At 31.6% G+C, this 72,089-nt stretch overlaps 6 protein-coding genes across 11 annotated transcripts; 3 read left to right on the top strand and 3 right to left on the bottom strand.

Annotated features, from left to right (window-relative positions):
• Nucleotides 1–11,999: 11,999 nt before the first annotated feature.
• LOC103489321 (MACPF domain-containing protein NSL1) lies at nt 12,000–17,029 on the top strand. The gene is made up of 7 exons (XM_051079867.1): nt 12,000–13,155; nt 13,284–13,522; nt 14,291–14,489; nt 15,136–15,219; nt 15,328–15,511; nt 15,769–15,935; nt 16,112–17,029. Exons 1-7 carry the CDS (start codon nt 12,886–12,888, stop codon nt 16,799–16,801), a joined length of 1,833 nt encoding a protein of 610 aa, XP_050935824.1. The 5' UTR covers nt 12,000–12,885; the 3' UTR covers nt 16,802–17,029.
• Nucleotides 17,022–20,084, bottom strand: LOC103503257 (uncharacterized). 6 transcript variants are annotated; one of them, XM_051079869.1, is made up of 9 exons: nt 19,727–20,084; nt 19,460–19,587; nt 19,196–19,243; nt 18,934–19,047; nt 18,399–18,467; nt 18,258–18,314; nt 17,898–18,053; nt 17,460–17,540; nt 17,022–17,336 (listed from the first exon to the last, which is right to left on the bottom strand). In XM_051079869.1, exons 1-9 carry the CDS (start codon nt 19,878–19,880, stop codon nt 17,268–17,270), a joined length of 876 nt encoding a protein of 291 aa, XP_050935826.1. In that variant the 5' UTR covers nt 19,881–20,084; the 3' UTR covers nt 17,022–17,267. The 6 variants fall into 6 exon arrangements, with proteins under 6 accessions (XP_050935826.1, XP_050935827.1, XP_050935828.1 ...); XM_051079870.1 differs by having other exon boundaries at nt 17,898–18,020; nt 19,727–20,057; XM_051079871.1 differs by having other exon boundaries at nt 17,898–18,017; nt 19,727–20,056.
• A 418-nt stretch (nt 20,085–20,502) lies between these two features.
• LOC103486600 (uncharacterized) lies at nt 20,503–31,868 on the bottom strand. Its single transcript, XM_008444614.3, has 22 exons — nt 31,136–31,868; nt 30,013–30,127; nt 28,797–28,897; nt 28,254–28,345; nt 27,855–27,990; nt 27,691–27,759; nt 27,423–27,524; nt 27,102–27,200; nt 26,753–26,863; nt 25,573–25,779; nt 25,240–25,347; nt 25,003–25,098; nt 24,865–24,921; nt 23,464–23,610; nt 23,316–23,375; nt 23,021–23,125; nt 22,675–22,836; nt 22,483–22,556; nt 21,991–22,114; nt 21,412–21,503; nt 21,182–21,302; nt 20,503–21,074 (listed from the first exon to the last, which is right to left on the bottom strand). The coding sequence occupies exons 1-22, from the start codon at nt 31,799–31,801 to the stop codon at nt 20,922–20,924; spliced, it is 2,997 nt and encodes a 998-aa protein (XP_008442836.2). The 5' UTR covers nt 31,802–31,868; the 3' UTR covers nt 20,503–20,921.
• Nucleotides 31,869–32,513: 645 nt separating this feature from the next.
• Nucleotides 32,514–40,435, top strand: LOC103486611 (pentatricopeptide repeat-containing protein At5g46100). The gene is made up of 4 exons (XM_008444623.3): nt 32,514–32,995; nt 33,110–33,181; nt 33,260–33,330; nt 38,894–40,435. The coding sequence occupies exon 4, from the start codon at nt 38,942–38,944 to the stop codon at nt 40,358–40,360; it is 1,419 nt and encodes a 472-aa protein (XP_008442845.2). The 5' UTR covers nt 32,514–32,995; nt 33,110–33,181; nt 33,260–33,330; nt 38,894–38,941; the 3' UTR covers nt 40,361–40,435.
• An 18,326-nt stretch (nt 40,436–58,761) lies between these two features.
• Nucleotides 58,762–62,338, top strand: LOC103486635 (receptor-like protein kinase HSL1). The gene is made up of 2 exons (XM_008444648.3): nt 58,762–61,621; nt 61,735–62,338. Exons 1-2 carry the CDS (start codon nt 59,011–59,013, stop codon nt 62,124–62,126), a joined length of 3,003 nt encoding a protein of 1,000 aa, XP_008442870.1. The 5' UTR covers nt 58,762–59,010; the 3' UTR covers nt 62,127–62,338.
• A 1,975-nt stretch (nt 62,339–64,313) lies between these two features.
• LOC127144270 (serine/threonine-protein phosphatase 7 long form homolog) lies at nt 64,314–66,112 on the bottom strand. Its single transcript, XM_051079995.1, has 4 exons — nt 65,785–66,112; nt 65,611–65,698; nt 65,129–65,521; nt 64,314–65,048 (listed from the first exon to the last, which is right to left on the bottom strand). The coding sequence occupies exons 1-4, from the start codon at nt 66,063–66,065 to the stop codon at nt 64,407–64,409; spliced, it is 1,404 nt and encodes a 467-aa protein (XP_050935952.1). The 5' UTR covers nt 66,066–66,112; the 3' UTR covers nt 64,314–64,406.
• Between the last annotated feature and the right edge of the window lie 5,977 nt (nt 66,113–72,089).

The following is a 72,089-nucleotide window of genomic DNA, read 5'->3' as shown; positions in this document are numbered from 1 at the left end:
TATAAGTAATCAAACAAAATAAAGAAGCATGTGCAAAGATAGGCAAAAACATTTATAAGCTTTATGCTATACTTTTAAATTTCAAAAAAGAAGCAAATTTAAGAGTGAATAATCATTTAATAGTCCTTTGATAAACTTATGATAGTCTAATATATTTAATTACTTGTTATATTTACAATATAAAAAAAAGTGTTATGAATTACTTTCTTCTAAATTCTTTTGTCATCTGATACAATTTTCTTAAAATAAATGCACACTCAACACATAATTTGTAATTTTGTAAAAACATAATTTGTACTCTTGTAAAAACATAGAAGTCATAAGTTTAGTTTTTTCCTTACTGTTTCTATTGTTGTTTGATATATATATATATATATATATATATATATATATATATATATATATATATATTTTAAAGTATGAGATAAACAAAAGTTTAATATGTAACAAGAAGGAGACAAAAAGGGGAAGAAGAAAAAATAAATGGTAAAAGATTTTTTATTTTTTATTCTTTTGAAGCAAGGGTATAAATAAATGGACCTTTCTTTTAAGTTCGTAGGTATTTATCCAATGAGGCGTTAAAGATTTCTATTTATATTATTCGTATTAGCATTTTGACACATTTTCTTTTAAGTTTAAGGATACTTATTTAAACTTTTGAAAGTTGAAGGATACTTGTGACACATTTCTTTGAACTACCTCTCTTTTCATTATTCTCTGTTTGTCCTTGTTCGTATAGAAATGGATACAAATTTTAAACTATCCTTCAACTTTGAATTAGAGGTGTGTCACTGCAAGGATTGCTACGTTAAGAATATAACTTCCTTCGACGTTGGCATTACTTTTGCCGATATTTTCGTCGTCAGTAACAGTGTTGGAAGAGCTAATTAAATGCTGACATCGTCCAGATATATATTGATCGACAATAGCATATATCTCAAGTCGATTTTTTGCAGTATTGGGATTAACTGTTTTTCTCGTCGTTTTCTACGACGTCGACAGTAATATAATTCCCCGACATAATGTTGTGGTGGCGGGAATACTATACGTATACTATTTATTAAAATGGAGAGGAAAATATCTACCAAGGCGCGTCAGGATGATTGGTTTTGCCAACGCCATTGATCCAAGTGTCGACAGTGTTTCTGTGATTTGGAACAATTATATATTTCGAATATTATTACTGTTTAAACAAATTTTACATTAGTTTTCCTCGTTACTCTTTGTTTAAAATAATCCTTATCCACAAGCTTTTGTTTAGAAAAAAAAAAAGAATTTATATTTGTAAACTATAAGATTACGAAATATAAATATGGATTAAAAATGAAAATTGAAATATAGAAGTTAAGAAAGAAAAAGAAGTTTCGTAGAAAAAATGAAATAAAAAGAAAAGAGGTTTGAGTATTCACACTGGTAGTGCTATGGAGTATGGACCATATAGAGAGAGTATAGTACGTTTTCGGACCTTTCACTTTCTTTCCCCCACATATCTTGTAAACGTCATTTCCTCCTACCCTACCCTTCTCCACATCTCTCACTTAATTCTCTCACTTAATTTTCTATTTTTCCCATAAATTTAATCGTCCAAATCAATCTAAATTTAACGGCGATCATAATAATAATTAATTAAATATATTATTAATATTTTAAAAAAATTACAAATATAGCAAAATCTATCGTTGATAGACTCTTATGATTTATCATTGACATATTCGTGTTTAACACCTATAGCAAGATAAAATAAATTAAGAAATTAAAATGAGTATAACATTTGTATAAAATAAACTTATAAAATTGGAAATAAATATTTTCATAATAAATGACAAAAGTCCAAAAAAAGGAATAAGAAATAATTGAGAGGAAAAGAAAAAAAAAAACTACACGAATTACAAAATATCCCAAACTTAAAACTCTACAAATTTTATATGCAAATGAATTGCATTTAGTACGTGAGTTGAGAAAGTGAAGTTGAATGATAATGCACCAAAACGGTGACAATCAAAATTTAAAAAGACAATGGTTTTTTTAGTTCTTCGATAAAAACATAAATTTATCGTCTAACATTTAATTAAAAATTAAAAACCTAGATTATTAGAAATGATTATCTTATTTTACATCATAGTTATCCAAATATACAAGTCATTTCACCATTCTGTAACAAAGCTAACGGAATCTTATCGACGGAGATCAAAATATGTTTTTTTTTAAAGTTTAGAGACTAAAACAAACAGTTTTAAAATTTTAAGGACCAAAATAAAATAAGATACAAAATTTAACAACCAAAATAAGATTAACCTTATTATTCTTCTCTTTATTATTCTTATTGCCTTCTCACGTTCATATATCTTTTCAGCAGGACGTTGGTTGTTGATGATGTTCATTTGATTTATTCGAATTCAATCCTAATAACATAACTTTCTACCTTTATTCAATGAGGCTAGCAAAAATGAAATTAAAAGAAATTCAGTATAATGATCAAAGAATTGTTATATGGTACCGTAACTTTGGCTTCCCATTCCAAACTCTGGTTTAAACTCACTTTTCTCGATTTGGTGAAATTTAAGGTTGTGGGAAAACTTAAATCTATATGAACAAAAAAATAAATGAAAGTCATCTTGCAAAAACCATCTCTACATTCACACTTGAAACTTATCACATCTTGTTTTATTTTCTTGATTTGAATGGTTTAGTTTTGAATTAAACCAATTTTGAAACAGATTAAACAACTTGAACCAAGGTAAATAAGATTATAAACGTGGATTGAAATGACAATTACACTTCAAAATTTTTGTTAAACATTAACCAAAAATTTAATAATAGGAACTGAAAGTTCGATAATTTAAAGGTATAATGATTAAATTGTTAACCCCTATCGTTATTATAATCTAAAAGAAAAAAAGAAAAGAAGGTTCTTTGACTTTGTGGGTCTTAAAGTTTTGTCCATATTATATTATTATTGTTTCCTTTTCGGCGGCCGCAAATATCAACTTGGAGCCACTTTATTCCATTATTACGAACATTTGAAATCTTGTAATCCAGCTTACATTTTCATCGCAATATCAATCTCTTTTAAAAGTATCATTTATATCAAATAAATCTTTATATATGTATACTTTATACTATATATAAAAGAGTATACATATATAAAAGAATGAGAGTAGATAAACTTTTTAACCTCGTTTTACCTTCTTATTATAGCTTTCTTTTCGTATTGTTTTGGTAGTAATTTTGTCACTATGACAATTTTCATATTCAAGAAGATAGAAGTTACTCTTCTTTGACTTTTCATCTTCTTATTATAATTTTTCTCAAAATTTTAAATTTTTTTCTTAAAGTAATTATTTTATTTAAATTTATATAAATCCATTCACATCTGTCTCTATCCTTTAGTCTTCTATACCTCAACTATTCACATTCTCTCATCTCATATTAACTCTTTTGTGTCTCTTTAACCTTTTGAATTTTTCTTTTTCAAAATTTTGGGTTTAAATATGAAATTCTTTTTATTTTATTTTCACACATGTTCACAAGTCACAACAAAATGTTAGAGGTGAAAAAGAAATCAAATTATGTTTTTCTATTCTCTTCTATTTTTTTTTATTTTGTCTATTTTTTATATACAAGTATGCTTGTGTATATTCCTTCATTTATAGGTTTCTTTTTAGTATATAACAAAAGTAGGAGGGCAGGTTGATGTGTAGATATGTATATACTCTTTATGTTTAAATTATATAAAATTTTCATATGTGATATTCAACGCATTATTTACTAATATGAACAATAATTAAATTACAAGTTTTGTAAACATGCATATTTATATTAATATAATAGATCTTTAAACTTTATAAATCATAATTTTTCAATATTCGAACTGTTTTAAAAGATAAGCAAAGTCAACTAAATTATGTGTTTATGTAAAATTTCAGAATTAAATTATTAAATATAAAATTAAAAGCTTTATAGATATATGGATACAAAATCAAAAGTTGATAAGTCTATTAGATATCTATATCATAAATTATAATATTGAAGTATTTTAAGCACAATTAAGTGATTTTTTTAATAAAATAATTTTAAATGATATTTATATTCCTCGTACATAAGATGGTCTCTCGTTTGGATCTATTCACATCCTAATTTTATAATTAAGCACCCAATTGTAGCTAGTCTTTAGATATTTTTTTTTAAAATCTTAAATTTACTCACTTTATTTCAATAATAGTTATTAAAATTTATTCTATATGTTTAAATTTAATCTTACCAATAATTAATTTATATTTTTATTAGAATTAGTTGAATAACAATAATAACAATAATTTTCCTACACCAAAGAGTAATACATGCATATATGTTTTCACATCTGTCTAAAAAAACAAATGGTGATAGCTAGAGATTTTGTTTGAAAAGAAAAAAAAAAGAGGAGTAAATTTAAGATTCTTGTTTTGGATGTTTGTAAGAAAGAAAAATAGGGGTATAACTATAAGGGTCATGTTCCCACTTTGCATGAGAGAAAATGGTCAAACACGTGAGAAAGAGTAGAAGACAGATGTGTGTTTGTAGTTTGAGACAACAACTACTACTGCTCATCAACATCACAAAAATTAGATAAATAATATCAAAACAGATTTAGTAATTTATTCAATTCTCAAACAAACCAACAAAAGTCGTCATACGTAATCTGATGTGTGAAACTTTGAATCAATATCCTTCATTGGAATAATATATATATATATATATATATATATATATATATATATATGTGACTACTAATATAATTAATTCATCATGATTATTTCAATTTTGGTATGGTTCACTCATATTTTTGGGCCGGTTGAATAATATTACATTTCATATGGAATGGACAACAACCTTTGGGAATAACTTAACTTTTGTTTTTACTTCATTATTGTTTTCTTTTTCAGATTTGACATTTGAATTTGTTTCCTGTCGGTTTAAAGCAGTTTAATTAAAACATTGTTAAATTGGTGAAATAATTGTGGTTATTTATTTATTATCTTTCTTCGTAGATATACAATTTCTACCTACATTAATGGTAGTTAATGAATGTCTTGTTTTTTAACCACTGCTAACATTGAGATAAAGTTTGTAAATATGCTACACTAACTCTAAACACATAGTTTTAAAAAAAATTAAGAAGTAGAAGCTATAAGAACGACTTTGGATCTTACCGAAAAATATTAAATTTATATCTTATTAACTCCTTAATTAACTGCTTTTTGATCACTATTCTACTCCTTTACTTCAAATGCCTCACATAATTGTTTTATTTAAGGTTTTGTAAATGTTTGGAAATAAAGGATGTTCGTGAATCCGTGGTTTTGATTGCATACAAAATATTATCAAATTTCTATGAAAAAGTATTCTTGTGTTTTATTTACGAAATTAAATATGAAAATCTAATATAATTGTAGTTGATGGATTGATTAATTAATTGATAATTAACATTTATTGATAAAATTTTAGTAATTAAGAATTAATTTTAATTTTAACTATTAAAATGAACCCACTAAAATATTTAATAAAGTTACTTTCGATTTTAATCAAATAATATAAAGAAGATATCTTTTAATAAACAATATATATAAATTAGGTGGTAAATGGGTTATAAATATGATATATTAATAAATGATACTATTTTTTTTTATAGATATAATAATGAGATTTTTCAATAATAACAAAAAAATTATAAATTATTTACATCTTATTGCAAAATTAATAATTTATGAATTAATATAAATAGTTAATTTATTGCGAATAGTTATCAATAATTATTATATTTTTATAAAGAGAATTGTTACTAATAGCAAAAAAAAAAACAAAAAAATGAAACTATCTACAAAATATAACATAAAAGAACTTAAATGGATAAGAGAGAGCCAATTGATTTTATTATATTTTGTAAATAATTTGTTATATTTTAAAAATATTCTTTTTATAATGAAGGATCAAATTATAACGAATAATGAAAAATGAACAATCAAAATCTATCACATCCATTAATATCACTTGTAAATATTGATAGACTTCTATCTTAATGTCTATGAATAATAGATCTAAAATTTTGTTATATTTTATAAATATTTGTATTTATTTAGCTACATTTAATTTTATTAGATTAATATTAATTAATTAAGTAAATGCTAAATATAATTTTATACATATACATATATATATATATATATATATATATATATATATATGAAGATGAAATACTAGAAAACCCATCGTTTTAGGAGGGAATTGAAAATTAGATATGGAAAATCAGCAAAAAAAATTCTCCAACCAAAGATCTTTAAAAAGTGGTTTGTTTTCCTCTTTCAATCATAAAATTGGATTATTGAGTAAAAAGAAAATGATATGATGAGAGGTTGAGTGATTTGTGGGATTTGCCACATTTCCACTCCAACCTTGTGAAATTAATTGTCATGCAATGGTCTGGTGCAAGAGTAGCTACAAGATTGGACAAAGTTTGTAGTAGCAATTAAGGGTTTAAGATGCATTTCTGTCCAATCACCCATTGATGGAAGATCAGTTAGTAGCTAGGAGGGTTCAAGGCTGATAAAATTTCTCATTCGATTTGATGTTAGACTTAAGACTACACCATTATTGTTCCTCATTTTGTACACATTTCCCATATGAAAACCATTTTTTTGATCCGTCTTGAAAATGGAAGATTGAATTATTGGCTGAATCACTTACCCTAGTGTTTGATTTAGTCTTGATTTCCTGTTGATGAAGGAGAAGACAAACTAGAAATATTGGATTGTGAGCTTAGCACCCCCGATGGATATCCTTTTGCCCGTCACCGCCGATGGAAGTAAGATAGCTCATACCTCATATGTGTATATATATATAAACTCATATGTCATATTAATAATAAGGTCAATATTCAAGCCCAACAAGAAAGAGGCCCCATAAAATGGCCTCTTCTCTTATATTCATTTGAAATGTAACCTTCTCCACGATTTAAATTGACTTCAAATTAGGCTTCCACACACAAAGCAACAAACTATTGATGTTATCTAACGTTGAAGAAAGACTAAAAAAAAAAAAAATGAAAAAATATTATCTATATCAGTAACGTGTACTTTCCTTTTTAGCAGTTTAATGATAGAAACTTAAGTTAACTGTGCTTAGTTTAACTTGAAACAATTTTATATTGGTTGACAATTTTTCTAGGATGCATGTTGTAAGTGATCTTGATTCAAATTCTGGATGGAGCGTTATATTGATAGAAGTTTGTTGTCTATCATTATTTATCTATTTGGTGACTACATTCCTTGTATTTGCACTACACTATCTTTTAATGCGATACGAATAACTACAGCCATAGAATAAGACCCACAAATATATTATACTGCAAAAGAAATGACTAATTAAACACCATATTCTTAAAATATAAGGTAGTGTTCAAAATAGTTTCTTTTTTTTAATAAATGTATTAGGAGTAAGGAAACTTTTAAAAAATATAACAAAACAACGAGATATTTCCACTGTATAGAACAATATCGAAAACGAAAAAAAGCTCACAGGCCCACTGTGGAAAATACCAAAAATTCTCCTTCAACCACGCCATCAACAACGCATGCATAATATATTTGGTATACCATTGTTTAGATTTAGCTATTGTTTGGTACACGATCGTTTAGATTTGGCTACAATTTATTTTTTCAATTCTATCATTTAATTTTTTTACACGGTCGTTTAGATTTGGACCCATATCTAAACGATTTTTTTTTCAAAATTTGGTACACAATCGTTTGGATTTAGCTCAAAATTTGGTACATGATCGTTTAGATTTGTATACACGATGATTTACTTTTTTTACACGATCGTTTACATTTGGCTACTCCAATCTAAATTATTTTTTTCAAGATTTTTTATACACGATTTTTTAGATTTTGCTATTTTTTGTAGACGGTTGTTTAAATTTGGTTACTTAAATTTAAACGACATAAAAAAAGAAATAAAAGAAGATTATTTATACACGATCATTTAGATTTTGCTATTTTTTCCAGTCTTTAATATTCAGTACACGATCTTGAACAACCAAATAAAAGTTAATTTTTTTTAATATTTGATACACGATCTTGAACAAAAAAAAGGAAAATAATAAAAGACGAAAAGAATGAAAGATGATGGAATGGACGAAAACGAGAATAAAGAAAAAAAAAAGAAGAAAGACTATGGAACAAACAAATGAGGAATAAGACGGAAGGGTAAATCTGTAATATTTAAAAAATGGCTAATTTTATGGGCTTTGTTACACGGGCCGTAAATAGTTCGATGTTTTGTTACATTTATGAAAGTTTTCCTAGGAATAAAGTCAATTGATTAGTGAAAAATACCTTAACTATCTATTTTGTTGATGCACGTGATCAATTGTCAAATTTAGAGGTAGACACATCACTTTTGTAAACTAAAGGTAAAAATTAGTCCACATACAAGGAGAGAAATAGCTTAGAACATGAGAAGCTTGTTACAAAATGATTGTTGAGTGTAAACTTCAAAATGTAGGGTAACTATTCACTAGAACCCTCAATCCAAAGACAACTTTGTTGATGAAGAAATTCAAATTATGAAGAGTTTGGACTTCAAAAGCACGAGACAATAACATAAGATCAAGTACATTTCTCGAGTACTACTCCAATAGTATCATTGGATTTCGCACTAGGGAGAGTGGTAGTGGTACAAATTCATAACGAATGGTTCGTGTGGGAGCTAGCTAGTAAAAAGTGAAGTTGAATGAGTCGTTGATTGTTGCTTTGGGTAGTAGTATTGTAATTGCAACAATGGTAGGTCCAAAATTTCATTTTAGAGGAACACAATTTCATATAAAATTAAGGGAGTACATGCGTTCTTGCCCTGTCATGGATTCGCTCTTGGTAATGGGCAAAAGTGTAAAGGCCTAGTAATTTCATAAATTAGAAACGTAGCTTGAGTTAGTGATATATAATTAAGTTTGCCTTTCACCACTAACTTAAGTTTTTAGGTGAATTAATGGTTTAACATGGTATCAGAGTAAGTTGTTCAAGAGGTTTTGTGTGCATTGTTGTTTCTTCCCCAATTAAACTTTTGGGTTTGTACGATTGAAATCTTTGGTCAAGGTATGATAAAAAACTTCTCCTATTTTCTACTATCAAGTTCCACCTAAAGGTCGAATTGTGTGACTTAACATCACATCACACCGATGTTCAATTTTCTTTATCTTATACAAAGCACTTCGAACAATTGTTCCTAAAATACAAATTTACAATGGATTTAGTTCTCAACATCAACCTATATATTATAACTCATTTAAAGATCTTTACACTGTTTATTCTTGTGATATCAATTATCAATTGATGTTTGTCAAAATGAATTTAAAATAACAAAATAAGAGAGATGCCATTGCGTGCAAGCTTCCCCTCTTGCTGACTTTACTTCACATATAAATTAGAATTAAATTTATACTAATTCCATTTGCCAAAACAGCTACTTCTTAAACATGATTAATTTAAAATTATGAATGTGAAACCTTTCAAATTCAAACTTATTTATGATTGATCAATTCAATTTGTTCCAATTGGGTCCTTTGCTACGCATATGCGAATTTTTTAAGATTAGTATTATATACAGCAACATGTTACTGTTATTCAACATGTGAAGTGTTTTTCTTTTAATAATTTATACTACGATGTTTTTTGATTTTGTTGCATTGAATATTGTCAACTGATGTATTAAAGTTTAATTAGTTCAAGATTGAATATTCATTCTTCTCGAATAAAAAAAGGTTGAATATATAGGATAAGGAGTGGGTTATTCGTAGTAACGGATCCAAGATTTTAGGTTTATGAGACACAATGTATATTGTCCTCAAATTAAAGTAATATATAAACTATAGTAAACTATTATCCATTATATCTATTTATTTATAATATTTTGGAGAAAAGATTATAGCTTTATAGATAAATTTATATTATTTTTTAAAAGAATAAAATATAATGAGATAAATCTGAAAAAGAAAACTAGCTAAAAAAATACAACTTGAAATCAATAGTAAAGCTTTTAAATGAGTAATGTTTACAAAGTGAAATTTGAATAAAAATTTAAAAGCTGTATTATTTGTAAGTCAAATGGTTCACATGAATGAAAGAGAAAGCTTAGAATGGAAAATTGTACTTTGCCAAAGTTTAAATTAAAAATTGGTAGGTTCTCAATTTAAAAGTCATGTGGTTTTCAACTTTCAAATATTTATATTTTAGTATTTTAGTTCTTAGATTTTGTATTAAAAAATCATCCCGGTTTGAATGATTTCATTTTCTAGTTTTTTGTTTTTGAAATTTATGCTAGTTTGTCGTTCTTTCTTCTTGCTTATTGGAATATTTGAGTTTCTAATCAAAAGCTTTAAAGAAATTATTTTAAATAATTCAAGGATTTTGTTTTTGAAATTTGATATGTTAATTTTCAAAGTGTCTTATAACAGAAATGGAAAACTATGGTAAAGAAAAATGTGAGAAAGAACATAATTTTCAATTAAATGGTTTATGAAATAGGATGACTTTTGATAAAAGGTGATGTACAAGTGGTTTGACACATCATCAAATAAATTATTTAATTCGGTAGGAATACCAATTATTCATATTCATTATTTGACACATCATCAAATAAATTATTAAATCTTTTATTCACTTATTTTGTAGACTTCTATATAATTCTGAAATGTTATTTTTATGTCGAACAATTTATAAAAACAGTATGAAAAAATTGTATTACTTGACATTTTTTCATGCACCAAGGCAGCTCGAGGTCATCCTAATTAGATAGGGTGGTGTCTAATGCCTAGGCATCTTCTATTACTTTGAAGTTGTTCGCCATCTCCATTAGCTTTATGGTTGAGCATTAGGGATTTCACTAGCACTTTTCAATGGAATTTGAATCTCTTAATACAATTAAGATCGTGAGTGTCAAGAAGTATTATTTAATTTGGTTTTATCTTCAAGGAGGGTGTTATTCTTGATAGTTGGAAGGAATGACTTATAGACATACTAAGCATGACCAAAACGAGGTGGCACAATGTGTCACATTCTTTGTTCTCCAACCGTGTGACACTATGATTTACACTTGATCATGGTCAAATTTAAGGGAAATTCAAGTCCTAAACTACTTTTGGATTAACTCATTGAAACTTTGTGAGACCTTAGGTGAGGTTCTTTCATCATCAACCAAACTCAAGTCATGTGAAATTGAACTTTATTTAACCATTCATATCGCTAGTTTGTGTATTTTCCCTCATGTGAAGCTCTAGCCACAATACCTCTACCTAGGCTATGTCCTAAGGTTCGAGCTTTGCTCATAAGTAAGGTTAAGGTCATCACAACACAACATTGTACTAGTAGGGTCACAATCTACTACCTTCAAGTATGAATATGAAATAGCATGTGTCCTCACTCAATGATGTTTGGGGGATTAGGTGGTATATGTTGTCCGATAATCTCTTTGTTCACTCTTGTTTATTAAATGATCTTAATAAGAAAATGATTTTATCTATAATCCAAATAATTACTATGACTTATTTGCAAAGTAATTTTTAGTAAAATTGTAGATGCCAAAATTCAGACGAGTAAAATAGTTTTACCTTTATTTGACAACAGTGTAGATTTGTTTGATAGGAGAAGGAACATGACTTGCTTAATAGAAAAATCCGCAGCATGGTGTTGATGCTTAAGAGAGTGAATTTGAGCATTAAGTTAATAGTTTGGGAGTGGATAATAGACTTACACTTCTCTAGTGCTATTTATAAGAGCAATCGACCTAGATTCTTCAACTCACTGGGCCGAGGTCTGTGCCTCGTTCAACTAGATCAAGCATAGCTGAGGCCGAGCACATTTCTTGAGTCTCATTTTGGTCCTAGGGTAATGTTTTGAGTTGGAGCAACCAAGTGTGTACCCCATTATGTATTTGGTTAGCTCAGTCTCACCTAAGCTCGCTGGTTTGAACCCACCTCCCTCCTACATCCATTTTTATTTTAGGCTACCATTTTTTGTCCGTCTTGTTAGTTTCTCATGTTTCTTTTCTGTTCATCATGCCTTTGGTCCAGAATCGTTCCTAAGAGCAGTAATAGTAGTAGAAGGATCAAAACTTTTAACTTTTAGTCCTAGAAATAGGACCAATTAAACCATGGAAAATGGTTGGAGAAACAAGAAATAATAAATAATTCATGGAGTAGATCGTTGAAGAGGAGATGAAAACTGAAAAGATATTGAAAGTATGAAATTGGGCAGTTGGAGAGTTGAAAGTGAAACGCAGCAGACGCAAGACGAAGAATAAACAATTGTTTGAATTTTATAATCAGAAGAAGAATAAGAATGGGTTGTTGGGTAAAGAAATTTTCGGAGAGTCGGCCCTTCGGATCCACCATCTCCACCTCCTACATGAACTTTCTACAATGGCCGATCTTGCTGTATTTTCTAAAGGCCGTACGCGTATTGACCTTTCAGCCGCCATCTACAGCTCCTTCTTCTTCATCTTCTTCTTCTTCGCCGAATCCAATAATTACTCTGGCAAGTCAAACTTTGGTTAACTCAGTCTTCATCCCAATTTCCATATCCAATTAAACAATTCATAAGTGCCTCTCCCACCGTATTTTCTCTCTCCCCTTTTTTGTATTATATCTTTTGAATTCTTCTCTTCCCCCATTTTCTTCGGTCAAAACTTGGAACTCTGCAATACGCTTTGAAAACAGCAACCTCCACTTTCAATCTTTTCAACGCCATAATTCTGGGTTTTCTTCTTCTTTGTAGTCGTCGCCTTTTCCCCTTTCCATCAAAACCCTAAAGGTATTCCATCCAATTCGACGGAATTTTGGTGTTTGTCCGTTGAGAAATGTCTTTCAACATCAACCGGTTCAATCCTCAATCAGCCGCCGAGAAAGCGGTTTCAGTTATCGGCTTCGGCTACGATCTCTGTAACGATTTGCGATTGTCTTCTTGCAAGCCGGGTCCATCGGGGTCTAAGCTGATCGATATCGACTTCACTCGAAGTAGAGACCTTGTACTTCCGGCCGGCGTTGTCGTCCCTAATGTTCCTACTTCCATCAACTGTGATAAAGGCGAGCGTACCCGATTCCGGTCGGATGTCATCTCCTTCAATCAGGTAAATTTCTTTGAAATGGGTTTTTGCTGTCTTTAGCTTAGAATTCTCTTCGTTTTCTTGTTTTTTTTTTTTTCATTTGTTGGCTTCATAGAACGAACTGGGTTTGTTTTTTTTCCGGTTAAAAACAGATGTCGGAGCTGTTTAATCAGCAATTATCTCTATCTGGGAAAATTCCGTCGGGGTTCTTTAACACCATGTTTGGATTAAAGGGTTGCTGGCAAAACGATGCAGGTTCCACAAGAAGTCTTGCATTTGATGGTTGTTTCATTACACTTTATAACATTGAGTTGGAAAAATCTCATATAACTCTCTCTGAGCAAGTCAAAAGGGAGGTTCCTTCTTCATGGGATCCTGCTGCCCTTGCAGAGTATGTTTCTTTTGTTTCTGTTTTTTTGTCTTTTCTTTAGTAGAATTCTAGACATTTGGATGTTTGTCTGTCTGGACTGAAAGTCTCTTCTATTGAAATATCTTCATCACTGATATTTAACGAACTTCTCTGTGTTCATCTTCTCCACATTAACACACTAATTGTTAATGGTGTTGAATGAATGAGAATGGATTTTTGGAAGTAATGCTTTCAACCATGCGCTTCTCTGTCCAACACTTGAGGAAGGACTGGTCTTTGAAATTGCTTTGACTATGTTGTCAAAAAGGTGGAAAATGTGCTTTTTGTTAGCTACTTTTAAGTTTTACTATCCCAAAAGTAAATAAAAACAGTGATGATGAGAATCTTTCTTGAAAGGATGGCCTTGTATGAACCTATTCTTTTAAATCCTTCGCATCTTCCCCTTTGTCCTAACAATCATTAGGTCATTTCATGGTCGTCAGTTCTTCTGAACTTCATAACTACCAGCTTAAAGGATGATCTGATTAGTATAATCCCTTGGATTCTTCTAATATATCATACAAAGACACATTTTGTTCACGAGTTCTTTGGTTTAGATTTTACCCAAGTGCTTGTTGGGTACGTCTCGTAATTACCAATATGTGTTCATGTTGCATTTGAAACATTGTTTATCGAATACATTACACAAACACTATCACATTAGACATTAGGGACATGTCAAATACTTGTTAAAGTGAAACACATTGGATATCTGATTTTTATGCCAACTAAGTACTAACTTGATTTCAGGTTCATTGAGAAATATGGTACTCATGTGGTTGTGGGTGTAAAAATGGGAGGAAAAGATGTCATTTTCATGAGGCAATTACGAGAATCGAATGTAGAGCAAACCGATGTGCAGAAGAAGTTAAAGAAATTAGCAGATGATAAATTTTCTGAAGATGCAAATGGAGGTTTCACGTCCAATTCTGTTGCAGCAAAAATCAAGGTACATACTCAAGAACATAAATGGCTATCACCATTTGGTCCATTCCATTGGTCCCATGTCAAAATAGAGAATGCTGATTAGCTATTGACGGAAATTAAAGAATCAATTTTCCTTGAGTCATGCATTATATGCAGCTCTTGATTCATGTTCTTTCCTTAAAATTCTTAGATTGAGATAAATCATATCAATAGAATATGGTTTAGTTGCTAAGTTCGCTATAGAATGTGGTTTAATTGTTACCTGATGTAGCAGTTGTCTTGCCTTCATCGTCACCTTGGCTTGCTTGTGAATTCTTCTTCTACTTCTGCATCTACACATATACTAAATATAACTCAACCAAGATTTATAAAAACTCAATAAACATGACTAGTCAGACAATGATTTTTGCTAATCGTATTCTAAATTAATCATTATAACCATGGGGCATACAATTTCTGATCCAATAGATTATTCTTTTTCTAAAACAATTTTGATAGGATTAATGATTCGCAATGGCATATTATTCAAATAGAACAGAAAAATTTAGAACTGCAAACAAGTTTTGTGGTTTGATGATGCATCTTCTAACTACATTTTCTATACGTATAAACATTTTAAGTCTCATCAGGAGAAATAAACTTTTATCCTCAATGATCCCAATTTTTAGGATGAATATTCTCTGCCATGGGAGCTTCGTAATGCATTTGCTGCCTCTATCAAACCACCAGTGATCAATCACTCAAAGGGTGATGTAAGCATCTCGGCATCTACCTGTTGTTCGTTTGGGGAGAATATTGCTACCCTATCGACCTATTAAGCAAATGAGAACTGACTTATTTAATTAAATGACTGGATGCAGGAGTTAACAGCGATTTATATTAGGAGAGGAGGTGTTGATGTTGGTCAAAGTCATAATCAATGGCTCTCAACCATTTCTCAGTCACCTAATGTTATCTCGATGTCCTTCGTACCAATAACATCACTCATGAATGGCGTCCGAGGCAATGGATTTCTAAGCCATGCAGTGAACCTGTATCTAAGATGTAAGTATGCAAGTCTTGCTTTTAAGTGTTGTTTCTCTACAGCCAATGGACCGAGGATAATTTTTGTCCTTTAATGAGAACCTGAAATATGGAGATCAGATACGTACATTATTTGCCCTTAAAATTTGACCTTAGTTACTCTTCCCATGGTAGCTGTAGTACTTGAGCTTCCACTATAAGATTTTGACCCTATGTTCATGCCAACAAGGTACCATTCACATTTAGTATTAGATTTTGATCATTGAAAAATTGTGCAGATAAACCTCCAATTGAGGAGCTCCAGCAATTTCTTGAATTTCAATTGCCTAGACAATGGGCGCCAGTGTACGCTGATCTTCCTCTTGCTCCTCGGCACAGGAAACAAGCCTCTCCATCTCTCAAGTTTACTTTGATGGGGCCCAAGCTTTATGTAAATACTACTAAGGTAATCGTCTGACTAGAATATTTGGGTCAGTTAAAAACTTAAAATAGCAATGGCACTGCCGCAAATGTGATAACTGCGGTTGGTTTTTGCCTGACCTATCTATTACAGAAAGGTTCCCTTTGCTTGGATGCAAATTGTTGAATGTTTCACATGGGGTCACAATTTTGAAACTGCAGGTTGATTCAAACAATCGTCCAGTAACGGGAGTTCGCTTGTTTCTGGAAGGAAAGAAAAGTGACCATCTGGCAATTCATCTCCAGCATCTATCAACTCTTCCCAAGACCCTTCAACTCTCAGATGATCTAAGCTATCGACCCATTGACGAGCCAGAGGAGAAGGGCTACTTCGAACCAGTTAAATGGAGCATATTCTCTCATGTCTGCACTGCGCCAGTAGAGTACCATGATTCTCTAATTGATGATGACTCTGCTTCTATCGTCACAAAGGCATGGTTTGAAGTTAAGGTTATTGGAATGAGAAAGGTCTTGTTCCTGAGGCTCGGGTTTTCGATGGTGGCATCAGCAGGGATCCGTAGATCGGACTGGGAAGGACCTTCAACAACTTCCCGGAAATCTGGACTCATCTCTACCTTTATCAGCACAAGGTTTAGTGCTGGGTTGCATCAACCAGAAGAGCAACCAAAAATTGAACTGAATTCGGCTGTTTATCCTGATGGTCCACCATTGACTTCTAGGGCAATGAAAATGTTGAATGTCATTGATACAAAAGAAATGGTGCGCGGTCCTGAGAATTCACCTGGTTATTGGGTGGTTACCGGAGCCAAGCTGTGCGTGGAAGGTGGCCGGATCTCTATCAAAGTGAAATACTCATTGTTAACCATATTGTCGGAGGATTCTATGATCTGACAAACAGAAAACTTACGCAGCGAGTAGATACAACTATTTTTATGTTGTAAATGTGTTTTGTACATTAGAGAAACACCATCATTCTTCTTTCACAGTGAAACAAATAGTATTTTGAGAATGTAAATCTCTGCTGTATTAAGCATTCTTTTGAACAATTTTTGGAGAATTTCTGGTGGCACAGCTTTCTATGTATGGATTTAGTGGAATAGATACTCACTAGTTGTGTAATTCAGCATTTTCATTTTGATGTAAAATTTTGAAGTGTTGTAAAACAAACATCTCAAACTTGTACACAAAATATAAATATTTCACTTGAAAGCAAAAGGTTACTACCATGTCTAACGAATTCAAAACTTATATTGGATAATTTATCTCCTGGCTAAACAAAACAATGAGAAGTGTCAGGATCGTCGGGAAAAACAGGTGCTCGAGTATAGCATTGCCCTCTTGTTGCAAGGATGACCCTTTACCTGGAAAACCATGAAGAGAGGAACATCCAAGCACCAAAAATTGGGAAGGTAGCAAGAGCAGACGCCTAAAAATCCAAAAAACATGCTTACATTCTGGAAGTACATAAAAAGAGAGAGAGAGAGAGAGAGAGAGAGAGAGGAGGAAGTTCTAAATGAAGAGACAATGTCAAGGTTTTTGTCGGACTTACCAAAAAGAAAATGAATTCCGGGTTGGCAAGATGTGCTGCATATTCATTTCTTTCCATTTCTTGTTTAATCAGTCTTTGCAACTGCAAATATCAACATTCAAACTTTATATAGTCGAAAGAAAATGAATTCCGGGTTGGCAAGATGTGCTGCATATTCATTTCTTTCCATTTCTTGTTTAATCAGTCTTTGCAACTGCAAATATCAACATTCAAACTTTATATAGTCGCTAGGAATGGGCATATAGATGCGATTGGCAATGCATATTCCACCGCTAATATCTATATTCTGGTATAAGAAATGCATATGTCAAATCAAAGATTAAAAGATGGAGAGCATAGAGGTTGCACAATTTACAAGAATCTATATGGCGAGCAACGTTTTATTCCCATGTGTCTTTCAAGAAATTATTAGATTAATCTTTGCATTGACAAACACACCTCGTGGTGATACTTTTTGGCTTCTTCATAGACTCTTTGGAAGTAGTGGATGGCTCCTGTAACCCTGGAACTCAAGGTAGGCACTTTCTGGAAAAGATGATGGTTCAATGTCTGAAAGGCATGCTGAAGTTGATTGACAAAACGCGTGTTCACCAACTATAAACAAGATGAAAAAATGAATAAAGCCTACACGTGAAATTATTTGGAACAAGTGTAAAATGTTTAAGTCCTTTCATTCTAACATAGGTTATAATTCATAGTGCAAGGCTCTGTAAAAGTTTAGACGACCATAATGTGCGAATAACCGACAGTGTGAGTGAAAGAGAAAATGTTGTTTACCAAATTTTGTCCAACAATTACCTTCACAAAAGTGCATCTGGTTAGAGCAACTTGCTGGCGGACCTTCAAAGCTTGTATCTAGTCACAAGCCAACAAATTTAGTTAATACATCAGCGTAACACCTCAGCACTAATTTTTTGTGCACACTCCAGCAGAACATACTTTGGACATTTCAAGAGCCTGCTCTAGGTGCCGAATTTGAATCCACTGTTCGGATATGATGCTAGACTTCTGGAAATAAAATGGCAACAAAGTAAGCATACTAACGAAGGAATTCTTGCACAAAGGAACATCAACGGATATTAGTTGGATGAGGAGAAAATATGTTAATTATATAGAGAAATGAACTCATTCTCAATCAGAGTCCAGGATATGAATAACACATCCACCATATTTCTTCAGTTAACCGTGTTCAATGTTAATATGCAAAAATGGGTAACGTGAAAACTTCAACAAATGACCAGACGGTCAAGATTTCTTATTGTCTATAATTAGCATTGCACGATAATGATAGCTAATGGATGCCATGGAATGTATATGCCAAAAAGATATTGTACATTGTGTCACATGAACAAGAAAAAAATAATAATAACTCGTCTTAGTTTTCCATGATGAATACAGGAGCATGTTGCACAGAACATTCAAACAGTGCTGGCTGAAAAAAATCCGGTTCCTTCCTGTAGTCAGAAATCTATACCTTCTCAACTTGCGAGGTAACCTCTTCTAGTTTTTCCTCAGCTTCCTCTACCTTGGCTTTCAAAAGATGAATGTCAAAGTTATTCTTTCTTTTTGCATCCCAGAGATGTCGTACCTAACATTCCCAAGCCTACTATACGGATCAATAGAACCTTTGAAGATGCTTCAACAAAATTTACCAGATAATTGGCTCATGGATCAGAAAATGTACAGATGCACCTTCTCAAATAAAAAATTAAATAGAAAAAAAGGTAGACAGAAACCTCATCCTCCAGAACAGCAATCCTTTCATCATCACTTGAAATTTTCCTCTGCAAATCAACTAAACTAATATCAGTCTGTCTATGAGTTTTCTTCATGTTCTCATGCATTTGAAAATTAAATGCTTAAATTGAGAATAGAACCCAACCTATAATCAGACAATTTTTTGCTTTTATTTAGTAAATTCGGACGTGTGAATGGCTAAACTTAAAAAATAAATACAAAGATGAAGCAACATGTTGAGCATTATAACGCAGGAATCAAACCTTCATATCAGATATAGCAGACTCCAAGTACTGAATCTTAAGTGACATATCCTCAATTAGCTTTTCCTGCGCCTTGAGTTCATTAGTCTTCTCAGTTAAATTTTGCTTGCTTTCCTCCAGAACCGATTCTGCATTCGACTTCATTAAGTACAAATTAGCGACACCACAGAAAATTGAGGAAACAAATGCGAGTCAACCTGGAGTAGATTGACTGAACAGACACTAGAATGAGCTAAATCCTAGGAAGAGCTAAAACAGTTCATGAACCTAAGTGAGAGATCCTGAGCTTGATTCCCAGTAATTCGTCGATCAACACATCGTTGCCTGATTGACCAGGCGAGACGATCTCGCACACGGCAAAAAAAGGTAAGACGAAGGCGGGAAAGAGATAGAGGAGGATCTTAATTGAGCAAACCGCCATTTGGTAGAGCTTTGTGAGCTCCACAACCCAGAAACCTGCTCTGCAATTTGGACAACGGAGCCACCGTCGCCGTCAATGTAAAATTGGGTTATTGGATGAAAAATTTAGGAAATTCTTTTAGAAAAAGAAAAACAAATTCAAGTTTTGTGCCTAATTACGTAATGTACGGAGTTGTAAACTCTCGGACTATCTCTTTTGTGATGGACGGCTCACTAAATACGATAATCACTTTTATTCCTATACTTTAGTAAGAGTAACAATTTAGTTTTTTTATGATTAAATTTTAGTAAGCCACAAGGGCTAAGGAAGAAGAAAAGTCTTTCACGACAAGATCAATTAACCAACAAGGAAAGAAGATCAGCCATACATGAGAGCTTGTTGGATCTAGCTTTTTTGGCTAGATTATCCGTTAATCGATTACAAAGAAATAAATCTAGGATATTTTTAGTAGGCTTTATTCTAAATTTAAGATTTTAAACATATTCATCTAAATTTAAGATTTATTAAAAGTATAAAACTAAACATGAACAATTAGTGGTACTTTTAACTCAAAAGAAAGGTTTAAATATGTCATTAGGTTGTGATGAGACTCATTGAATACAAAAAAAAGATTACAAGAAAATGAGTGTTTATAACACATTACATTTGTTATCTAAAATTGAACTTCATGGTTTCGAAGATTGAGAAGTTGGAGACAATCTCTTCCTCTTGAGTTACCTACTGAGGTGGTCATATAATTACAACTTCACAATCACTGCATTTTTGTAGACAATGCTCCCACACTGGAAATCACCATATCCACTACAAACAGTTGCATGTGCTTTCTATCATTTTTGTATTTAAAGTTAAAAGACTTTACTGATTCCAACCTTGTTTACAGTGTTACAAATACAGTTAATCTTTATTAGATTACACGGAGAAGACTTTGAAGAAACGTCCACAAAGGAAACTTCACCTAATTCATCAGTACTACACTACTGACGAGTTATTTGCTTTCTCCATGCTGCTAACTTTACTTGCTTTCTTTCAGAAGATGGATGATCATAAAGGACACCTACAAGGCTCAATTCCCCAAGTCTTCTCTGCATAGTCCTGGATGGTCCTGTCACTGCTAAATCTACCCGAACCGGCAGTACTGAGGATGCTCATCCGTGTCCATTTCTCTTTATCAGTAAATGCTTTATCTGCCGCCGCCTGGAGTTGAATATGATTGATCATTATCGTTTTAAAACAAATTACAAGAAAGAGCTATTAAACATCAATGCCCTCAAATTCCCCATTTCAAGAAACCAAAGGAATACCTGTGCCCCTAAATAGCTTTCGAAATCAGATCCAAGGAGATAATAATCGTTATTGCCTTCGACTCTGTCGCATAGTGATTTGAAGTAGTCTTGGAAGCCAAAATAACCATCTCGAACCATTCTTAAAACCATTACAGAAAACATGAAAAGATTTTAAAAATTGAGAAAAGTAAGCTCTCATTGTGCATTCCCCAGTAGATCAAGGCAGATGAGAGTGATTGTATGTATACCTTACAACACGAGCAAATTGCAGGGGCACCTTAATTGTAGATCCCTTTTCACGCAATGTTGGGACTTCATGCACTTTAGCTCCAAATAAAAACTGAAAAAGATATATTAGAACTACGCTACATGCTTATTTCCGGACATAAACATGGTGCACTCAAGGTTTCTGACATCTGAAAACCCAAAACTTATGTAAAAGATAGTTTTCAATTTCCAGGTGCAATGGTGTGGTGGTTATTTCCTCGAAAGGTAGTCAGCCTGCCTATAACTTTTCAAGAAGACTCATATGGATGAGGACTTAATCATCTAAGAAAAGACGAAGAAACAGCTCTAATTGCAAACTGAAAGCATAAGGTGCTATTGTACTTATCAGGACTCTGGAGCAGTTGTGAGAGGCCATGTCAGTTCAATTTCTTTGACACTAAGACAACTAAGACATGATAGAAGGTTTCTGTAACCTAACAACACAGATACAAGAACCAAGAACTTTCCAAAAAGCAGGATGATATGGTGATGATCTTTTCAATATAGAAAAAGTTTAATTAAGAACCTAAACATAAGCTATAAATATAAGACATACTCACCATGTTATCTTCCCCTATTTCTTCAATTATTTCAACTGTAGATCCATCAGCTGTAGCTAATAATAAACAGCCATTCATGAGAAATTTCATGCTACCAGTGCCCGATGCCTCATGTCCAGCAGTACTACATCAAAATTTATTGCATGTTATGCACCAAAGAAGATAAAGAAGAAAAAAATGTAAAGCTTCATAGAGCTTTTTGCTCAAAAAAGAAATGAATTTGAGTCACAATATCAGTTTGCATGTACATTCTTTTAGTTACTAATAATTTACTAGTTCAATATTTATGTACATTGGTGTAATGAATTCCCGCATTTCTTATTATGGATATTGGAAGGTGACTTGCAATGGGGTGGTTTTGTTTTGCCCCTGTATTGTTTGTACGGCTTTGTTCCTGGTGTTCTGTTGGGACTACTTTCTAGCTTCTAACTATTATGCGATTATATACACTTCATGACAGTTCTATTTTATATCATAAGAAAATCAATCAACCTTATGTGCTGTGAAAGGTCGGCCCCAGGTATTACCAATTCAGCAACAGATACATTGTAATCGGGAATAAAAACCTGCAGAATTTCAAAAGTTACGAAGGGGGTGAAAGTCAGTTGAAGCGTAGGAGGTATCTGTGGGGACATATAGATCATTTGAGATATCTAATATGAAAGTCACAGAAAAGCCTCTTACAAGTTTTAGAAGATCCCCTACGTCACTGTCGTTATTAATCTTCTCTGCTACAGCATGACAAAGTTTGATGATCTTCTTTGCCATTTCGTAACCAGGAGCAGCTTTTCCTCCAATTATGCAGACGCGAGGTACAACTTTCCTCCTATCATCCTTCGCCATATTCTGGAATAAGCAAATAAGTGGTGACAAATGAATAAAGTTCCATAACAATGAAAATTTAATAAGGAGAAGGAGACTGCAGGCATGGAATTTATGAGATTGGTGAAGATAATTCCTCAAAATTGACATGATATTCCATTTTCTCCAATCAAGAGAAAGAAGGAAAACAATCACATTTCCAATTTACCTTTATGCAGTCATATCTGTGGATGATGCCTAATATATTCAGCAGCTGTCTTTTGTACTCGTGTATCCTTTTTATCTGCACATCGAACATTGCATCTAAACTGACCTGCATTGGTTGAGAGTCAAGGTTTACCACAATAATACAGCAGCACTTGAATAAAGAATATTTTTTTTTTGAAAAGGAAACAAGTCACATTTATTAATAATAACGAGTCAGAAGCTCGAAGTATAAGAAGCTAAGAAAAAACTAACGCGAGCAAGTAAAATCAGAGATAAAATATGGAATATCTGTCCACCTTGAGGCCACTTGTTGCTTCAATGTATTCAGCAAGCCTCATTTTATTAACCCTTCGCACCTACAAGTTCACACAACAGGACTAAGTAACAAAATCCGTACAAGTAGTCAATATCCAGCTTCGAGAGAATGAATGGGGAATAAATTACCATTTGCCATTCTTGATGCAGGGAAATATCAGTGGCATATTCACGCAAGCCCATTAGAAGATCAATATCACGTATCCAAGACTCTGTCCCAAGCCATTTTGAGATGAGAGCACATAAATTAGGATTGCTAACCACAATCCAGCGACGCTGAGGAAATCATTCATTGAACAGAATAGTCATATACTTTCGTGAAATCCAGTTTGAACTTTTATCAGCAAATAAAAAACAAAAAAAGAGAGAAATAAGGATTTTTCCAAATACACGTCGAATATATGAACTTATGGTGGTGAATAGATAACCAAACAGCATATCCATGACCTTAATAATCGACAACGATTCATTGAGCTTATGTTTAATCAGCATAGATTTTTATTGTTGCAAATATAGGCAGTAAGAAACCATTTAAACATTTATTAAGGGGTGTATGAGGCAAGGGTTATATATGATTATAATAAGCACCTCTTTGCTGCAGTAAATACTATTTAAAAGTCCTAGTTAGCTACCGTAAATGCTATTTCAAAACTCGCAATTTACTACGATATTTACTATTTACTACAGTTTTTACTATTTTATGTTCCTAATTCTTTTTATTCTTTGCTACCGTGTTACTATTTACTTCTCAAACTAAAATAGTTCACACCTCAAACACATACTCTCAAAACACAAACTATTTTAACCCGATTAAAATAACCTAGGACTATAATAACTTACTCCTTGCTCCAAACATCAAGTCTCTCCTATTTAGTTTTCAATTGGAAGTCTCTTTTGTAATTACCTTTAGTTGTTGTGAGGTCTCCCCATTATTTCATTTATTCAATGAAATGTTTCTTATCTACAAAAATAACCTTAATAATCAAGACTGCACCAACCAAAAGAGCATTGTATTTATCACAAAAGTAAGATTGCATTGGCTGTTGTTAGCCCTACACTTGGAAATTATTAGTTGTTTTATCTTTTTCATTATGAATATGATGAGGGTGCTAAGGGGTCTCAACCTAGTTGAGATGCTCGAGTGCACCTTTTGATCCTTGGTTTGATTGTTCATCATATAATCCTCTTGTACTATGAGCTTTTGCCACATGTTTATTTATTAATAAATGAAGTTGTTTCCTTTTTAAATAAAATCACAAAAGTAAGATTAAAAATCAAAATCAATTTTAATGACCAAGAGAAATATTGAAGATCCCAAACTATTAGATCACATGGCGTACTCGGCTGATATTTTTACTTGTAGAAGAGTTGATAAATAGATTCGGTAATATTTAATTCGCCAAAAAAGGGTGAAATAGGGTTCATTCATCATGTTTGCTAGTCTTCTTAGTTCCAATCATACTGTAAAGTAAAAAACGATATGATCAGACACGTGGCACCATATGTACTAGAACACTACAATCTTCGAACCTGGGTTACTCCATTTGTTTTGTACTGGAATTTTTCTGGCCACAGCTCATAGAAGTCCTGCAAAAATGTTAAGGTGTCAACTCTATAGCCTTATAGTCAAGCGTCAAGTCTCCCACAAGCTAATGAATGTTGCAATACCTTAAATACCCTTGTTTGTAGTAATTCTGAATGTAATTTGGATACGCCATTCACAGTATGAGAACAAAAAAGTGACAGGTTTGCCACACGTATACTCTGTAATATGACATATAAAATAATAAATTTGCAACAATCTTCAATAAAGTCATCCAAACAACCAGATAAAACATTTGAAAGCCAACAAAACAAAAATGAAAACTAAACTAAAATAAAGAACAGGGCTGGGTTTAGCAATACCTTCACAGCACCTTCCTCCACAATGGACATCCGGGACAGCCTATTATAGTCTAAACCAATCCTCTTCTTCAACTCCTCCATGAAATACGAGTTTATGTCATATATAATCTAACAAGAACAAGGCCTCGTAAGCTTGTGAAAACTTATTTCTTAAAATATGTAGATGAGATAAAATCAGAAGAAAAAAAGTGGCAAAAAGAAATTAAGACAACACTAGGAACACAGCAAGAACGAAAAGCCTTGTTGACTCTGAAACAATTCTCACCATTAACCTTCAGAACAAAGTAAAACAAAATTTGTGATTTAACAAACAACGATATGTTTAGAACATACTTGTAAATGCCGCGGGAGGAGACTTCCAAGCAGATCGACAGGGATCTTCTCCAGCGCTTCAGCTTGTACAGTGTGAGTTGTGAATGAAAAAATTTTGCATGTAATGTCAAATGCTTTATTCCATCCAAGATGTTCTTCATCAACAAGTACTCGCATGACCTCAGGTATTGCAAGAGCCGGATGAGTATCGTTCAGTTGCAGAGCAACCTAATAAAAAGAAGTAGGCACCATTTATGGAACAGAAGCAAGGTACCAGTACCTTAAAAACAAAATTGAACTACAACGGGTTTTTTTAAAGAACACATGAAAGAGATTCTTTTTTTTTGCATCTAAACTACAACGTTCACCACTCATTCTGTGTTTGCTAGAAAATGACAGAAAATAGGCACAGTGAAAAATTAGACAGGAAAGAGATTCTTTTTTTTTTTTTTCTTTTTTCCTGATAATAAACAGTACTTTCATTGAGTACCTATCATAACAAAGAATTTAGCATCGACGCAGAGAGAAGAACCTATCCAATGACCACACATTTGCACAGTCCCACTCCACCCTTTAAAGAGTATATTGTTTCTCTCCCTGCTCCACACAATCCCCACACCACTACACACAGACCACTTAGGTATTAGAAACTACCCCTCCCAAAATGGCAAATAGAAGAACTCCTCGATCGTAGTCCCTATGTTGGGCAAGCTGAAAGCCAAAAACTTGAAAGAAGTACATGTACCACGTCTGACTGTAGTTCATTAATTTTAACATATACAGGGTAGATTGGTTCACTAAATTCCAAGAAGGTAAAATTGATAATTGCTATTAGTATCAGGAAAGATCCCATCCAGTTGCATATTAATCTCTAGGTGCATCTATTGATCTCTATTCTCATGTTTCTGGATTATCATTAACTATCATTGTATTTTGAGCAATAGCGGCTGTTTATTATATCAATGAAAAGTACTTGTTTCCATTTCAATAAAAAAAAATATTGATCTCCAGAAATTCAGTAAATTAGAAACCACATATCTTGTCAAACAAGATAAAAAATAACTAAAGATGAAACTTTATTTATCTAACTTATAACAATCGTGCTTATCCCTCTGGATTTAAAAATTATTGTCATGGAAAATTTTAAATTGAAAGAGAGAGAGAAGAAGCCTAACAGCTAAAGGAACTACGGAATCATAACCTTGTCAGGAAACTGACTTAAGTCTTTATGAACATCTTTAAACCTGCGAATGATGTCTTGTAAGGATGCGGAGACAAAGAAATATTGTTGCTTCAGTCTCAGTTCCTTCCCCTAAAAAGCAACAAGCACATTAAGTCAGGAAGAGCACTAGAGCATGTGATGAATTCAAATACAACAAGAAACTAATCGCAAGAACTAATAATGACAAGAAAATAAAATGAGCATCTAATAGCATTGATGTCTTTGTCCTCTCTATGATTGAGTTTGTCTTTGTCCTCTCTATGATTGAGTAATATGGTTATATTATAAAAAAGAATATGTGATAAATGTGAGACGAAATAAAACCAACCTGATGAGAACGGTCGTCTGGGTACAAAATACTGCTAATTGTTTCTGCCCTTTGCCTATTTACCACAGCATCAATATAATCCCCGGTATTATACGCTTCCTGGAAATTACATTGTTCTGTAGTATTATAGCCAATTTTTTAATAGAACAAAATAAAAATTCCAAAGCAGCCGTCAAATGGAGCACAATAAACTTTTAATCTTCATTGCTAGGAAAAAGCTCATATTTTTGTGATGCAATGAAGAATAATGTGTTTTTCATACATATGATTATAGATATGCATTGGAGTTATTTCTATAGTATATTGGTATTCAGCAACTACCATATCATGCTGGTTACTTGGTTTGGCAGCCCAGAGACGAAGAGTAATGGTATTCCTTGTTCCATAACCAGGTATAGGATTGTCATAGGCTACTGCTTCAATCTGAAATAATTGTGACAGACAAATCATATAGTTCTGAGATATTCCCCTTCAATCTAGGGTGTAGTTCCAAAAGTCTAAGATTAATTTTCTCAAGAAAAACAAAAATCTAGCAAAACGCATAAATAAACAGCAAGTGGACCCCTGAAATAAGAAAGATGTTCCTTACCATTTCACCAGGGATCCAGACCTGATACTTCTCTTCATTCAAAATTTCCTCTTCAACAGTGCCATAGAACTAAAACCAGTATAACGGACAGTTAGTTGGAACTTTTAGACAAAATTCAAACAAAAAGAAGAAAAGAAACCTTAAAAAAGACAGAACATATAAACCTTGACGGGATATGTTACATGAACTCTCTCTATTTCCCAAGGATTCCCAAAATTCAACCAATAATCAGGTTGCTCGTGTTGAAAGCCATCTAGTATGACTTGACGAAACAACCCATACTGATATCGTAGTCCATAGCTAGAGATAGAAACATAATTATTTTAGTATGAGTATGACTCACTGTCACAAGCACAGAAAGCCCTAATATCTGAATTAAATTCATCCTACTAGAGAAAGGACGAAGAGTTCAAAAGGTTTCCTAAGAATATTAAAGATCGACAGCAATTACAAATTCTTACTCTTATACACTAAGCTCCACTAGATACTGAACTATGGGTATCAAAATTCTTATAACTACTCATGAACATGAAATTCTAAAATTTAATCTCAACATGCAATACCCCCAAGCTGGAAAGTCCATAGTTGCAAGAGAATCCATTTGACATGCTGAAAGACGAGCTAGGCCACCATTGCCAAGGGCAGCATCTCCTTCCTGGGAACATTGAGTAAGTTGACATAAGAAAGAGAAGTAGCGTATGGTAAAATGTGGTAAACCAGAAATCATTGTGTGAGTGGAAATTATTAAATCAATGGGTGGAAGAGAAGGGCAACTGCAACTCCATTCCTATTCCCCCATCTTTAAAGTAACTCCAAACTTATCTCAGGAAAATCTGTTGAGAATGGTTGGCAAGGTACTAGCTTATACGCTGGTCATTCTAGTATTAGTCCAGTAACACATGCAAGTAAAATTAATTTCTTGATTTATTTTGAAAATGAAAAAAATTGATGGGCAAACGAGAACAAAGTCTCATCTGTGCCATGATTTATATGTGGTATAATCTGGATGAAGAAAAAGTGGCATCTAGCTAGAAATCTAATTGAGCTGAACCGAGAAAGCTAAGATAGCAGAAGTTCAACGAGTTGACTACCAAGCATGCACTTACCTGTTCTGCCACAACTTCAAACTCAAAACCAAGCTGGCTCAGAGCATCAGCACATTGGTCACGGATACCAAGGTTGATAATACTATTTGACAAAGAACGGCCTGTTTTCAAAGAAAGCTTCATATTGGCATCAATAGCCAACAACAAAGAACTAAAAAGGTGGACAACTGAAAGAATATAGAACGTTTTCTGAAGTACAATTATAAAAGATAATTGATAGTGGGGGAAGGACTACTACAAGAGACGATGGAAATGCTCAAAGCATCGATATTAGTCTCTTTCATTTCATCAATGAAGAACATTGTTTCTGTTTCAAAAAAAAAAAAAAGACTACAACAGACAATGGAAATGGAATAGAAAAAAAGATCAATAACAATGATTCTCAAGAGCATATAACCAATGGAGTAACCTTTAGATAACAAACTAAAAATCCAAAACCCAAGTTCACTTCAAACATAATCAAGAGTAAGATCAATGCATGCATAAAAAAAATATAAAACAAAATGCGCACCTGAAAGGAAAAAAAAAAAAAAAAAGAAAGAAATGGCACATGGTGATGCATCTAATTTAATCGATCATATAGAATATGAGACCATAGAACATTAAGATTAAATTACAAGCCTATCAAACTTAGGTGAAATATTGAAGTTAGAAATGATAGTAATGAAAAAAAGGTGACATGTTTGAAAAGTGCCAAATTAGTTATAAATATGCATTTTCAAAATATTAAACATGAAAAGTTTCATTATTTTATCCCCAAAAAAGTTACATGATTTATAACCTTGTTTTTCTATACAAGAAAACAAAAATATACTAAAAATGGAATCAATTATTCAATTGCTAAAATAATGTATTAATTAAAATGGGGTTTAACACTCAGTCCAGTGTCCGCCAGATGGAAAGCATATCTGAAGCTTTTCAAACTGTCGGTTGACAGTTATCTAACAGCATCAGGTAGCAGCTAACAGCATCAGGTAGCAGCTAACAGCATCATACTAAAGGACTTTACAAAAGAAGTTAGAAAGAAATTAGAAAGAAGTTAGAAAGAACCACTGCATTCCCTTACAAATAAATGAAAACCTTATGGCTAAACCCCAAAAGAAACCGTATAGCTAAACCCATAATTTTCGTAAAAATGAAAACCTTTTTATCACATTACCAGCGTGCAACAGAATTGTAAAAGGAAACTCTTAACTCCAGAAAAGTGCATAAATACCCATAAGATACTCAAGTGAGAGAAAGTATACGCGCTTAGGATCTTTCCTCTTGAAGTGTAGCTGAGTATCATGCCATCGTTCAATCAATCTATCTCTTATGCAATGAGATAAAGCCTACAAACACCATTCTTTAAAATCAATTATTAAATAATGATGAAAATAATAAGTCAATACGAGTGCAAATAATAGTGAAAACAATAGTTTGCCAAAACTAATACAATCGTCGCTCGGGATTTTGATGCTTTTGTATTTTATATTTGGAAAGAAAGACCATACATACATGTCACAAGACATGATGCTTAGGAAAAGATATCTACAAATACAACAATGCCCTGTTTAGTACACGAGAAAAATGCTGCGACACATACAATTATTACATGCCAATGTTTTCATTAATATTTAGTAAATTAGAGGGTTCAAGATCAAACATCCAGAATAAATGTGTTTTAAATACATCATACAATAACAAAATATGAAGAGATATAATAGAACTTCGATGATAGATTATAAATATAATAGTGATGATATATAAATTTCTTAAGCATTCTTAAATTTAATTTTATTAATGTAAACAACTTTTTTGAGTGTGTAATCACTGTATTTTTTTTTTTTTTTCCTTTCAGTAACTTCGTTGCCTTTGACGCTTCATTTGTTTATACAAAAGGGAGACTGTCAGAATAGACCTTGAAATGTCGTAGGAAAGAAAATCAATCCGATAAATGGTGGAGAAAATTGTGGGTCAAGCTTATTTCATGAGAGTAATTGTAGGATCTTTTTCCAGAGATTGTTCCATTAGCCTAAAATAGCACTTTGTCATTCTTATACAACGGCAGCCATGTACAGCCTCAGTAATACATACAAACAAAATATTTTTCAAACTCCAATTTGTTTATCAACTCCTGGGCCAAAGCTTACAGCTTATCGTTTCTCCAAGTGAATGTGACATGTCTGAAGGTTTAGATGTAATCACCCGTCTAGTTTCTAAACAGCGGGAATCTAGTCTTTCCATCATGAAGTGCTTTCTACTCCGGTCCCAAAAAATCGCTATATCTTCAACCTATTCTTCAATTGACTAATCGAGAATCTTTTATTTAGAATTCAAAACGAACTAAACGGCATTACCTGGTAAGCTTCAAAATCATCAAAACTAAAGCGAGACCGGGCAACTGTATACTCGACATGATTAAGAATATCCTTTTGAAGGCTAAGCGGATCATTTTTCAAGAACCCATCCATCAATTCGAACATCCTTTCCGCCTTCGCTGTCCGTTCACCTGAGGTAGACAACAACCCAGGCTTTCTCACCACAATGCCACGAGTGGCAGGCCTGGCAGAGATCGTCAAATCATCGCCATCGATCGCTTCCATAAGCGCCTTCTTGATCCTATCAATACTCTCAAGGTTTTCAATCTTGTTTCCATGAGAATCACTGACAAAGAACTTCTTAGTGAAGTATTCACCCTCAAACTCCACAGTAGCCTTGTCAATGCGCAAGCCGAGGACCTTGAAAACCCTGGTGATCACCTGAAGAAGGCCGATTCGATTGCGAGCCCGAATCACGAATGCAGTAGATTCATCCTCCTCAGAGTTGTCGACTGATATTGTTGGCACAGCAAAAACAGTCTCACTGGTGGGGTTAGTTCCATTTGACGCCTGACGAAAGACGAAACGAGAAGATAAATTCTTGGCGCGAACTGAAAATGGGGGAATGAAAATGGTGCGGGATGAGAACGAAAGCCTTGATCGAACCGGAACTTTGAGAAACGTTAACGACGACAACGCAGACATTTGAGAAAACTCAAGCTCCGGTTACCGGAGCGGAATGGCCGAAGATAATATAACGATTCTATTTATCGGCTTAATTAACGAAAAATGAATGTAAGGGGAGACTAAATCTGAACGGCCAGAATCGAAACAAATTGATTAGAGAGGATATGGACCGTTGATTTTTCTTTATAAGTACTTTTAGAAGTACAATCTCGTGAATTTTGACATGTAGATGAGGCTTTTATGTAATATATTTTTCGTATCTTTCCAGCTATATTTGTCAAAGGTACCAAAAGTATCGTTATTCCAACATCAACTTTAGGTTAACTTTGTAAGTTGTAACTGTCCCTAATTCTCTCCAATAACACTTCTAAATTGAAAATAATGTCCAAATCTCCATGCTCTCGTCTTCTTCCAATGTCCTCCTCATTTATTTCACCTCCCAGTTTCTTCAATCTCTCCTCTCCTTTCATGTCTTCGAACTGTTGCAGTTTATTTTCAAGAAACTCTAAAATGGAAATGGAGGACTCGCAAGGAAAGAGAAAGAGGAGTGAAAGAACAAATAAAGGGAAAATATAAAAGTTTTTTTTATCCGAGTCATCTGGCCACATCATCATTTAGTATATTAAATCAATGATTTTATTAGTAAAAGGACCAATCACCAACGTTTCTAAAAACTTTAAGATCAAAATATGGTAATTTTATTTTCCAGAAAATCAATCTAAGCATAGTAAAAAAGGAAGATTTTGGTTAAAGGAAATCTTCTTATCAAATAAAGAGATTTAGCGATGACAGTTGAGTGGTGGCAAAATAATGTGTATATATTTTGATTTGGAGTTTAAATTTGCAAAGTAATTGGGAAATTTGAGAATTTAATTAGGAAAAGTAATGTATTATTTTGTAAAAAAGAAAACTAATATTATATATATATATATATATATATATATATTATTTCTTCTCCATCTTCTTCGTTCGCGCAAGGCGCAGACGCCCACCTCTCTTTCTTCCGTCCATCACCGCCGCAAATCCGACGCCCAGACCGAGCCGAGACGCCGCAGTGTGGTTGTCTCACGCCCGCCGTGTTCGGTCAGCCGCGCCGTCATCCTCCAGAAAAACCCAGCCTCTCTATTTCCCTCGAGCCGCCGCTGGTCTGCTGTGTTCCGTCAGTTGGGTGCTGCCTTCAGCTGTTGGTTTCGCCGGAAACTTGAGTTTTGGGTGAGTTCTGGCTTATTTTCGGTAAAATTGTCGAGTTTGGGTTAATTTTTGGATCCTTCTTGGACACCCATTGCGAATTGGATTTAAAGTCGTTTCGTTCTTGGCTTTTTTTAGTTAATTGGGTGTTTTTGGAAGCGTTTAAGCCGCTGTCCAGCAGCATTATTGGTGTTTTCTGGCGATATTGAGGTAAGCAATTGAGATTTAAGAGGATTTTGGATTGGTAGTGTTATGGTAAAGTTGATAATAAATTTTTATTATGTTTAGGTTGGTTCTAGAAATTTACTCAAAGCTAAGGAGCTTGATTGCTTGGACTATAACTTGTGACTGAATTTGAGGTAAGTGGACTTACTATCGGCTTGCCCTCGAACCTAAGTTGACGTTGTGAAAACAAGTCATTATTGTGTTGAAATGATTCACTATGTTACACTGGGAATGATCTGGAAGTTCATGGGATATGTTACTAGAGCTAGTAAAAATATGCTTATGTCTTGATACAGAATATGAATGTCGAATATTGCATGTTTAGACTGATGGTAGCTGTTAGCTTTCCTGTCAGGTTGTGTACACCCATATGTTATGTTCTGGTGTCCAACAAGTTCATTATCTGCATTTATGACCGATACTTGTTCCTTCGCGTTCACGTTCACTCGTGACTGATGCATGCTCCTTCGGGTTCATGCTTATGACTGATGTGTCTTCCTTCAGGTTCACACTTATGATTGATATGGCTTTCTTCGGGATCATCTCGATTGATATGCTATAGGATGTACTATGGTACCTAGATAGGAAAGTCAACATGTTCGCCCAGCGGGCCTAGTAGTAGGTCACTTACTGAGTATTTTTATAGTCTTCCTTTCTTATGTCATGTTTTTCGGGTAAAGTAAAAAAAAGTACCAAGCGCATGGCGGGGAGATCTGTTAAAGGTGCCATACGGGAACATTGTCAATGCTTTTGCTCATTATCATGTTCTAAAGAAGTTTTGAACGTTAGAATGAAAACATTTGAGTTTGAGTTTAAATGCAAATGTTCTATAATCTATTTATCTATTTATTTTCAACGTTTTAGGGATCCTGATTCGAATATTGGCATACTAATTATAAAATTATAATTTTACAAAAAAAGAGTCGAACAATTTTTGTTTTAAATTGCACTCATGTTAGTATTGACCCAAGTAGAGATCTCGAAAAGTCGGCCCGTTACAGTTGGTATTAGAGCCTAAGTTTCAGGCTTTGTAGACTGACTTACATTGTGAGTCCAAAGTGTCCCAAAGATATGTCCAATGAAAAGTTCTATGAAATTTGTGTTTAAAAACATTCATGTTTAAGCTTTATGTACTGACTGATTGACATTGGTTGTTTAGTGACTTGATATAAGTTGTATGAGATGATTATTCAATCGAGACACTGAAAAAAAATTAAGAGGTCATTTCACACTAGTTTATCTCATGGAGGGACTATTAGAAAAGAGCATCGTTCAAAGATATTGAAATTTGATGGGACTAGATAGCATTGTGATAATATAGAAGGAAAGAGTTGTACATGTTTAAGCCATTGAATTAGTTGTCCAAGTGGGCTAAAGATTTGTGTTATGTTTTGGCATGGGGGATGAGATTAGTGGTATTGAAGGAAACTTTATCATATTATAACATGTAGATAGGCATGAGATTAAAGTTGCTTTATAAATAAGAAAAAGGAGAAGAAGAAACTATAGTTTTACTAAAGGTTACTAGGTATTAAGGTCAAATGTTTCGAGATGAGCTTTGAAAGGCTTAATAAGTCATGACCACTTTAGGGAGTAAATTTGCTAGTTGAAGTATAAGTGATGGTTAGAATAATTCTTTATAAAAGGAAGCCAAAATAGTTGAAATAATCTTATTCTTAAAAGTGAAGAAGCAAAGTGTTGGTTTGAATTAAACGATAAAATTTTAGAGAACTTCAAAGTACTTGGACTATCCCTAACTTTATGCTACCAAGACTCTAGATGGTTAATTGGGACCAAGAGGAAAAAAAGGTTTTTGGAGTTCAAAAGAGATGAGAAATAGTGAAGGAGAATATTACAGGATGAAAACTCTTCGTGAGAAAGATATGCCTTATGGAGGAGTTCAATAGGTTATACTTCGGAATGGAGATTATGTTTCACTTGGAAAGTGAAAAACAGCACCCTGAATTTATTGGCATTAGCAACTATACAGGTGAGGAAAATGTAAGTATTTATATAATGCTTTATTATTTGAGAAGATAACGGAAATTAATGTTTTGAGGCTACAAGTACATACGTTTGGTTTGACTTACTTGCTAAGATAGGATTTTGGTGTTTACAAGCCTTTGGAGTTTGTATAAGTAACACAGTCACTACTTGCAACTTTGGATCATTGGGTAAGTTGGTTGAAAGGATAGCCTGCTTAAGCTAGTGGCCATAGTATTAGTAGGAGAATTTTCTTATCAAATAAATGATTGAGTAAGACAATCAAGTGTTGGAGTATTTAACAAGCTTTTTAGATTATAGGGGAGTTATAGTAGAGAATATTTTTGTGGTGAAGTTTGGAAAGCCATAGTTACCAAAAACTACCGAAAGGGAAGGTTGAGGCCTTATTGACAAAAAATGTAAATTATTGAAGGTGTTTGCAAAAATTAAAAGATCGTGACTTTGGGCAAAAGCTATGGTTGGAAACTAGTGAACCATCAATTTGATGGAAAAGGGAAAATAGTTTAACTTGTGGTAGACAAAAGTTCTACCGTCATTGAAATAAGTTAGATCTTCCAAGATCACCATGGGCAAAAGGGATAGGCTTGATGATAAATACCAAGCTGAAAGCAAGGAGTTGCTATAGATGAGATGAAGTAGCTTAAGTCAGAGAAATATGAACAATTAAGCAAAAATTTTATGCTCTAATGTTCCGCATGTGAGCACATCAATTTTGTTTGGCAAGGAAGAAAGAAATATCGATGCAACTAGGTACAAACTGTTATGGATTGAATATAATTGCATAACTAGGTCGGAGGGGATTGTCGGGGCCAATGGGTGACAAATTCGAATTTTGAATCCTGGACTTATGATGCCACAAGTTATATGTATATCCTTGTATAGACGACATGTTCACCGACTTTGAGGAGTATAAATGTTCTGTGTATTGAATGAATCAAGAAGTTTTTGGTCTTACAAAGGCATAAGAGTTGATTCACCCATGTTCTTTTTCTCTTTTTTAAGGTTGAATTTGAAGATTTGTAAAGGTTTAGGCCTTTGTCTAGCAAGATATCAAGCAATTGGGTGGTTAGTTGAGTTTTTTGTTTTAATTATGGAAGGAATACGGAATGAACTACAAATTTTGGGTAGGTAGGCCTAAAAGTCAAAAATAATATATATTTTTCCATTCATGTTGTGGACTAAGAGAAAATTTGGTTTGCTTGTATAGGCAACATTTTACTTCGGTCCCCCTTCCTTTAAAAGAGTGGTTTTGTGGGCTGGTATTTTGTATACCATTAGATTCTTTCATTCTTTCTCAATGAATGTTGTTTTCAAAAATATTTGGGCTTTAACTTTGAGGCAAGTAATCTTACTTCTAGAACTCCTTGGTGCCAGGCACTCCAATTGGAATATGATTGATAGCTTCTCTGAGACTGTCCAAAAGATTTGGATGGTTGATGTGTATGCATGAGCATGATCATGCCACGATTTGTTCTATGATTTATGTTGTGGGATTTATTGATTTTTTTCTTTTAAAGTTTATTTAACTAAGAAGTTTCATTCTTTTTATTTAAGTTTACCAAGAAAAAAAAATCGTTAGCTTATGCATGCATGTAGTAGCATTCCTGAAGTAAGTTAAGATGTCAGGTCCTTGCAGATTCTTACCTAGTTCTATGAAATAAGAAAGTAGATTTTGATACTAGTTTGTGTATGACCGTTTTGGACTCCTACTCCGATAGCTTGGCAGGGTTTGTACTGCAATGGTAAATTTATGAGGAAATGGATGAGCTAAGAGATTGATGAAACAATGTAAGCTAAGTAGTCAAAATTTTACAGAATATTAATAAGAATATACTTCAGAGTCATTTACCTACTCCTCGAAGAATCGTGGGAAACAAACAAAATGAATATCAGAAACAGGAAGGAGATGAACAAAGCGAATATTGGAAATGGGAACGATAATTTAACAAAGCAAACCTAGAAACAACTTTCCAAGGCCAACATACATCAGTTTGGAGGGTGGGGAGAGCGGGCAAGGACAAAAGTGGAAGCATTTGAATGTGGTTAAAGTTAATGGTATTAATCCTCTCAAATGAAACAAGCCAAGAAGATAAGTAACTTGTTTGCAGGAAGAAATCATATCCAATGCCCAGAGAAAAAGACAAAGCCCTTTGGATTATGGAACGTAACCTATCAATCATTTGTTTAAAATGTTCTAGAGAAATGAAAACCAAAATAGGTAGATTCAGTCAGCGGTGGAATTATCAGTTAGTCTCTGGCAATCTAATTTGACTTTTGAGATATAGTATTATAGATAGTTGTGGGATCAAATAATTAGATTGTATATTTTAGGGTGAATTGCAAGAACCACCCCCAAATTATGGTGATTGTAAGTTTGTAACAGTTGGTCCCCCTAAACTTTCAAGTCTAAAAATTAAGCCCTCAAACTATGACAAATGTAGAAATGAAACAATTTTACCCCACTTCTTTTTCATATTTCTTCTTTCTTTCTCTCCTCCTCTCTCTCTACCTTCCACTTTTTCCTTTTATGGTCATTCCTTTCCATTTAGATAGAGGAATGAAATTGCATGAGAGTTTGGAAGGTTTGAAACAAGGGCGTTTGGAACAAGTGGTGAAATAGTAAACTTTAGGAGTTGTGAAGTCTAGAGAGCTGTGTAGTCTTAAGCTCACAGTGTAAGAAGTAAATAACGTATACTATAATGTCTTTTAGTGAGTGGGACTCGCAATCTCCTTAGGCCAATCAAAGAATGGATTTCACAACTCCACACGTCCCTATTACTACTCCTAACTCCTTGGTTCAAACACCCCCAACCAGAAACACATCATATTTTCATTTTCCCCAACAATTAAACACTCACACACCAAAACCAGAAATTCCATTTTGCCACAAATCCATATCCGCTCGAAAAACATAGCACATCAGTTCAATGTTCAAACCGTACTAGGACATGAATCATTAGGTGAGTGGTTGAAGGGAAGGGAATGATCAAATGGTGGAAGGAATGGAAGGTAGATTGAGAAGGAGGAGGAGAGAGAGAAATTAGATAGAGAAAGAAGAAATATAAGTGAGAAATTGAGTAAATGGCTTAATTTTCACATTTTGTGAGTGTTGATGTCATAGTTTGAGGATTTAACTTTTACCTTTAAAAGTGTTGTGGTACAATTTTTACACTTATAAAATTTTGACGGTTCAATTTATATAATTGAAAGTTTGGGGGTGCAATTGTTACAACCACCATACTCCGGCGGTGGCTTTTGCACTTTTCTCTATATTTTATTTTTTAGAATAAACGAAAGACTCGTGTTGTTTTAATTCAGTAGAACTTCATTTTCTAGTGTCAAAAAGTGAGAGTTCCCATCCACTTAGTCTAACCAAACAAATTTATCCCCATTTATGATTCTCCCCCGTGTATTTTTCTACTTTTGGTAACAAGTGTTTTATTGCTTAATGGTCAAGAAACTTGGTTTGTGGTGAAATGTGCTAATGAACCATGTACACTTTTGTAACGATGCATGTTCTATTCTATTCCTTAAAACAATAAAATGTTAGTGGTGTGAATCATGGATTTGATGTATTTCTTGGCATCTTGTAAGGAACTTCAAACTTTCCAAGAGTTTATATGCAATGCGATTATTATGATTGTTCTTTTTTTTATGGACTTCAAAATATTGAATAAGATTCATATGCTTCAGGTTCAGTCTGAAGTTAGACAGTCTGATTCTTTAAGCAAGAGAGGAACAATGGGCAGTAAAGCTATGTTTAAATGGGCAAAAACAGTCACACCTGCTCATGTTCAGCAGCTAATACAAGCAGAACGAGACATAAAGAAGGCACTTATCATATTCGACTCTGCGACAGCCGAGTATGCAAATGGTTTTAAGCATGATATAAATACTTTTAGTCTCATGATTAGCAAGTTAATTTCTGCAAACCAGTTCAGGTTAGCAGAAGCGCTTCTTGATAGGATGAAGGAAGAGAAAATTGATGTCACTGAGGATATACTTCTCTCCATTTGTAGGGCTTATGGACGTATCCATAAGCCGCTGGATTCCATAAGAGTTTTCCATAAAATGCCGGATTTTCATTGCAAGCCGACCGAAAAATCTTACATTTCAGTGCTTGCCATTCTTGTGGAAGAAAATCAATTAAAATTGGCTTTTAGATTTTATAGGGATATGAGAAAAATGGGTATTCCCCCTACGGTAACTTCTCTTAATGTTTTAATCAAAGCCTTCTGCAAGAATAGTGGAACCATGGATAAAGCAATGCACTTGTTTCGTACAATGTCTAATCATGGGTTTGAACCTGATTCGTATACTTATGGAACTTTGATCAATGGATTATGTAGATTCGGGAACATCGTTGAGGCAAAGGAATTGTTGCAGGAGATGGAGACAAAAGGTTGTTCACCTTCTGTCATCACCTATACTTCGATAATACATGGTCTATGTCAGCTGAACAATGTGGATGAAGCAGTGAGATTACTTGAAGATATGAAGGACAAGAATATCGAACCTAATGTGTTTACTTACAGTTCTCTAATGGATGGATTTTGCAAGGCTGGTCATTCTTCACGAGCTAGAGATATCTTCGGGTTGATGGTCCAAAAACGCTTGAGGCCCAACATGATCAGTTATAGTACGTTGCTTAATGGACTTTGTAATGAAGGAAAAATAAATGAAGCTTTAGAGATTTTTGACAGAATGAAACTCCAAGGTTTGAAACCAGATGCCGGGTTGTATGGGAAAATAGTTAATCGTCTGTGTGATGTTTCCAGATTCCAAGAAGCTGCAAACTTCTTGGATGAGATGGTCCTTTGTGGGATCAAACCTAATAGATTAACATGGAGCCTTCATGTCAGGACCCATAACAGAGTAATTCATAGTCTCTGCACTATCAACGATTCAAATCGTGCATTTCAGTTGTATCTTAGTGTCTTGACACGTGGTATTAGTATCACTGTTGATACTTTTAATTCTTTGTTAAAATGCTTCTGTAACAAAAGGGATCTTCCTAAAACTTCTAGAATTCTGGATGAGATGGTGATTAATGGATGTATCCCTCAGGGAGAAATGTGGAGTACCATGGTTAATTGTTTTTGTGATGAAAGAAAAGCTTGTGATGCTATGAAATTGCTGCAACTCCAGTTGATGGATTGATCTCATGGGTCTACAATATTTATTAAATGTTGCATTTCGTGAGCAGATATTATTTTTGTGCAGCTGCACTTTGAACTTTTTTCCTCCCTGGACAAGTATGCACACCGACACCACTCTTTCTTTTATGTTCTATTTGCCTACTTTTTATCCCTTGATACTATCATTATCCAGTTCAACAATATTTCCAGTCTTCTTACTGGTATTTTCTACACAATCATGGTGTCAGTGGGAAGCCAAACAGAACATTAGCATACCATTTGAGATGATTCGTTTTGTTCCATTTATCTCCTTACATCTAGACATTTTTGTAGCCTTGTAGGTAGCATTTGGTGTAAAGCCACGCGGATCACCACTTGCATTTGCCATGCATGGTACGTATCATTAACCTTGTTTTTGAACACTCGCGTCTTCTTTTTAGAACTAAATTCTCATCACCTAGACATCTTTATCATGCATTAAAGTAACTTGCCTCTTTTACATCGTTTTCCTTTTCCTCTGTCTTTTCCTCTAAAGACTTGTAATAGTAATAGTGGAAACATTACATCGCAGGCAATGTGGTAGTTCATCATTTAATTACAGTTTACTTTTGTATATATTATGGAAATTTCATGCTTTCATATTCTCTTTTAGCTTAGGCGGATTGACTTTCCATGCATACAGAAAAAACTCATTAGCATTTTGGAAAAAAAGTAAGGCGGTGTGCTATAGCATATACTTTATAGAAGTGGCTAACAATAGAATCATTGATCGTACTCTAGATTTTGTGTTTTTTATTCTCTGACGTTGTTTTAATGATCATTAATCTGTTGGCTTTGAAAAAAACAAGTTGACAACCTTTTCATTTAATAATCCATTACTAGCCCTTCATAGATACGGTTTTGTGTAGACTGGACATGAAACCCATCCCACCTGAGTTTTGTAGAAAAATGAGGAAACTATATATTTGTTGTTTACATATGAGAAATGATTAGATTAGTATGTAAGTGAAGATATGAAGCCTGAACTTCTAACCGTATTGAATAGGATGTAGTGCGTACTAGGAAGAATAAGTAAAGGTCATTGCAAATAATTGTGAGTTGTTGAGCTAGGTATGTGCCTTTCAACTAATTCTATTAGCATTAGTACCAATTCCTGACCCTACCATACGATATTGTGCATTGAAAAATTTATGAGATGTTCAATATTTTAGCATATGGTCATGATGATTTGAACCTATAATGTGTACCAAGATCATAAAACTATTAAGATGATTAGTTTGCTCTTTTTTTTCCTTTGGGGGGAGGGGGAATATTTAATGAACAAGCAAATTAAGGAACTTGGTCCCAATGGTTAGGTAGCTCTAGTTTATCCATATTAGGGAGGAAGTTATGGACCATCTATCTGTTTGTCAAATTATTACCCATGGAATAATTGATATCATAATTCCCACAACATCATCTATGGATTTGATTGGCCATTCTAAGAACATGTTGTAAAGCCTTACCAAGTAGACTTCCCACAAACTAGCCATTAGTGTTTGGTGGTTGTAACAGAGACTAAGTGATAGTGGGAGTGGGAGGCCCTCATTATGCAGTCATATGCCTAGGCCCTTACAAGTGACCCCCAACGTCTTTCTTTCCTTTTAATTTTGTGATGCAATTTTTGACAATATTACCACTTGCAATAATTGACTGTCTTGGTTAGTTTGTGGCTTTTCCTGTTTTGAGTGATTATGTCCCACAATTTCAACTCACAACATCCTTGTAGGTAGATGGTGTGAGGATTGTGATGATGAGTTGTCTCAAAGGCAATTGGATTGTGACCATCCTTCTTTGGCACACAAAAAAATATGTTAAAATATTTATTTAGACATTCTTCTCTTTTCTTTTTTTCTCCCTTTTGGAATGGTAATAATTGATTAGCCTCCAAACTTTATTTTGATGTCAGATTCCCTTTCTGATTTAGGCTTTTTATTGGCAATGAGATTGTTTGTTGCATTGTGGCACTTTTCCCTCAATTTAAGGACTAGTTGGCAAAGCCCAAAAGTGGTTATGATGACCTATTTCTTTATAGACATTCACTTCATACAATCATAGAAAAAGATAAAAGCCCTCCTCCAGAATCAGTAAGCGTATCTTTTTGTTATCTCCCCATTTTTCTATCTACCAATTTTAGCTTGATTGGTTTTAGAAAAGAATAGCCTCATAGTTTCAATCTGTTTTGATTTAAACAGACTATTTTCAACTATTCCTCCCTATGCTATGTTGCCTATTCCTGCAAGATCTGAATCCACTATGATAAAATGTGATACTCTACTCAAGGACTTTTTATTTCTTTTCTTAAAAAAGAAGCATCATGTACCTTTTCAGTTAGTTAACTGATTCAAATTTTAATTTTATCACATTGAACATTGAACTTGAATGAATAGAATATAAAAGTTAGCATGAGCAGCATAATTAGTTTATTAAACCACCTAATAATTTAACTACGTAGTCCCTCTGGCCTCTACTAATGGCCACCCAGGCACCTTAAGTTTTGGCTTCTAATTGACTCTTGTTCTTTCTTTCCCCAGTTTTGGGGAAAAAAAATTAAATAACCTTCATAGATATGTGAATATTTCTACTTTTTTTTTTAGTAAAAATATTTTATCATGGATACCCTAAACCATATTTAAACAAAAATGTATATGAACTTTCTGTTCAAGTAATACTAAGAACAAGGAACTAAAGAAAATATCAAATATGTAGACAACATTCCTAGACGTCAAAGATAGTGATTTGTCATACTTTACACACTATAATATGAGCAATAAAATTGTAGATTTTTAGACAAAAAGCCTAAAACAATGTTTTATCAATGAAAAACTCGAACGTTAACAATAAAGGTTTGGATTTTGTTGTGGAAATGAATTCGGCATTCAAGTGTAAGTTTTAAGAGAAACATTAAGTCTGTTTCAACCCATAAAGAGTAAAACTCAGCTTCCTCACAACCTCTAGCATTAGTGAACTTCAAAGTTGTTCACATTGAAATCATAAGATCATCATTTTAGAACCACAAACAAAATGACTCAATGAAGGTTTACCACCATGAGTATAGTTCATTTGAAAAAGTTAGAATCTCAATGAACCTAAGATTTTATGTTAGAGATTAGTTGATGTGTTGTGGAGGCAGAAACAGAGGCAGAAGAATCCATCAGTCACTTACCCGTCAAGGTTTTTGGATTTTTTTAAAGCCTCAAGTCTTCTCTTTTCTTTGGTCAAAATAACTTTTTTGTTGTACCAATTTTCTGAACTGGCCTTGATTTAGACATTACATTAACGAAAATATTTATATATTTATATATAGTAAACCCTAACCAAATCTTGTGTTTTGTCGTTTCTTTTCTTACCTTTTCTTTTTTGGGGCAAAATTTCTTTAAAATTATCTTTTTTTTATTGTTTCTTATTTTCATTTTAGAATTATAAACAAGCAAACCATGTCTTTTTTTTTTTTAAGAAAATGTCTAATATAATAATTAATCAGAATAGTTTTTCATATTATTGTGGTGAATCCTACTTTTTTTCTTTTCAATTTCAAATATTTATAAATAATACAAACAACAATTTTACCTTAAATGTTCAATTTCATCGAATTTAGATGGATACTAGAATCGAAGAAAGAAAGTAAAAATTGTAAGCTCTATAATGTAATTTGACGAAATTAGAAATTTAGAGTTGATGATGTAACCAATGGAGTGTAGAGTAAAAACTAATATCAAATGTCTAATAAAATTAAATGAAGGATCCAACTCAAAACATCATATCCGATGTTTAATTAATATGTGAAAAATCCAATATTCATATCATATCATACTATGATGATTACATTAGAAAAATTAAAAGAAATAAATGTAGAAATTTTCACATGTGCTTTTTGGAAAGATAAAATAAAAAGGAAACCCAAAGTCACATTGTTTGTATTAAAAAAAGAAACAAAAATCTCTTGGAATCTCCCAACTCTATCCCTAATAATAATTTAGGGAAGTAGGAGAAGAGATAGTCCACGTTGGCAACATTTTTTGTCAGATTTTTCCATTATTTTAAATTCTACAAATCACAAAGAGAATAAAATACATTTTATTTAATTTTGAAAAAAAAAAAATTGGAAATTTTGAATCTCCTTTTATTCCCTTCATTTTAAAAAATATATTTTATATTTTTTCCACTTTAGTTCGGTAATTAAAATATGAATTATTTTTAACGTTTATAATTAATTGTATAATAAATTAAATATAGCAAAATTTATCAAAACTAAACTCTATCTTTGATAGAATAAGATGCAACGTCGAATTTAAATTTAGCTACATTTGTAAATCTTTTTTTTATTGTATTATATCTAATCGTACTATTATAAAATCATTATTATTATATTTACAAGGGTCGTTCTAAACGATTGGTTATTATCGTCTCCAATGATAGTTAGTTGTCAATTACTAAGTTAAATAGATAGCATAGACTTAAAGATGTAAGACCAACTTATATTGGAGCCACTACACATACTTAATTAAATGTAACAAAAAATGAAATGAGTAGATAATAGATATCAAAATAACAATGATCCTTGTAATTATATTTTTCTAAAGTAACTAACTAAAATAGATATTTAATCAACAAACATTCTCTAATCAAAAGGATAAAGATTTTGTATCCTCAAACTCAAAGAAATGAAAGGAAGTGAAAAAGAGAGATATTTTGAAAGGTGTTTGGGAATAAGGTTTAAATGTATAGACAAAATTTGTAGCTCTACCTGAAGAGGAAGAAGAAGAAGAAGAAGGATGTGTTTTTAAAAGAATAAAAAAAGGAAAAAGAAAAAGGTGAAAGAAAGAAATGGTTGGGAAGTGGAAGATAGTGGGAATTGGGAGAGAGAAAATATATATATATATGTGTTTGTGTATAATATATAGATGTGAAGAAGATGAACACAAGAGGACAATTATGATTGCATGAAAGAACAGACTGAAATGGGTTGGAGCCACCATTGCTTTTTCTTCTTTTTCTTGTAGCCTTACTAATCAAACTTACTATAATGGAAATTTGGCCCATTTTTTTCTGCCTCAAAGTTTGAAAACAAAACACTATATTGACCCCACACATCTTGGGCTCTATGCCTTCCACCTCATGATCCCCCTATCTTTATAATATATATATATATATATATATATATATCTCCCACTCCCACCATATACTTTTCTTCATTTTCACTATAGGGAAATGGATATCCAACCTTTGATTTTTTAGAACAAAAGTTCTGTCTTACCACTGCTGAATTACATTCACTTTAGTCATAACATCTAAGCTGACTCAATTTTATAATCCTTTCGATTGAGTACAACAAAATATGTTTTTAAAGCTTCATTTTGTGACCGTTTTAGATTATTTTTTATAATCATATGAGTTTTTGTTTTATAAAGTTAAGTAAGGTGAATACTTAAAAATCAAATTTTGAAAAGATTTATAAACTAATCTTGTCTTGTAAACATATAGAGTAAGATTGGATTATAAAGATATTTAATGGTTGAATGAGACTTCATTTTAGTGATTCGATGTTCAAGAAATTAAAACAAACAAAAAATCAAGTCTGAATTTGATAATTATTTTGTTTTTGCTTTTTGGTTTTTGAAAGTTTAACTTACTCGATGTCTTGAAATTATTTTACACACATCATTCTTTTAAGTAAAATAGTTAGATTCTAAGTCAAATTTAAAAGAAAAAAAAAAACAAAAACAAACTAAGTTTTTACCAACTATTATTTTATCTTTTAAATTTTAGCTTGGTTTCGAAAACATCGGTAAAAAGTCGACGACAAATTAATAAATTCAAAGGTGAAACGAGTGTACGTAGACTTAATTTTCAAAAATAATAAACCAGAAACCAAACGTTTACCAATAAACCAAATGATTATTAAACAAAAACATTCTTCCTCAATTTTTTATATTTAAAAGTTAAACTTATAAAAAAATACTTCTTATTTGTTTTTAAAACTCTCCAATATTTGTTAAAAAATAATTGAAAAATAGAAAGAAAACATTTACACTTCAAATATAAAACCAAAATAAGAACCAGTACGAAAGAAAACCTAAAATTTGGCTTACATCTTAAAAACATTCCTACAAAATTGATACAAACCTTAGGACATTATAAAAAGAAATAGTATTTTAGAAAATTAATTTTCAAAAACCAAAATAACATTAAAAAAAGAAAAAAGAAAAAAAATCAAATGGTTACATCTAAAATAATGTTTACAATATTTACATTACTCTTCTTTCTTTTTGTCATATATTTAAATAAATCATCATAAGAGAAACCAAGGGAAGTTTTTGGTGTAGGTCTTAGACCACTCTTTAGTCACATCACAATCACATCTCATCAAAAAGGAAAGAAAGAAAGAAAGAAAGAAAGAAAGAAAGAAAAGCTAAAATAATTATTGGATTTTTTAAATATAATAAAGTATGATAAATGGATCAGTCAATAGTCTAATTCTTTAGTTACATATAAAAATTAAAGTTATATAACTTTAAAAAGTTATAATATATCTAAATCTTACTCACTTGACTTCTCATCAGCTTTCCTGCTTAGCTTCTCTTGGTTCCAAAGTATCATAATTTATATCCTTTTAATTTAATTAATCTTTTAGTCTTCAAATTCTATATTTGAGTCGTCACGATGTATAAAACTTTTTCACTTTATTATTCAAAAGAATATTACAATTTAAAAAATGGTGAAGATTTGGAACTAAAAGTTGTCTTAATTAATGGACTGTGATGTTGAAGTTGGTACAAAGGGTTTGAAAGTTTTTTAGCTTAGAATCAAATGAAATTAAGGAAATGCTAATCTAAATTGATGAAATTTTATAATTAAGCCCTTTAATTCTTGAAAATATTCACAATCATGGTTGCAAATCCTAACTTTTAAATCATATGATTTTGTAACAATTTAATCTCATTTTTTTCTCAATTGAAATAGATGTAATATTAAAGCATTAGAAAAACATAGATTTTTACGTCAATGTTGAAGTCATTTCAATTTGAAGGTAACACAAATAATTGGATCTTAAAATATACAAATTTGATTGATATATTTTATATTAATTAGGATTTGCATGTTTTGATCATCGAAAATTTGCATACATAATTTTATTGTTTAGAAAACACATCGAGAAAAATTATATAGGAATTATAAATGAGTGAGTTATTATAATCTTAGGTTATTATGGTTGAGTTATAATATAGTTTGTGTTTGAAATATAGATTACTTTAGTTTGAGTTATAAAAAAAATAAAAGAATGTCAAATACTAAAAATTATAGCAAATTGGAGGTTTTAAAAATAGTGTTTATCATAGTTAATTGAGAATATTTAAATAGTGTTTAATGTAGTCAAAAGGTCATTATTATAGTCTTGTATAATCTTCGTCCCAAACGGTCTTTTAGTGTTCTCACAATCTTTATAAAATAGATGAACTACTCCATTCGTTGTTAGTTAGTTTTGAGATGAAACCATATATGTTATCTAATATGGTTTAATGTCCACTAAACCCAAATAGGCATTCGATTAAAAAAGTAGATTTGATTCAAGAATGATGAACGTAAAGCGACACCATCTTGATGTGATATAGATGAACTATTCTCTCTGATTATTAGTTAATTTAGAGATCAAGTCCATGTTATCGATAAATATCTATTTTTCTCCAAATTACTTATAGATTTTTAATTTGGTGTTTGACATAATTGTCGATTGATATTTTGAGTAAGATAAATATTGATGGTAGATATTGAAAGAAAAATTAAAACATGAATAATTGTTTGTTTTATTAAGCACTTAATGACAGACAATGCATGTCATCTTTTGTTCCAATATTTAAAAAAAAAAAAAAAGATTTCATAAATAGCTCCAAATAATATTTTAGCAAGAATTAAATTAGATAGTCATTTTGGGACCGATACCCAGTCAACCATCGAATAAAAATCATCAATCAACTAATTCTTCCTCAATCAATTTGAAATGATTTCAGATTTTTCTAATTCAATTTTACTTAAACACCACATTTTAAAGGAAAGTGATTGTGGGAGGAGTTGACCATTTCAAGATTACACAAACACATCGTATTAAGTAGTATGCAAAACTAATATGGTATTGAGAGGATGATAGAGAAGTGATTTCGAGGAGTTTTGGACTATTGAGACTTGAAAGTGCATTCAAACATATTATGCAAACATCATATGGTCTAAAAATATGAAAGCTTTATGTTTGGTCATATTATATATAGTCTCTATACAAACAAAACCCAATGTCTTTGTCTAATATCTGTTACCCCATCAGTATCAATATCACTTTTGGTTACTTCAATGTGTTGATGTCATTCTCCTTTCTCTTAAGCTTTTTTTCGTTATTTTTCCTGACCTACAATAAAGATTTTATTGATAACCAAAATTTCATACGGGTACATAGCTATCAACAATATTATACTAGTTTTAGCTCTTTGAAAAATTATTAGTATTAATAAGAATAATATTTCTCTCCCACTAATTAAGCTTGAGTTTATAAGTTGAGACAAAACAAATGTGATGTTTGTTTGACTTTTATGTACGTTAAGTAAGTATAGAAGAAAGTAAGTTTAGTTTGTAAGCTCAATTATACACCATGTTTTGTTTTGAATTGAAATAAACTTATTGTAAGGACAATATAATTTATATTTATATGTACAATTTGTATGATATTGTCTACTTTGTACATAAATTCTTGAAATGTCCTATATCAATAGAAATAATTATTCAGATTAATTATTTCCACATTTTCCTAACTAATGTGATGTTTTGTTTATACCCAACAACAAGCTCATATATCAAACAAAATTCAATTTTTTGAACACATCACACACGTTACCAAGATTTATGTGGAGAGACAATAAGGATAAAGAAAATAAATTGAGAGGTACCTTAACAACAAGGGGTTAGGATCAAGTTATGGATTTGGGAGAATAAGAGAAAATGAAAACGAAAATATTAAAGCAAAAGACAAACAATAACTAAGCAACGTTAATTGTAACCAAATTCTTCCTAACTCTAAATGCACAAGGTGGGAAAGAAACGTTATCTAAAAAGATATATTTTGAGATCAAAGAATATAATACCCTTAAGAAGAGGCCAAAGTTATAATGAAATGAACAACTATGTTCACCTTTTAATGGACGTGTGACAAAAATGAACATTAACAAAGTTTTTTCAGCAAAAAGAATATCCTCAATTAGAATCTCAATTTCAGCTAAACAAACAACTTCCCTATGGAGGAGTTTAACAATGTTCAACACATTAATAAACTCAATTTCAATAGGAGGGTATTGTTACGTACCAAACAACTCCCGCTCAATCACACGTGAACCTTCTAGAAGCTTTTCAATTTCCAAAACTCAGATGCCCGTGGAGACCAGAAAGAAAAGAGGAGGGGGAGCTTGATTGGAACTAAGAGAAAATCTTAATTTGAGTCACCCACTAAATTCAGTAGCTAGGAGTTGACTTTGATCTTGAAAGAAACAATGTCAGTTATTCCTCTCATGAAGCATATACCTCGTTTATGAAATTTCACAAGCTCCAAATAATAAACAATGCACTTTTCAGGTCTTCTCTCAAACACACATCCGACAAGCTTGATCTTAAAAGAAACAATGTTAGGTGTTTCTTTCTTGAAGCGTAGCTCTCGTTTATGAGATTTCAAAAGCTCCAAAGAATAATAAATGCACTTTTTAGGTCTTTCCCTCAAACATACACACCACAATCATTTTTAGTACTCATTAGGAGCTCACCTGCTCTACCTACAACAAAGGAGCTATTGTAATTAAGAGTACAAGAAAATGTCTCTCCCACATAGGATGCTTATCTATATGTATGAGAGGGATTGTTACCCAACTTTATCATAAGGAAACTCTCGATAATTGAATAGATACTTTCCCTTCATAACTCTAGCTAGTAGGCAATATCAATCTTTGACAGATTTTGGATTATTAATTTTTGTATACTTCAGTTTATATGATAAGTATTTGGTGGATCTTTTTGTAATTTGGTTTGTATATTGGTTTGGCTTTTAATTAATTTAGTATTTGATTAATTGTTTAGATTATTTTAGCATTTGTTGGATTATTTTTAGTTAATTTAGTATTGGATGACTTCTTAAATATCAATTAGAATAGTATTTAGTTGAATACTTGTCCTGTCAGTTTATTTTAGTATTTGTTGAAATTTTTTATTGGTTGAATTGGATATTGTTTTAGATTAAGTGCCTATATTAGTTTAACAATTTCTACTTTCCAAGAATATGGAAGTCAATTTAATTAAATAATACTTAGATAATTAATATTTTCGTGCATCAATCGAGTAATTGAAATGTTGCTTTATTTTTAGAAAATGCGACAAGTCTTTCGGACTTATACATAATTTGGATGTCACCTTATTAACCTTTGTAGAAAATTTTACTATCCATATTTATTGAAATGATTTGCTTCAAATAAATATTAAAAAAATCAACTACACGTAGACCCCTTGTATTGAACAATTTATTCATATAAATTAATTTTATGTCAATGCAAATTTAACGAACAAACAATGAATCTAATGATTTCACGCAATAGGAATTATCAATACCTTCATTTAACTCTAATATTTACTAATAACCACCGTATAGTACATCAAAAGAAATATATATGTGTGCATGCAAGTGCAACCCTATTACCAAAACTACTATTCAAAATTGTCATGATGTTTGATGAGATTAATTAAAAGTGAAATTCTAAGAACACTTTAAATTGCTTTTAGAAAAAGCAGACACTTTTACTTTCTTTTTCTTTTTAAATATTGTTTGAATTACATAAGAAGTGTGATATGCATGGTAGACATTTAACTTTAAAATACAATTTTTTTTACATTTACATGGTGATGAACATAAAAATTCAAAAAGCTAATATATATAAGTTTGAACAAATATGGGATGAGATTCTTTCAAAAGCGCACCATCCTCATCCCATTGGTATCAAATCACTTCAATCCTCGTGAACATTATATTTAATTGAGGATGCTTACATATCCATTATTACATTCTCAAATTACCTCTTCAAAAATAATATGGAATCATTATAATAAATAATACTATTTGTCTGTGTAGATCTTAATTAATTTCTCGTCTTTCACTTAAATCCCACATAAATATACTATTTTTTTTTTATGCTAAATTTCAAATAATGTCTTTTATTTTCTTAAGATATTATTTCTTTCCAAAGTTGAAATATGTAGTACATTTTATTTTGATTTTAGAAAGTTTTCAAAACTATCATCATATTAGAAGTGTGTTGAATAAAAAGATAAGTCATGAAAACAATGGCTTAGAACAAACAAAAAATTATTAGAAATTGAGCTTTGTCGTCACATTCCTATATTTCAATTTTTGTTTGAAATTATTTACTTTAAAAATAGTTCAAAACATTTATAATGTTTGTCAAAAACAAAATTACAATTTTTAAAAGAATATGGAAGGTTGTCAAGTTTAATTTTAATTCATATGTACAAACAATTAATTAGTTTGTTTCAATGGTCTTGAGAAAAATATTTCTTTTTTTTTTTTTTTTTTAACTTTCGACGTGTAAAATACACTTCAAAATGTATTATTTCAAACATATCCTAAACCTATCGATGAATGGGTTTGGGTAAAAAGAAAAATGTTGTTTTTTACCACAAAAATTGTCATATGTCCCCCTTTTTTTTTCTCTCTTTAAAATTGGAAATTCAGTAAAACAAAAAGAAAAGGGGGTTTGATGGCTCATTGAGAATGAAAGAGTAACAATATCACATGGGTTTTGGTTGTTTAATTAATGTGGATCCCATTTTACTCACTGACATACAACAATTTTTCTAGATTTAGCATAAATTAGATTTATAAATTCCAAATATTATATATATATATATATATATATATTATAAATATGTAGACATAATTGAGAGAAGTGAAGTTTTTTTCTTAAGAAAAATAATAATAAGAAAAAAGAGATAATTTGAATGAAAAAGATGGTTGTGTCTTGGCGTGCAATTTAGAGAGCGTGACATTCGTCTAATTTTTGTCATTAATTACAATGCCTAAGAGAATACACATAAAGTTTTAAATGATGACATTCTTTTTAATGATTTCTATTTCCTTTTCCATTGCAAAATAATGGTTATTTTTAGTCAGAGCTTAAGTATCCTTTTTAGTTTTTAAAATATTTTTACATGAAGTATAAATATTTCATCGAAAATTCTACGTTTTACAATTTTCCAATAATATTTTAAATAAAATCCAACAACAAATTCATCTTAACCATTTAGTTAAATACTTATTTGATTTTACTTTCTCAAATGATTGAATTGAACACAAATATTTATCTTTCAAACATCAATTTGGACATTAATTATATCAAATACTTAATTATCTAATTTTTAAATATAAGATATTTAATGTCTATACTAATAGTTCGTAATTGAAATGATAGGAAGTATGTTAGGAATGTAGAGATCTTTTTATCTCGAAAATCTTTTCGGTTAGTACAAAGCCACTGCTAAAAAACAACAATTGTATAGAGAATGACAGTGGCAGGGGGGGGGGGGGGTCAAAAGTGGTAAAAAAAGAAAGCAGTGAAATTTGCAGTGGACATTCAATAATACATAAAAAAAAATTATTGGATTACTTCCAAACTGTTTCTTATTTATTACAACAACATACCTATAAAATAAAATTTCACACTTTTTACTTTTTAATTTTTATTTTCTCTTTGGAAAATGTGTCCACAAATATATAAATCTTTTCCGTACCTTCCCTCGAATCTTTTCTTTCTTATTCTTTTTCCCATTATCTATTTTTTCCCAAATTACCAATTCCAAATATTCTTCATATCATCACTTTTAGAAATTTTTTAATAAATATAATAAATTGATAAAATATTTACGCATAGAAAAATTCAAATATTTTGGATTTGTTCTTCTTTTTTATTGTATTTTTTCTCTTCATTTTCTTTCATTTATCTTCTTCGATTTTTTTCTTACCATCATTTTTCTAATATACCTATTTTTCTCTTTTTTTTTAAATCGTTATTTGGTTCAAGATTGTGTATCAAATATAAAAAAAATATTTTTTATTTTTTAAAAAATATTATTTGGTTATTTAAGATTATGTACTAAATATAAAAAATCTTTAAAAAAAAAAGTTTAAAATTTGGTAACCAAATTTAAACTACCCAAAATCTTTTAGATTTGGGGTCATATACACAAAATAAGCGATTGTGTAGCCAAATCTGAACACCAAATAATCTTGAAAAAAATTTGTTTAAATTCAAATGTAAACGATCGTGTACAAAACAATGTTGAAAAAAATCTTTAGAAAACTTGTGCTTTATTGACGAGGACATTTTTGTATTTCTTATTATAGGCCTGTTGACTTTTTCCGTCTTCCAAATTGTTCTAAATATTTTGTCATTTTGTTAATTTTTTTTTAAATTGCAGTAAAAAAAACAGAATTTTGTTTATAACATTTTTAATAAATTAAAATATTTATAAATTATAACCCTTTGATCAATAATACAATTTGAAAAACAAATTTTAGTATAATGATTTACAATAACTTTTCATATTATGATTCTGATCTTTTAAAAAATTTTAATGAAGCTATTTGTGTGGTCATAATAGACAAACATTATGGGCATACCTAATAATTGATCAAAGTTTGGTATATTGTAAACCCCTAATTTTTAATTTTGTCGGCAATGAATCGGATATATGAGTATTTGTTTCATTGTTTTCTGTTTTTATCTTTTTTAAAATACTAGACAAAGATATACCATAGGGAGCAGCATATGCATATGTTAATTAATATTGTTTTTAATTAATGTATGTATAGCTTTTTAAAACAAATTAAGAACAATAATGTCTTGGAATTTCCTCAAAAAGTTGAATGTGTAGACATTGAATTATTGTTAGTAGATAATAGGGGAAACTATAGATTTTGACCATTGCTTTGTTGGGTTATATCAATTTCTTGTCTATACCCTAATTTTTTATTTTCATCCACTTTAACTTTAATGATTAGGAGAAATTTAAATAGACATTAATTCCTTATAATTAAATTTTTACCAAAATTGATTAAATTAAAAAAAAAAATAAGCCAATGAAATATCCCATGTGAGAATAGATTTTCAAAAAAGTTTTTTGTTGTCTTTTTTTTAAAGTATAATAATGATTAAAAACCAAACAAACTTCAAAATATATAGATTCAAATAGTATTTTGACAATTTTTGTTTCATTTACGAATTTTAAAAATATTATCGAACGATTAATTTTGTATTTGTCCAACCCATTTTTGTACAAATGTTTTTGGTCGAAAGTTAAAATTGCAATACTTATTTCAAATTTAGAGATAAAATTGGTGAGGTTTTATTCCTACATCATAATAAAAGTGATTGTAAGAAATGTTTTAGGGAAGAGTAAAGAAACTGGCATTGGAAAAGGTAGTGATTAGAATCTTTGTTCTCATTTTCATCATGAAAATTTACCACATATAATTACTAATTATGTGTTCTTTTTTTCCTTCTCAATTTTCAAAATTGCTTTCAAAATGGCTTTAGATCGAAGCATGTTCTGATGCAAAGAGAATTATAAAAGTTATCTTTTAAAGGTCTGTGTAAGATTGTCATAATGGAAATAATAGCATTTGTCTCACACCTAACAATTTTAGATGATGAAAAATCTTACTCTTAACTCTAATCTATACCCTCTAAGACAAAGACAATGAACAACCTAACCTAAATGTACCAAAAGGACTTAAATAAATGATTCCTTTGACATTTTCATCAGTACTTCTCTTATGTCAAAACACACGATACATTAAAGTTACGTGAGTTGAAATATACAAAGTGATATTTGAAGACTCTCGAATGAGCATCTATTAAAATTCGAGATAAATACAATATTCTATCAACTTAATCAAATTTAAGCGAATAAAAAAAGTGATTAAGTTATTCTTATAAAATTTCACTTTCGATTTGTTTATATACATTTGATTTAAACTTTATCATGTTTGAGTATATGAGATAATTAAATGGTGGGAGTTCAATCTTTTTTAAATCATGGAATAATTTCACCACTTACAATTAATTTAAATTTGTTTTCTTAAAATATCACATGTGTATGTTTAACCATTTTGTTGATGAAGGATTTTAATTATTTTAGTAAACATCAGAAAACAAAAATATAATCATAAACTTATTATTTAATTATCTATTAAAGATAATATTTATTTTTCAAATATAACAAAACCAATCGAAATATTTTCAAATATAGTAAAGATATTACTAATAAATTATTATCATCTATCGTAAATGGATAATAATAATAACAATATATTTAGACTATAACATTTTATTATATATATTTAATAGAAAGAAATGAACAGTAAAATATTTAATATTTTTAATAGTAAAAAACATCCAAATAAACATTGAACTTTTTGTATTAATCTCAAGTTATATTTATCAACTTTATGTATACCATTACTGATTTAGAGTTTTAATTCATGCAATCTTACAATACTATATATATATATATATATATATATATATATATAAAGAAAGAAAAAAGAGAAGAAGTAAACATATAAAAGACAAGATTAAAGATTCTAATTAAAAAAACAAATAAAAGAGTTAGAGAAGAAAAGAAGAAGAATGGAAAGTGAGAATAATATAACATTTTCTTAAGGAAAGATAAATTAAGGTTTTATTTTATATTTTATGAGAAAAAGAGAGAGATTTTTAGTGGGTGTAAGTAAGTAAGTAAGTAAGTAAGTAAGTAAGTAAGTAAGTAATAGATGAATGAAGTAGAAGGCGTCCGATGGTGTGTGGAGCCTCCAAAGATGCATCGGTTATTTGTGGTTAGATGTTGATGTGATTGACATCCACGCCCTGGTCTCCTTCCCTAATCCTATCTGCTCTCCCACTCTATTTAACCAATCCATCCATTACCTTTTCATTTAACACATCTTTTCATTCATTACAAACATTCAATTCAATCCTATACTTTATACTAATACCATATATATTATACTTCAACCAATCATCTTCATCATTCATTCTTTCTTAATTTAAATACTCAATTCCAACCCAAATTTACTGCATATCATATCCTATCTTAAAATTAGGATTTTCGACATCTTCATCATCGAAATTTCTATTTCGAAAAGTTTTACATTTATATTTTTAGTATAATAATTATAAACATAAAATGAAAATGAAAATTTAACCTTGAAATGAACTACATTCTAAACTTTAAATATTAGAGTAAACTAATAATTTCATATTATGAAAATATAGTATAGGACCATGAAGTTTTTTTATTCATAAGGAGGTGTTAGTGCACTGCCCTTTCTATTATATCAATATTAAAAACAAATAAAGTTTAAAAGTAGATAAGTATTGATGAATGACATTGGAAGATTAAATCAGCAAAAAGTAAATTTTAATTTTGCAAAGAATCATTATTGTGCTTCATGTTTCCCAAAATATCAAAATTCCACCAGTAAATGTCTTTTGAATCAATGGCATATCACTACAAAAAATTAACGATCCATTTTAGATTTATAGTGGAGCTTGTATTAAATAAAATTTACGAACATATCCTACTTTTAATTTTATTGATTAATTTTTAGCGTTTGATGAATGAATCCATTTAAACTTTTAATGAGTATTTCATTTCAAATTCGTTTGTTCATTGATTTTAATAATTTCTTTTGTTATTTGTATAAAGATTAAGAACACTTTTAACTTCAAAAATTTTATAATGAGAACGTTGATTATAAAATTAAATAGAGAAATTATACCACCAATAATGAGAACGTTATTGTAATCCATGTGCAACTCGATGAGCTAAACTCATTTGCCATTGTATCTTAAGTTAACCACCACACGGATAATAACATGTGTTATTGGTCTCCAATAGGGTTAGCCATTTCTTCTTTCCTAATAACAAAAATACATATCGTTAAACGATCTTACTCTACCACCATCGACATATGCACCATTGTTAAACATTCTACAAAACCAAGAACAATCACACAAACCTTAACAAACAACAGATTAAGAGATCCCTACTCAACCTTCTCTCAGGTGTAATGGGAGCTTTCCCGTCATCTTGGAACAGTCATCCAATATCATCCTTGCATTTTGATGCATCTCAACTAACATAGCATGACAACGTCGAAAATGAGCAAACCATCCAGTGTGTTCTGCTCTCATCCTCGAAAAATAGTTCACCTTGTCCCACCTAGTCCTACCACAAATAAGTAACAGTATATTAGTTCGGTAAAAATAAGATATGAAAACCTTAACCACGCAATACTTTCAAAGTAAATGAATTGTTGTCTGTAGCTAACTAAAACATAGAAAGGATTGAGTGTCCACCATGATGCCCTTATTTGCCAATTTCACCCTTATACAATAATTGTGTCATTAGGAATATTTTGAACAAAAAAATTCACTTTTAGTGGCACTGGACATTTTCATAATATTAATTTTCCATAGTCCCACAACTGACTTGACATTAGATGCAATCCTTGACTTATGTAAACCAATGAAACCTTAAGTTGTACGCAAATTTGACAATGAGTAATTGTTTTAGACGTCCAATACATTTTATCATCTGTGTCACAAGCCATTTGGGTGATACCCAAGATCAAATATGCCCTCCACACAAGAACACCCTCCTAGCCCATGTATTTTGCAAACCTCCCCCACAATATACTAAAAGTTGCCACCAACTCATCCCTCAACAACTTAAGCATGTAGAGTGGTTTACGAAGGAGTCGTCAACACTATTTAGCAAGAAAAGCAAAATTAAGAACCTTTAAGTCTTGAAAACCATCCCATTGCGATTTCTACGCATGTCCTCTTCCAACTATGCCAATGAAAATTTTATAATTGTATTTTTAATTTTGTAACAAATTTTTTTGATGAATCTTAATATGTAATAATCTAACTCCACAATTCAATATTTATTCTAACAAATTTGGTTAAAATTAATATTAAGTTTTATTATTTAATGATAGTAAACTCTAGTTTAATAAACAAAACAATAAGTTGTTAGGTACAAAATTGATTTATTAAATTGTTACAAAATTAGAAATATATAGATTAAATTGCTTACAAAAACGACCATATAGTTAAAATGAGAGGTGTATCCACACATGATAGAGAAAATAACAAAAGAGGAATTAAATCTTTACAAATAAAAACTATACAAATGCTGCGAAGTCTACATACCAAAAGTGATTTTTAACCGTCTTCAAATTTATCCCAAGAAAATACTTTAAAAACAAAAATTAAAAGGAAAAGAAAAACTTTTTTAACAATTTATTATTCTTCATGCTCTCTCCAATGGCAGCTGTCCCCGGGTCTGAGCAGAGGAGGGGCTCCGAAACAAAGCTCTCATCCTTCCTTCTTCCTTGAAAACTCCTATTCTCCTCTTTTCCCTTTTCCCCCTTTTCCCCTTCATATATTCATCTTCATCCTCAAAAACCTAAACCCTTTCATTTCCATTTCCATTTTCATTTCCATTTCCACTCACAGAGAAGCACCAACAATGCTTCTCCACCCACTTTTTCTTCTCTTCTTCTTCTTCACCTTCTTCTCAAACCCTTCTCTTCTTTCCTTCTCTCTATCCCAAGAAGGCCTCTATCTCCACACCATCAAGCTTTCTCTCGACGACCCAGATTCTGCTCTCCGCTCATGGAACGACCGCGACGATACTCCCTGTTCCTGGTTCGGCGTCTCTTGCGACCCACAAACCAACTCCGTCCACTCTCTCGACCTTTCCAACACTAACATCGCCGGCCCATTTCCTTCCCTACTTTGCCGCCTCCAGAATCTTTCATTCCTCTCCCTTTACAACAATTCCATCAACATGTCCCTTCCCTCTGTTATTTCAAACTGTACCAGTCTCCACCATCTCGACCTCTCTCAGAATCTCCTCACCGGCGAGCTTCCGGCCTCGATTTCTGATCTCCCCAACCTTCGTTACTTGGATTTGACTGGGAATAACTTCTCCGGCGACATTCCGGAGAGTTTCGCTCGGTTTCAGAAGTTGGAAGTTCTGTCACTTGTTTATAACCTTCTCGATGGGCCTATGCCGGCGTTTCTCGGCAACATTACGTCGTTGAAGATGTTGAACCTGTCTTATAACCCTTTTGAGCCGAGTCGGATCCCGCCGGAGTTTGGGAATTTGATGAATCTTGAGGTGCTCTGGCTGACTCAGTGTAATTTGGTTGGGGAAATTCCGGAGTCTCTCGGTCGGTTGAAGCGGCTTACTGATTTGGACTTGGCGTTGAATAATCTTGACGGATCGATTCCGGAGTCGCTCATGGAGTTGAGTAGTGTGGTTCAGATTGAGTTGTATAATAACTCGTTAACGGGAGAGTTGCCTTCTGGGTTTTCGAAACTGACTTCATTGCGACTGTTTGACGCTTCGATGAATGGTTTGACTGGGGAGATTCCGGATGAGCTGTGTCAATTGCCTCTTGAGAGTCTTAATCTCTACGAGAACAAGTTTGAAGGGAAGTTACCGGAAAGCATTGCCAACTCCCCGGGTCTGTACGAACTCAGACTGTTCGGTAACCGGCTCACCGGTGAGTTACCGTCAAATCTTGGAAAGAACTCGCCAATGAGATGGATTGATGTTTCTAACAACCAGTTTACGGGTAAAATTCCGGGGAATTTATGTGAAAAGGGTGAGTTGGAGGAGCTTCTAATGATCAATAACCAATTTTCCGGCGAGATTCCGGCGAGTTTAGGTTCGTGCGAGAGCCTTACGAGGGTGCGATTGGGTTATAATCAATTTTCCGGCGAAGTACCGGCGGGATTTTGGGGTCTCCCACATGTTTATCTGTTAGAGCTGGTGAGCAACTCGTTTTCTGGGAAGATTTCAGATGCCATTGCCACTGCTAAGAACCTTTCCATTTTCATTATCTCTAAGAACAACTTCACCGGCATGTTACCGGCGGAGATGGGCCGGCTAGAAAACCTTGTGAAGTTGCTAGCAACAGATAACAAACTCAATGGATCATTACCTGAGAGTCTTGCGAATCTTAGGCATCTGTCGAGTTTGGATCTTCGGAATAATAAACTCTCTGGGGAACTTCCTAGTGGAATCAAGTCATGGAAGAATCTCAACGAACTCAATTTAGCTAACAATGAATTCACCGGCGAAATCCCTGAAGAAATCGGAAATTTGCCTGTTCTTAATTACTTAGATCTGTCTGGGAATCTGTTTTATGGGGATGTCCCTCTTGGGTTACAAAATTTGAAGCTCAATCTACTCAATTTATCGAACAATCACTTGTCTGGTGAGCTTCCTCCATTTTTAGCCAAGGAAATCTACAAAAATAGCTTTTTAGGAAATCCAGATTTGTGTGGACATTTTGAAAGTTTGTGCAATAGCAAAGCTGAAGCTAAAAGCCAAGGCTCTCTCTGGTTACTCCGTTCGATCTTCGTCCTTGCTGGTTTCGTGTTTATCGTAGGCGTCATCTGGTTTTATCTCAAATACAGGAAGTTTAAAATGGCAAAGAGAGAAATAGAGAAGAGTAAATGGACATTGATGTCCTTCCACAAGTTGGATTTCAGTGAATATGAGATCTTGGATTGTCTTGATGATGATAACATCATAGGCAGTGGATCTTCTGGTAAAGTTTACAAAGTTGTGCTCAACAATGGTGAGGCTGTTGCAGTGAAGAAGCTGTTTGGAGGATTGAGGAAAGAAGGTGAGAAGGGCGATATCGAGAAAGGTCAAGTTCAAGACAATGCCTTTGAAGCCGAAATTGATACTTTGGGAAAGATTAGGCACAAGAACATCGTGAAATTGTGGTGCTGTTGTGTTACAAGAGACTACAAGCTTTTAGTCTATGAATATATGCCTAATGGAAGCTTGGGAGATTTGCTTCATAGTAGTAAAAAAGGACTGCTTGATTGGCCTACGAGGTTTAAGATAGCTTTAGATGCTGCAGAAGGACTTTCTTATCTTCATCACGATTGCGTCCCTCCGATCGTTCATCGAGACGTTAAGTCAAACAATATCTTGTTGGATGGCGATTTTGGAGCACGGTTAGCTGATTTTGGTGTAGCTAAAGTCATTGATTCAACTGGAAAAGGGCCTAAATCCATGTCCGTTATCGCAGGATCTTGTGGTTACATCGCTCCTGGTCAGTATATCAAAATCAAACTACTTAGTACTTATTGAACAGGATTAAATAATTTAGTTAGTGTCCACTTTTAGGCATCATTTCCTAACCGTTCTCTATTGATTTATTTGCAGAGTATGCTTATACACTCCGAGTGAACGAAAAAAGCGACATATACAGTTTTGGTGTGGTGATTCTCGAGTTAATAACCGGGAGGCTTCCGGTTGATCCAGAATTCGGGGAGAAGGACTTGGTGAAATGGGTGTGTTACACATTGGATCAAGACGGGATCGATCAAGTTATCGACCGGAAACTGGATAGCTGTTACAAAGAAGAAATATGCAGAGTCCTTAACATTGGGTTGCTATGCACCAGCCCTCTACCAATCAACCGTCCATCCATGCGAAAAGTGGTGAAAATGCTACAAGAAGTAGGGGCAGAGAACCAATTGAAAAGCAGCAGTAAAGATGGAAAGTTAACTCCTTACTATTATGAAGATGCATCAGATCAGGGAAGTGTAGCTTAGAACCAAAAAAATGGTTAAAAAAACAGATCAGTTTGATTGCATAAAAGAAGAAATGTTTGAGTTTATACAAAAATTTTCTTTTCCCATATTCGCGCTGGTTTGGTTTCTTTTAATGGAAAAAAGAACTCAGGTGGATCACTTTGAGAAGATGCCAGAAATAGCAGCATTGTTGAAAGCAATTTTATGTGTAAATTTGTTTGCTTTGCTGATGATATTCATACTCTCCCCTTCTCACTCTTTTTCCCCAACATTAATTCTAGTGTAATTTTATATATATATATATATATAGTGGTTTTTATCACGAGATTTTTGTACAAATGATTCTTTCCTTTTCGAACGACGATGATGCCTGTTGACTCTCATCTTCCCCATATTTGAATAGCCAACAGATTGAGATGTAATATTGTTGTGATGAACATGAACATTAGTCTATAGATACAACAATTTCGTGATGGGTGAGACTCTAATGAAATTTTACGAGAGAAAACAGTAACTAGTAATTTTGAAAAGAAATTATGGAAGTGTTTGTGTTTGTGATAAAATCCAAGAGGGAATCTTAGGTAATTAATTCCCATGTGATGCGTTAGGGGAGGGAGCATGCCTGTTTTTGATGACATAAAAATTTACAAAAACCTGGATTCCGACAAAAGTAGATAAGGTTAATTTAATTACGGTTTGGTTTGGTAAGTTTTGAGTTTGTCAATGTTGTTACCAAAAATTTATTGGGTTCTTAATTTAATCACACTTGTTCAAGTAGAGTTTTCCCATGATGTTACAAAATTATTGGTTTCTTAAAAATGTTCAAAATACATACACAAATCAAATAGCACATTAATGAACTTTTTGGAATTCAATAATGGACATTATTAATAAAAGCTAATTACTTATTGTTTTTTTTTGGGGGGGGGGGGGGTTTAAATCTTTTTCAAAAACTTTTTTTCTTTATTAAGGAATCATAGAAATCTCAGCTAAATTTGAGAAAAACAAATTAACATATTTTTTTCTTTATTTGTTTTTATTAAGTTCTTATGGATTTGGTAAGGTAGGTTTTAAATTTTAGACACATGGTTTCAGACTTATTATTTTTGTAAAAAAAGACAAAAAAGAGAAGTAAAACAAAAAAAAAGTAAGGTTACATTTAATACACTTAATACATAATTAATATACTCAATATACTTGATGTTATGTTGATAAACTATTAATATACATTTGATGTACTTGATATCTTTGATACACTGTGTGACATACTTTAGACATTCTATTCTTAAATTGTCATGACGATACAATAAAACTCAAATATATATTGTAGAGTATATGTATGCAAACTAGTTGTGACTTGAGAGAAGGCTTTGTAATGTAAAAGGTGTGTGTTTGATTGTTAATATAAATGGCATGAACGTGACTTAAGTAGTTTAACACTTTTAAATCTTTTCGTATGACCCAAGCTTTCACCCGTTATCTGTGATGAGCTCATTATTTGAGGACGAGGGATTGACCTCCCTCTACCCATCATGGTTAAATGGTAACAATTTGAAGGACCATTAACCAAAATAATGTTATTTTGCAAACTTATTACCAAAATAAGGTTGTTTGCAAACTTATTACCAAATTGATGCTCTTTTTTTTTTTTTTAATTTTTTTTAATAGGGCGAGTCTTGAAGACTCGCCCTTGTTGTTTTGGAAGAAGAAGTTTAAGTAGGGCGAGTCTTCAAGACTCGCCCTTCTATATTTAATTTAAGTAGGGCGAGTCTCAAGACTCGCCCTATATAAAAAAAAAAAATGCACAAGACTCCGCTAAAAAAAGGCTAAAAAAAATGTAGAAAATTTGGTATGTATGTTGGAATTAATATTTGGAAGATTGTAACGAATAAATAGAACTTTTTATTGCTATTCAACAAGTGGGTTGTGTCTATTATTTAGCCCATTCAATTAAGTCAAAATTATAAATCGTTATTAATTGAATCTTACATATGTATATATTCAATAGAAAAATATATATTTGTCGTTCAACATGTGAATGAAAATCTTGAAGAATTAGGATTTAATCAAAACCTTGAAAATTTATGGCTCATTTTTGGCTCGTTTTGGATTTCGTATTATAAACTTGGATGATCTGGTATACTCTCCATGCACTCTTCACCATACAAAAAATTAAAATATATTTTTCTATTAATTGGAGGCCGTAAATTTGTAGTAAGTACTTTTGATTGTAAAATAATTAAATATGAATCAAAATGTTTAATACAATAATTTAACAATTTTCATTCAAAGGAAAAAAAATCAATGTGTTCCACAACCTGGACGTCGACGATTTCTAGCCGGTTGTCGTCGTCGACTTTGAACTCTCTGTTGTTGTATTTCCTCCTGATTCTCTTGTTGTTGTTGCTCATCTGATTGTCCGGGTACTGCTGCATTCTCTTGTTGCTGTAGCTCATTTGATTGCTCGGGTACCGCTGCAGGCACTTCGTAGTACAAATATTCATTATGTTCTCCACGACCACGCCCGTGACCATGCATGTATGAAGACGATGGATCGCTCCCTAAATCATAGTATTGTTGCCCAAAGTCCGTTGATGATTGACCTGCCTCTGAATTGTAATATCCTCTTCCAAAGTCTGACGATTGACCGACTTCTGAATCATAATATGTCGTTCCAAATGTTGGCATCATCATTACTGGACTAACGTAATTATGCTCGCTTTGTGTTTGTGTCATTGGAGGCACTTCTTCCCCGTGTTGGTCAACTTCTTCCAATTGATCGGGCTCTTGCACTAGAGGACGTCTCCTCTGAACAGGAGCAGGTACAATAAGGACATCGTACATATAGTGGATGTTCTCCATATACTGCTCGTTATCGTTGCATATATTTAGAACCTGTTGTGGATCATCTGCAACATTCCGAAGTCTAATATTGTTTGATCTCTGTAAAATATTAAAATGAATTAGAAATCATTGAAAATAAATTAACACTAAAAACAACTATACAATTTTTAAATGTATACCAGATGACTCATAGCAGCTCCCGGTTGGGTGATATAGAGCTTGCTAATGTTTTTGTACCAATTGATGTATTCTTGAGTTACATCCATATCAAACTGCTCAATTGGAGGTCCCGTAGCAGTAAACCTTCTGCGATTATGCCATCGCATCACTAAATGAGCAACTCTATCTGACCAATCAGCAGTCCTCAGGTCAATGTTGTGCAACAGTGGTTCAGTATTACAGTCACGTGGAACAGCTTGTTGAATACCGAACTGTCTAAGTACTCTATCAGGATGATGCCACTCACCAATGTAGAAACATATGAGAGGACTAATCGTCCGCCATATGTTGTGACCGTTTGTACAAAAATGTGGCAAACTATCTATGACAGTTTTGTATGGCTCCCAGACAATCTGAAACAAATTGTATGAAACAAATAACGTACCTATACTGAGAACTTAAAAAAATATGGAACTTGAAATTGAAGTTCAGCATGACGTACCTGACTAGGTTGAAGAAGATCAAACATGTACCTATACTGAGAGACTACATGTGTAGCCGATCTTGTCACACAAAATTGATCTCTCCATCTGTATTGTTGAAGTAATAATTTAGATTTTAATTGAACTATATATAAAAAGTTACTCTTAATCTAAATTAAATTGAAATAGTATACCTTGAACCATAAGCTCGACCGTGTAATTGATTAGCATTGACATGTAGGAGTTGCGGAGCCACTATTGGGAATCGTTCCCAAGCCCATATTTGTAACAATATTAGTGGCCCAGCTATTTCACGAACACCTTGTTTGGATGCCTTGCATAATTGTCTATACAACCATGCCAAACAGGCTCCACCCCAAGAATATCGCCCCGTGTGGTGCAGATTAGCTAAGAATGGTAGAAACATTAGGTGCACATAACGAGTTGATTTATCGGCAAAAATACTCCCACCCATCAACTGTAAAATATATGCCCGTGCATAACGTGTGATAGTTTCCTCATCGGCATTGTGCATTTTTTTTTTTTTTTTTATATAGGGCGAGTCTTGAAGACTCGCCCTACTTAAATTAAATATAGAAGGGCGAGTCTTGAAGACTCGCCCTACTTAAACTTCTTCTTCCAAAACAACAAGGGCGAGTCTAAGACTCGCCCTATTAAAAAAAATTAAAAAAAAAAAAAAAAGAGCATCAATTTGGTAATAAGTTTGCAAACAACCTTATTTTGGTAATAAGTTTGCAAAATAACATTATTTTGGTTAATGGTCCAGGGTTATCCTAATTTATTTAATTTTAGTCTACGTGCCACCGTATTTGATTAATGTTTGCTTTTGTTTTAGGGGATAAAAATATCAAGTTAATGATTTTTGTAAACTAAACATATTAAATAAATTCAACAATAACACAAAATCTAATAATATAATACAATAACATATTCAAATAAAAATTACATTTACAAATAAATTTCATACCTAAATTTGTAGAAGATGAAATATATTTGTGATGGAGAAAAAGAATGGAGGATATGTGATAAGATCAAGTGTTTTTTACAACACCCGAAAGGAGGTTGAGAGGAGAAGAAGAAGGGAGAAATTTTTCGTGAAGGAGAAGAAGAAGGGAGGATATGTGAAGAAGAAGAAGAAGAATGGTAGATTTAAATGGTTAGCAAAATCCTCTACACCGTAGGATTTTCTGCCACCATCCAATCTCAACCCTTCATTTTTCTCCTTCTTTTCCTCCTTTTTCAGGTGACCATCCTTCTTCTCAGTGGCGTGGCGTGGAGTGACAGGCTTTTCCTGCACTTTGGTCACGGGTTGCATGCAACCTTTTTTTTTTTTTTTTTTTATAAAATGAATGAGGGCGAGTCTTAAGACTCGCCCTCTCTCTTTTATAAAAAAAAAAAAATATACAGAAGGGCGAGTCTTGAAGACTCGCCCTATTAAAAAAAGAAAAAAAAAAAAACAACACCATTTTCGTAATAAGTTTTGAAAGAACATTATTTTGGTAAATTGTTTGAAAAAAAGCATTATTCTCATAATTTAACCCAATTTGAACTATAAAGAAAAAAAAAACAAATGATTGAGTTGAGTGGTGATGTAGTTGTGGTTTGTGAGCAAATTAGAAGGAGAATTTTAAGTGAACAAAACCTGCATTTTGCAGAAAAGTTGGTTATTGCTTGTAGTGGGCAGTGGGTTGGGTTGTCTTCTTTATTTCTTTCTCTTATTTTTTATTTTCCATAAGAAAATAAACAAACAAAGCTGAGGAATCAAATCAGTTGAATTCAAAATCCATTATTGTAGTATAATATTAAATATTTAAATTCCATTATTATTTTTCTTTTTTTCTTTTTTTCTTTTTGTTTGTGCATTTAATACAATTTAATTTGAATCCTGACATTTTCCTTCAAGTTTCCAACCACATCTTACAATTGGAATGGAGGTGAAAGTGAGAGAGAAAATGAAAGGTCTTACAACAAGAAATGAACCTTAAATACTATACCCTATATTATATCCAAAATAAATAATAACATTAAATTGTTACATCTTATTACTAATATTCCTATCTTTAGAAGTTGGGATGAAATTTCTAATATGATTGTAACTTAGAGTGATTAAGACATGTGTTTTTAATTATATTATTACGAAACAGAGATCTAATCTTGTAGTTCCACTTTTTATTGAATTTTAAAAAAAAATTAAGAAGTTTAATGTAGTACATCAACTTAAGCTTTTAGGCTTTGCTATTAATTTTTTAGTTCAATTATCGTAGTAATCTCGATATTAGGATAAAAGAATTATGTATTTAACATAAAGATCTTCACGGACATTGTATTGTATTTTGTTTTAAAATATGTAATTGTAATTTTAAAAGTTTCAATATTCTTAAACTTTGATTTTGAAAGAAATTTGATGAGATTTTATTTTACTTTTTTGTTTCATTAGTACGTTGAAGAACAGTAAGAATTATATATTTATGAATGGAGAAAAATATGAGTATTTGTATGAAAAATAATTACCATCAAATTAAGTATTTTTAAACTTTTTTTTTAATAGTCATGAACAGTGGTTTAACTTTTTAAATTTACAGAACATTTTTTTAGTCGAAACTATTTACATTCATTATTAACATTAATCCTTTATTTAAATATAAGAAAGTAAAAATTTTTATCTTAAACTAATTATTTTGTTTCAAACATGTTAGATATGTATAAAATTTCATGTTTAGATGATAATTGAAAGATAAATAGAAGCTAAAGAATTTAGTAATATAAACTTTTATTTACAAATGTATTAATTAAAACTTAGAAAATGACAAGGTCTATTTAATTTAATTTTAAATCCTAATGAATATTATTTAAAATCTCTCTCTCACATATATATATATATATATATATATATATATATATATATATATTAAAAGTATAAAGTACAAAGTATTTATTTTATAATGTAATCTAACATGAAAAAGAAAAGGAAAAGGAAAAGGAAATTTGAAAAGTAAGAATTTGGAGCATATTTAGAATAAAATTTTGTGGAATAATATTATAACTAAATGTTGGATTGAAAGAGAAATAGTTTGTAGAGAAAGGAATTTGGATTAGTTAGAAGAGGTGAGAAAGAAATCCAACCGTACGATCCCGCCGCCTGCTGCCTCTGCACTTCGCCGCTGTCCGTCCATTCCTATATATTGAATATACCTTTTTCTTATCTTTTCACCTAAATCTTCAAATTTTCCCATTTTTGTTTTTTTTTCTTCTTCTTCTTCTTTTGTTATTTTGCTATATTCAAAAATTAATCCATTATTTTGTTATGTAATGTATGAAAAAGAGTTTTGGATAGTTCCCATAGATTTTTGAATGGATAAGATTTAAGATAATTCGTTTTTTAAACTTATATGTCTTAATTTGATTTGCTTTTTTTTGTTTTTTTTTTTGGTATTTTATAATTAATATGTTAAAAATATTGGGATAAAAAATGTAATTTAGAGAAAGAAAAGAAAAGAGATTGTGAATTCATTGGAAAATGGGATTTCGTGTTGTGTTGTATATTTATTATTATTATTAAATTTGACAATAACTCATTGATGGAGATGGGACATCACATCGCTATTTTAAATAATAAAACTCATATACTACTGTGCCTTATTTCAAGGTTTTTTTTTGTTTTTTTTTATATATATAGATACTATGTACATACAAAATTTATATTTTGGAATCTTCTTAGTTATATAAATTTAATTTCGTATTTAATGAGCTTCTTTATATTTTTTAATAACTGTTTAGATCACTTCCTAAGTTTATATATATATATATATATATATATATATATATAGTTATGCATAATATTTTCCTATAATAGTTTGAATTTTAAATTAAACAATATATATATATATATATAATATATTTTTTTAAAATTTCCAAATTTTGAGTAAAAGAGTAAATAAAAAAGTGATACATTTAGGAGTAGATGATGTATTTATTTATAGACTAAGTTTTCAAAACTATTGATTATCTAATTTATATTAGTTTTAAATCAAGATCTTTTAAAAAAATATAACAAAATGGTAAAATATTCAATAAAGAACAATTTTGAAAACAACCCATAAATCAACAATAAAAAAAATATATAAAAAAATGCATCTTAATTAATTGGGACTCGGCACATCTAATATATTTGGTAGATCGTTTATATTTGATGGTTTAAATTTGGTAGTCAAATCTCATTTTTTTTTCAATATTATTTGATACACTATTATTTAGATTTGATTGTCTAGATTTGGTTAACACTATTTAGATTTGATGTTTTAAACTTAGCTAACTAAATCTAATGATTTTTTTAAAGATTATTTCTTTTTACCTATGGTTTATATTTGGTACACGATCTTAAAGCAAATAACAATTTAAAAAAAAAATTTAAAAATTGCATAAGAAAGAAAATAAAAAGGAAGGGCAAACAAATATTTTAAAAATTACAGAAAAAAAAGACAATGGAAAGAAACAAATGGCATGAAAGACAAACTTGTAATATTTAAAAAATGGTCAGACTTTTTCATTTTGTTACACGGTTATAAATATTTTTTTTTTCAAAAATAGTGTTTGTACCCATCATTTTCATATATTTATTTCAATGCCTTTATACACGTATTAAGAGAATTTTCAAAGTAAGAGGCTAAATTTTTTAAAATAAAAAAATTAGTAATTTTAAAATTTATTTTGTTTTAAAAATAAGCAGGATTAAAAATTTTGCCAAGAAAATATAAAATCCTCGACAAGGGAATGTTAGAAAGCAATTATAATTTAAAAAAAAGAGAAAAAATTTAAATATTCAAGTATCTATTAAACTCAAAATTTAAAAGAAAATAGAAATCTACCATATGTTTCAAACTAACTTTCATTAAAATTCTAATATTTATTAAAATTATTAAACATTTTTAAAATTTTAGTGACCAAATAAATCAATTTCTGTGGGAGAAATTTAATAATATTATTTAAAATATTATGAATCAAATTGGAGAAAGGGTGAGAAACACTCAAACATATTCCATTTTAAATTACTCATTTAAGATTTAAAATATTCTTTTTAACCCATAATATATATATATATATATATATATATATATATATTTGAAAATGGTGCTAAATTTTTAATAGAAAACATATTGAGTACTGTTTAAGAAAAAAAAAAAAGAAAAGAAAAAAAAGGAACCCTTTTCATTCAAATGTCAGTTTCATTAAACTTAGCACAATTTAATTTAATTTGTGGAGTATTAAATGGCTCACTTATGTGACCTGCTCAGAAGGGAATTATATGTTTTTATTTTTAAATATGGGACCATCCCCCCCCCCCCCCCCCCCTTTCTTTTTTTTTTTAATATTTATTGTACTCTTTTTAGTACAAAATCAATTCTACCATTATTTTTATTTATTTTTAATACAGTCAATTCTACCAATTTATGTGGGAATTCAATTGTTTTTTTTTTTTTCTTTTCTTCCTTGCCTATTTTAAAATTTTGAATTGCCCTATCTCCTCTTCTCATGTCATAACCATTTTCATTTACACACAAAAATAAAATAAATAAATGAAAATAGAGTGAAAAGGAATGATAATAATATAGCAGAAATATTAATAACTATGACAGATAAAAGTAATGAATTATGTCACCAAATGAGTGTGGTATTCATACCCTAAAGGTTGTTAGGTAGTGTTCTTGTGTATTTGTTAATGTTTTATGCTCTTTTATCTTCCATTTTTTACTTTATGAAACTACAAGCAATAGGGAAATTGGAAACCCTTTGATGACAAATTTTCTTTTTTGTTTTGGCAAAAAAGTGTTTGAATGTTTACAACTTTTGCTTGTTTATTTATTTCATAAGCTATTTGAGAAATAGTCGGTGATTAGGCAATTTCTATAAAGTTTCCTTTTATATATATTGCATCTTGTTTTCTTTATATATTGGGTTGAATTTGAACGTGTACTTCGATCTCTAACCTTTAAACTTTTGACTCTATCTTTAATATGTATGATTAACTCTTCAAATAGAAATCTTGAAAGAATGTTTCTTATATTCAACAGATTTAAAGTCTTCAAATGTCATTCAATGTTTAAGACATTTTGCAGCATTTTAATTTAGTTTCTCTATCCTGATAGCCTAAAGTCACTATATATATATATATATATATATATATATATATATTACAATTTATAATGAAACAGCCAAAAATCATATACCATATACATTATAACATACCAAATATACACTTGTAAAGAGTTGTGCCGGTTGAATATATTGGACAATATACAATATTATGTATGAAGTATATCATTAGCACGTATAGTGAAATTCAAACTATATACTATAAAATAATGTAATAAAAAATATGGCAAATAAAACATAATATATAATAACACTCATACCACTAATTAGTATCATATACATCATATTATATTAAATATACCAATGTAATAAAAGTCTATGAAAACCC

This window comes from Cucumis melo, chromosome 12 (genome assembly GCF_025177605.1).
Source record: "Cucumis melo cultivar AY chromosome 12, USDA_Cmelo_AY_1.0, whole genome shotgun sequence".
Classification (NCBI taxonomy): Eukaryota; Viridiplantae; Streptophyta; class Magnoliopsida; order Cucurbitales; family Cucurbitaceae; genus Cucumis; species Cucumis melo.
The sequence above is the reverse complement of the archived record's forward strand: the minus strand, read 5'-3'. Positions and strand labels throughout refer to the sequence as shown.

Bases quoted from the DNA above. Each gene is read 5' to 3' on its own strand.
- LOC103489321 (XM_051079867.1), top strand. From the start codon at position 12,886: ATGTCTTTCAACATCAACCGGTTCAATCCTCAATCAGCCGCCGAGAAA. The intron at 14,490-15,135 runs GTACATACTCAA...CCCAATTTTTAG, and splicing joins CTGTTGCAGCAAAAATCAAG to GATGAATATTCTCTGCCATG. The intron at 15,936-16,111 runs GTAATCGTCTGA...TTGAAACTGCAG, and splicing joins TTTATGTAAATACTACTAAG to GTTGATTCAAACAATCGTCC.
- LOC103503257 (XM_051079869.1), bottom strand. From the start codon at position 19,880: ATGGCGGTTTGCTCAATTAAGATCCTCCTCTATCTCTTTCCCGCCTTC. The intron at 18,315-18,398 runs GTATGTTCTGCT...GCTTGTGACTAG, and splicing joins AGGCTCTTGAAATGTCCAAA to ATACAAGCTTTGAAGGTCCG. The intron at 17,541-17,897 runs GTGTGTTTGTCA...TGATATTTGCAG, and splicing joins CCAAAAAGTATCACCACGAG to TTGCAAAGACTGATTAAACA.
- LOC127144270 (XM_051079995.1), bottom strand. From the start codon at position 66,065: ATGGGTGGGAGTATTTTTGCCGATAAATCAACTCGTTATGTGCACCTA. The intron at 65,522-65,610 runs GTACGTCATGCT...AATTTGTTTCAG, and splicing joins ATCTTCTTCAACCTAGTCAG to ATTGTCTGGGAGCCATACAA. The intron at 65,049-65,128 runs GTATACATTTAA...AATATTTTACAG, and splicing joins GAGCTGCTATGAGTCATCTG to AGATCAAACAATATTAGACT.
- LOC103486635 (XM_008444648.3), top strand. From the start codon at position 59,011: ATGCTTCTCCACCCACTTTTTCTTCTCTTCTTCTTCTTCACCTTCTTC. The intron at 61,622-61,734 runs GTCAGTATATCA...ATTTATTTGCAG, and splicing joins TTGTGGTTACATCGCTCCTG to AGTATGCTTATACACTCCGA.
- LOC103486600 (XM_008444614.3), bottom strand. From the start codon at position 31,801: ATGTCTGCGTTGTCGTCGTTAACGTTTCTCAAAGTTCCGGTTCGATCA. The intron at 27,760-27,854 runs GTTTATATGTTC...TACTGGTTTTAG, and splicing joins ATGTAACATATCCCGTCAAG to TTCTATGGCACTGTTGAAGA. The intron at 21,504-21,990 runs GTGAGTATGTCT...TATCTTTTTCAG, and splicing joins AAATAGGGGAAGATAACATG to TTTTTATTTGGAGCTAAAGT.
- LOC103486611 (XM_008444623.3), top strand. From the start codon at position 38,942: ATGGGCAGTAAAGCTATGTTTAAATGGGCAAAAACAGTCACACCTGCT.